The sequence below is a fragment of the Phyllobates terribilis genome, unplaced genomic scaffold (assembly GCF_046119375.1).
Source record: "Phyllobates terribilis strain yellow unplaced genomic scaffold, ASM4611937v1 Scaffold_2__4_contigs__length_985480577, whole genome shotgun sequence".
NCBI lineage: Eukaryota > Metazoa > Chordata > Amphibia > Anura > Dendrobatidae > Phyllobates > Phyllobates terribilis.
In genome coordinates, this window is record NW_027362762.1 from 563,080,936 (window position 1) to 563,153,024 (window position 72,089).

Below are 72,089 nucleotides of genomic sequence, written 5' to 3' on the forward strand. Positions count from 1 at the left end.
GCGTTCCGATTTCAGTTCCAGATCGATTCGCCCAATGAGTCCTTGATATTTAGTCGTTTTCAGCCAATTTTCTTGATTTTTGAAAATTTCACTTTTTTGTGAAGATATCCACTAAATGAGGGAATAATATGTGTGAGGGTACCCCAGGAGAGATCCAAATGTGTGTGGGTAGAATATATATCACACGGGGGTAAAATTGAAAAAAGTTGATCAAAAATTTTTTTTGGACTTAGTCATTTTTCTGGCGTTTATCAGACTTTCAGATAGGGCAAATGTCAGTGAGCGTTCCGATTTCAGTTCCAGAGCGATTCGCCCAATGACTCCTTGATATTTAGTCAATTTCAGCCAATGTTCTGGATTTTTGAAAATTTCACTTTTTTGTGAAATATCCAATAAATGAGGGAATAATAAGTGTGAGAGTACCCCAGGAGAGATCCAAATGTGTGTGGGTAGAATATATATCCCACGGGGGTAAAATTTAAAAAAGTTTAAAAAATTTTTTTTTGCACTTAGTCATTTTTCCAACTTTTATCAGACTTTCAGATAGAGGAAATGTCAGTGAGCGTTCCGATTTCAGTTCCAGAGCGATTCACCCAATAAGTCCTTGATATTTAGTCGTTTTCAGCCAATATTCTGGATTTTTGAAAATTTCACTTTTTTGTGAAGATATCCACTAAATGAGGGAATAATATGTGTGAGGGGACCCCAGGAGAGTTCCAAATGTGTGTGGGTAGAATATATATCCCACGGGGGTAAAATTGAAAAAAGTTTAAAAAAATTTTTTTTGTACTTAGTCAATTTTCCGGCGTCTATCAGACTTTCAGATAGGGCAAATGTCAGTGATCGTTCCGATTTCAGTTCCAGAGCGATTCGCCCAATGAGTCCTTGATGTTTAGTCGTTTTCAGCCAAGTTTCTGGATTTTTGAAAATTTCACTTTTTTGTGAAAATATCCACTAAATGAGGGAATAATATGTGTGAGGGTACCCCAGGAGAGTTCCAAATGCGTGTCGGTAGAATATATATCCCACGGGGGTAAAATTGAAAAAAGTTGAAAACATTTTTTTTTGGACTTATTCATTTTTCCGACGTTTATCAGACTTTCAGATAGAGGAAATGTCAGTGAGCGTTCCGATTTCAGTTCCAGATCGATTCACCCAATGAGTCCTTGATGTTTAGTCTTTTTCAGCCAATTTTCTGGATTTTTGAAAATTTTACTTTTTTGTGAAAATATCCACTAAATGAGGGAATAATATGTGTGAGAGGACCCCAGGAGAGTTCCAAATGTGTGTGGGTAGAATATATATCCCACGGGGGTAAAATTAAAAAAAGTTTAAAAAAATTTTTTTGGGGACTTTGTCATTTTTCCAACGTTTATCAGACTTTCAGATAGAGGAAATCTCAGTGAGCTTTCCGATTTCAGTTCCAGATCGATTCACCCAATGAGTCCTTGATGTTTAGTCTTTTTCAGCCAATTTTCTGGATTTTTGAAAATTTTACTTTTTTGTGAAAATATCCACTAAATGAGGGAATAATATGTGTGAGAGGACCCCAGGAGAGTTCCAAATGTGTGTGGGTAGCATATATATCCCACGGGGGTAAAATTAAAAAAAGTTTAAAAAATTTTTTTTGGGACTTTGTCATTTTTCCAACGTTTATCAGACTTTCAGATAGAGGAAATGTCAGTGAGCTTTCCGATTTCAGTTCCAGATCGATTCACCCAATGAGTCCTTGATGTTTAGTCTTTTTCAGCCAATTTTCTGGATTTTTGAAAATTTCACTTTTTTGTGAAGATATCCACTAAATGAGGGAATAATATGTGTGAGGGGACCCCAGGAGAGTTCCAAATGTGTGTGGGTAGAATATATATCCCACGGGGGTAAAATTGAAAAAAGTTTAAAAAAAATTTTTTTGTACTTAGTCAATTTTCCGGCGTCTATCAGACTTTCAGATAGGGCAAATGTCAGTGATCGTTCCGATTTCAGTTCCAGAGCGATTCGCCCAATGAGTCCTTGATGTTTAGTCGTTTTCAGCCAAGTTTCTGGATTTTTGAAAATTTCACTTTTTTGTGAAAATATCCACTAAATGAGGGAATAATATGTGTGAGGGTACCCCAGGAGAGTTCCAAATGCGTGTCGGTAGAATATATATCCCACGTGGGTAAAATTGAAAAAAGTTGAAAACATTTTTTTTTGGACTTATTCATTTTTCCGACGTTTATCAGACTTTCAGATAGAGGAAATGTCAGTGAGCGTTCCGATTTCAGTTCCAGATCGATTCACCCAATGAGTCCTTGATGTTTAGTCTTTTTCAGCCAATTTTCTGGATTTTTGAAAATTTTACTTTTTTGTGAAAATATCCACTAAATGAGGGAATAATATGTGTGAGAGGACCCCAGGAGAGTTCCAAATGTGTGTGGGTAGAATATATATCCCACGGGGGTAAAATTAAAAAAAGTTAAAAAAAATTTTTTTTGGGACTTTGTCATTTTTCCAACGTTTATCAGACTTTCAGATAGAGGAAATGTCAGTGAGCTTTCCGATTTCAGTTCCAGATCGATTCACCCAATGAGTCCTTGATGTTTAGTCTTTTTCAGCCAATTTTCTGGATTTTTGAAAATTTCACTTTTTTGTGAAAATATCCACTAAATGAGGGAATAATATGTGTGAGGGTACCCCAGGAGAGTTCCAAATGTGTGTGGGTAGAATATATATCCCACGGGGGTAAAATTGAAAAAAGTTTTAAAAAATTTTTTTTTGCCCTTATTCATTTTTCCGCCGTTTATCATACTTTCAGATAGGGGAAATGTCAGTGAGCGTTCTGATTTCAGTTCCAGAGCGATTCGCCCAATGAGTCCTTGATATTTAGTCATTTTCAGCCAATTTTCTTGATTTTTCAAAATTTCACTTTTTTGTGAAAATATCCACTAAATGAGGGAATAATATGTGTGAGGGTACCCCAGGAGAGTTCCAAATGTGTGTGGGTAGAATATATATCACACGGGGGTAAAATTGAAAAAAGTTTAAAACATTTTTTTTTTGCACTTATTCATTTTTCCAATGTTTATCAGACTTTCAGATATAGGAAATGTCAGTGAGCGTTCCGATTTCAGTTCCAGATCGATTCGCCGAATGAGTCCTTGATATTTAGTCGTTTTCAGCCAATTTTCTTGATTTTTGAAAATTTCACTTTTTTGTGAAAATATCCACTAAATGAGGGAATAATATGTGTGAGGGGGCCCCAGGAGTGTTCCAAATGTGTGTGGGTAGAATATATATCCCACGGGGGTAAAATTGAAAAAAGTTGAAAAAATTTTTTTTTGGACTGATTCATTTTTCCGACGTTTATCAGACTTTCAGATAGAGGAAATGTCAGTGAGCATTCCGATTTCAGTTCCAGATCGATTCGCCCAATGAGTCCTTGATAATTAGTCGTTTTCAGCCAATTTTCTTGATTTTTGAAAATTTCACTTTTTTGTGAAAATATCCACTAAATGAGTGAATAATATGTGTGAGGGTACCCCAGGAGAGATCCAAATGTGTGTGGGTAGAATATATATCCCACGGGGGTAAAATTGAAAAAAGTTGAAAACATTTTTTTTTGGACTTATTCATTTTTCCGACGTTTATCAGACTTTCAGATAGAGGAAATGTCAGTGAGCGTTCCGATTTCAGTTCCAGATCGATTCGCCCAATGAGTCCTTGATATTTAGTCGTTTTCAGCCAATTTTCTTGATTTTTGAAAATTTCACTTTTTTGTGAAAATATCCACTAAATGAGGGAATAATATGTGTGAGGGTACCCCAGGAGAGATCCAAATGTGTGTGGGTAGAATATATATCCCACGGGGGTAAAATTGAGAAAGGTTTAAAAAAATTTTTTTTTGGACTTACTAATTTTTCCAACGGTTATCAGACTTTCAGATAGGGGAAATGTCAGTGAGCGTTCCGATTTCAGTTCCAGAGCAATTCGACCAATGAGTCCTTGATATTTAGTCGTTTTCAGCCAATTTTCTTGATTTTTGAAAATTTCACTTTTTTGTGAAAATATCCACTAAGTGAGGGAATAATATCTGTGAGAGGACCCCAGGAGAGTTCCAAATGTGTGTGGGTAGAATATATATCCCACGGGGGTAAAATTGAAAAAAGTTTAAAATTTTTTTTTTTGGACTTAGTCATTTTTCCAACGTTTATCAGACTTTCAGATAGGGGAAATGCCAGTGAGCATTCCGATTTCAGTTCCAGAGCAATTCGCCCAATGAATCCTTGATATTTTGTCGTTTTCAGCCAAGTTTCTGGATTTTTGAAAATTTCACTTTTTTGTGAAAATATCCACTAAATGAGGGAATAATATGTGTGAGGGTACCCCAGGAGAGTTCCAAATGTGTGTGGGTAGAATATATATCCCACGGGGGTAAAATTGAAAAAAGTTTAAAAAATTTTTTTTTTGTACTTAGTCAATTTTCCGGCGTCTATCAGACTTTCAGATAGGGCAAATGTCAGTGATCGTTCCGATTTCAGTTTCAGAGCGATTCGCCCAATGAGTCCTTGATGTTTAGTCGTTTTCAACCAAGTTTCTGGATTTTTGAAAATTTCACTTTTTTGTGAAAATATCCACTAAATGAGGGAATAATATGTGTGAGGGTACCCCAGGAGAGTTCCAAATGTGTGTGGGTAGAATATATATCCCACGGGGGTAAAATTGAAAAAAGTTGAAAACATTTTTTTTTGGACTTATTCATGTTTCCGACGTTTATCAGACTTTCAGATAGAGGAAATGTCAGTGAGCGTTCCGATTTCAGTTCCAGATCGATTCGCCCAATGAGTCCTTGATATTTAGTCATTTTCAGCCAATTTTCTGGATTTTTGAAAATTTCACTTTTTTGTGAAAATATCCACTAAATGAGGGAATAATATGTGTGAGGGTACCCCAGGAGAGTTCCAAATGTGTGTGGGTAGAATATATATCCCACGGGGGTAAAATTGAAAATAGTTTAAAAAAAATTTTTTTTTGGACTTAGTCATTTTTCCAACGTTTATCAGACTTTCAGATAGGGAAAATGTCAGTGAGCGTTCCGATTTCAGTTCCAGAGCGATTCGCCCAATGAGTCCTTGATATTTAGTCGTTTTCAGCCAAGTTTCTGGATTTTTGAAAATTTCACTTTTTTGTGAAAATATCCACTAAATGAGGGAATAATATGTGTGAGGGTACCCCAGGAGAGTTCCAAATGTGTTTGGGTAGAATATATATCCCACGGGGGTAAAATTGAAAAAAGTTTAAAAAAAATTTTTTTTTTACTTAGTAATTTTTCCAACGTTTATCAGACTTTCAGATAGAGGAAATGTCAGTGAGGGTTCCGATTTCAGTTCCAGATCGATTCGCCCAATGATTCCTTGATATTTAGTTGTTTTCTGCCAATTTTCTTGATTTTTGAAAATTTCACTTTTTTGTGAAAATATCCACTAAATGAGGGAATAATATGTGTGAGGGTACCCCACGAGAGATCCAAATGTGTGTGGGTAGAATATATATCCCACGCGGGTAAAATTGAAAAAAGTTTAAAAAAATTTTTTTTTTGTACTTAGTCAATTTTCCGGCGTCTATCAGACTTTCACATAGGTCAAATGTCAGTGATCGCTCCGATTTCAGTTCCAGAGCGATTCGCCCAATGAGTCCTTGATATTTAGTCGTTTTCAGCCAAGTTTCTGGATTTTTGAAAATTTCACTTTTTTGTGAAAATATCCACTAAATGAGGGAATAATATGTGTGAGGGTACCCCAGGAGAGTACAAAATGTGTGTGGGTAGAATATATATCCCACATGGGGTAAAATTGAAAAAAGTTGAAAAAATATTTTTTTGGACTTATTCATTTTTCCGACATTTTTCAGACTTTCAGATAGAGGAAATGTCAGTGAGCGTTCCGATTTCAGTTCCAGATAGATTCAACCAATGAGTCCTTGATGTTTAGTCTTTTTCAGCCAATTTTCTGGATTTTTGAAAATTTCACTTTTTTGTGAAAATATCCACTGAATGAGGGAATAATATGTGTGAGGGGACCCCAGGAGAGTTCCAAATGTGTGTGGGTAGAATATATATCCCACGGGGGTAAAATTGAAAACAGTTTAAAAATTTTTTTTTTTGGACTTAGTCATTTTTCCAACGTTTATCAGACTTTCAGATAGGGCAAATGTCAGTGAGTGCTCCGATTTCAGTTCCAGATCGATTCACCCAATGAGTCCTTGATATTTAGTCGTTTTCAGCATATTTTCTGGATTTTTGAAAATTTCACTTTTTTGTGAAAATATCCAATAAATGAGGGAATAATATGTGTGAGGGGACCCAGGAGAGTTCCAAATGTGTGTGGGTAGAATATATATCCCACAGTGGTAAAAGTGAAAAAAGTTAAAAAAATTTTTTTTTTGTACTTAATCAATTTTCCGGCATCTATCAGACTTTCAGATAGGGCAAATGTCAGTGATCGTTCCGATTTCAGTTCCAGAGTGATTCACCCAATGAGTCCTTGATATTTAGTCGTTTTCAGCCAATTTTCGGGATTTTTGAAAATTTCACTTTTTTGTGAAAATATCCACTAAATGAGGGAATAATATGTGTGAGGGTACCCCAGGAGAGTTCTAAATGTGTGTGGGTAGAATATATATCACACGGGGGTAAAATTGAAAAAAGTTGAAAAAAAATTTTTTGGGGACTTTGGCATTTTTCCAACATTTATCAGACTTTCAGATAGGGGAAATGTCAGTGAGCGTTCTGATTTCAGTTCCAGAGCGATTTGCCCAATGAGTCATTGATTTTTAGTCGTTTTCAGCCAAGTTTCTGGGTTTTTGAAAATTTCACTTTTTTGTGAAAATATCCACTAAATGAGGGAATAATATGTGTGGGGGTACCCCAGGAGAGTTCCAAATGTGTGTGGGTAGAATATATATCCCACGGGGGTAAAATTGAAAAAAGTTGAAAAAATTTTTTTTTGGACTGATTCATTTTTCCGACGTTTATCAGACTTTCAGATAGAGGAAATGTCAGTGAGCATTCCGATTTCAGTTCCAGATCGATTCGCCCAATGAGTCCTTGATAATTAGTCGTTTTCAGCCAATTTTCTTGATTTTTGAAAATTTCACTTTTTTGTGAAAATATCCACTAAATGAGGGAATAATATGTGTGAGGGTACCCCAGGAGAGATCCAAATGTGTGTGGGTAGAATATATATCCCACGGGGGTAAAATTGAAAAAGGTTTAAAAAAATTTTTTTTTGGACTTACTAATTTTTCCAACGGTTATCAGACTTTCAGATAGGGGAAATGTCAGTGAGCGTTCCGATTTCAGTTCCAGAGCAATTCGACCAATGAGTCCTTGATATTTAGTCGTTTTCAGCCAATTTTCTTGATTTTTGAAAATTTCACTTTTTTGTGAAAATATCCACTAAGTGAGGGAATAATATCTGTGAGAGGACCCCAGGAGAGTTCCAAATGTGTGTGGGTAGAATATATATCCCACGGGGGTAAAATTGAAAAAAGTTTAAAATTTTTTTTTTTGGACTTAGTCATTTTTCCAACGTTTATCAGACTTTCAGATAGGGGAAATGCCAGTGAGCATTCCGATTTCAGTTCCAGAGCAATTCGCCCAATGAATCCTTGATATTTTGTCGTTTTCAGCCAAGTTTCTGGATTTTTGAAAATTTCACTTTTTTGTGAAAATATCCACTAAATGAGGGAATAATATGTGTGAGGGTACCCCAGGAGAGTTCCAAATGTGTGTGGGTAGAATATATATCCCACGGGGGTAAAATTGAAAAAAGTTTAAAAATTTTTTTTTTTGTACTTAGTCAATTTTCCGGCATCTATCAGACTTTCAGATAGGGCAAATGTCAGTGATCGTTCCGATTTCAGTTTCAGAGCGATTTGCCCAATGAGTCCTTGATGTTTAGTCGTTTTCAACCAAGTTTCTGGATTTTTGAAAATTTCACTTTTTTGTGAAAATATCCACTAAATGAGGGAATAATATGTGTGAGGGTACCCCAGGAGAGTTCCAAATGTGTGTGGGTAGAATATATATCCCACGGGGGTAAAATTGAAAAAAGTTGAAAACATTTTTTTTTGGACTTATTCATGTTTCCGACGTTTATCAGACTTTCAGATAGAGGAAATGTCAGTGAGCGTTCCGATTTCAGTTCCAGATCGATTCGCCCAATGAGTCCTTGATATTTAGTCATTTTCAGCCAATTTTCTGGATTTTTGAAAATTTCACTTTTTTGTGAAAATATCCACTAAATGAGGGAATAATATGTGTGAGGGTACCCCAGGAGAGTTCCAAATGTGTTTGGGTAGAATATATATCCCACGGGGGTAAAATTGAAAAAAGTTTAAAAAAAATTTTTTTTTTACTTAGTAATTTTTCCAACGTTTATCAGACTTTCAGATAGAGGAAATGTCAGTGAGGGTTCCGATTTCAGTTCCAGATCGATTCGCCCAATGATTCCTTGATATTTAGTTGTTTTCTGCCAATTTTCTTGATTTTTGAAAATTTCACTTTTTTGTGAAAATATCCACTAAATGAGGGAATAATATGTGTGAGGGGACCCCAGGAGAGTTCCAAATGTGTGTGGGTAGAATATATATCCCACGGGGGTAAAATTGAAAACAGTTTAAAAATTTTTTTTTTTGGACTTAGTCATTTTTCCAACGTTTATCAGACTTTCAGATAGGGCAAATGTCAGTGAGTGCTCCGATTTCAGTTCCAGATCGATTCACCGAATGAGTCCTTGATATTTAGTCGTTTTCAGCATATTTTCTGGATTTTTGAAAATTTCACTTTTTTGTGAAAATATCCAATAAATGAGGGAATAATATGTGTGAGGGGACCCAGGAGAGTTCCAAATGTGTGTGGGTAGAATATATATCCCACAGTGGTAAAAGTGAAAAAAGTTAAAAAAATTTTTTTTTTGTACTTAATCAATTTTCCGGCGTCTATCAGACTTTCAGATCGGGCAAATGTCAGTGATCGTTCCGATTTCAGTTCCAGAGCGATTCGCCCAATGAGTCCTTGATATTTAGTCGTTTTCAGCCAATTTTCGGGATTTTTGAAAATTTCACTTTTTTGTGAAAATATCCACTAAATGAGGGAATAATATGTGTGAGGGTACCCCAGGAGAGTTCTAAATGTGTGTGGGTAGAATATATATCACACGGGGGTAAAATTGAAAAAAGTTGAAAAAAAATTTTTTGGGGACTTTGGCATTTTTCCAACATTTATCAGACTTTCAGATAGGGGAAATGTCAGTGAGCGTTCTGATTTCAGTTCCAGAGCGATTTGCCCAATGAGTCATTGATTTTTAGTCGTTTTCAGCCAAGTTTCTGGGTTTTTGAAAATTTCACTTTTTTGTGAAAATATCCACTAAATGAGGGAATAATATGTGTGGGGGTACCCCAGGAGAGTTCCAAATGTGTGTGGGTAAAATATATATCCCACGGGGGTAAAATTCAAAAAAGTTGAAAAAAATTTTTTTTTGGAGTTAGTCATTTTATCAGCGTTTATCAGACTTTCAGATAGGGGAAATATCAGTGAGCGTTCCGATTTCAGTTCCAGAGCGATTCGCCCAATGAGTCCTTGATATTTAGTCATTTTCAGCCAAGTTGCTGGATTTTTGAAAATTTCACTTTTTTGTGAAATTATCCACTAAATGAGGGAATAATATGTGTGAGGGTACCCCAGGAGAGTTCCAAATGTGTGTGGTTAGAATATATATCCCACGGGGGTAAAATTGAAAAAAGTGAAAAAAAATTTTTTTTTTTGGACTTAGTCATTTTTCCGGCGTTTATCAGACTTTCAGATAGGGGAAATGTCAGTGAGCGTTCCGATTTCAGTTCCAGAGCGATTTGCCCAATGAGTCCCTGATATTTAGACGTTTTCAGCCAATTTTCTAGATTTTTGAAAATTTCACTTTTTTGTGAAAATATCCACTAAATGAGGGAATAATATGTGTGAGGGTACCCCAGGAGAGTTCCAAATGTGTGTGGGTAGAATATATATCCCATGGGGGTAAAATTGAAAAAAGTTGAGAAAAATTTTTTTTTGGACTTAGTCATTTTTCCGGCGTTTATCAGACTTTCAGATAGGGGAAATGTCAGTGAGCGTTCCGATTTCAGTTCCAGAGCGATTCGCCCAATGAGTCCTTGATATTTAGTTGTTTTCAGCCAATTTTCTGGATTTTTGAAAATTTCACTTTTTTGTCAAAATATCCACTAAATGAGGGAATAATATGTGTGAGGGTACCCCAGGAGAGTTCCAAATGTGTGTGGGTAGAATATATATCCCACGGGGGTAAAATTGAAAAAAGTTGAAACATTTTTTTTTTTGGACTTAGTCATTTTTCCGGCGTTTATCAGACTTTCAGATAGGGCAAATGTCAGTGAGCGTTCCGATTTCAGTTCCAGAGCGATTCACCCAATGAGTCCTTGATATTTAGTCATTTTCAGCCAATTTTCTTTATTTTTGAAAATTTCACTTTTTTATGAAAATATCCACTAAATGAGGGAATAATATGTGTGAGGGTACCCCAGGAGAGTTCCAAATGTGTGTGGGTAGAATATCTATCCCACGGGGGTAAAATTGAAAAAAATGTAAAAAAATTTTTTTTTGGACTTAGTCATTTTTTTGACATTTATCAGACTTTCAGATAGGGGAAATGTCAGTGAGCGTTCCGATTTCAGTTCCAGAGCGATTCGCCCAATGAGTCCTTGATATTTAGTCGTTTTCAGCCAATTTTCTGGATTTTTGAAAATTTCCCTTTTTTGTCAAAATATCCACTAAATGAGGGAATAATATGTGTGAGGGTACCCCAGGAGAGTTCTAAATGTGTGTGGGTAGAATATATATCCCACGGGGGTAAAATTGAAAAAAGTTGAAACATTTTTTTTTTTGGACTTAGTCATTTTTCCGGAGTTTATCAGACTTTCAGATAGGGGAAATTTCAGTGAGCATTCCGATTTCAGTTACAGAGCGATTCGCCCAATGAGTTCTTGATATTTAGTCGTTTTCAGCCAATTTTCTGGATATTTGAAAATTTCCCTTTTTTGTGAAAATATCCACTAAATGAGGGAATAATATGTGTGAGGGTACCCCAGGAGAGTTCCAAATGTGTGTGGGTAGAATATATATCCCACGGGGGTAAAATTGAAAAAAGTTGAAAAAATTTTTTTTTTGGACTTACCGTATATTCCGGCGTATAAGACGACTTTTGAAGACTGAAAAATCGTCTGTCTAGTCTGGGGTCGTCTTATACGCCGGTAATGCTTTTGAACTTTCAGAAATTGACATGCGGGGATACTCTGGGGGTGTTAATAAGCTGCTGTGGCCGTATCCCTGCCATGTCGGAGTTAATATAAGGTGGAGGGAGTTAAAATACCGCGGCGGTAGGTCCAGACAGTCAGCGCTTCTGAGCTGAAACTGACACATCGCTGCGTATTCCCAGCTCCGGACACAGCGCAGGGCTTCTGTGCCGACAGCTTTCACTTGTCACAGAAGCGCTGCGCTGTGTCCGGAGCAGGGAAGTTCGCATCGCTTCTGTGACAATATATGAAAAGCCGGCAATTCAGCAGCGGCATAAGCCGGCACCCGACAATTTAGAATAGAAAGAATAGAGCTTCACACATAGATTAGATAGATAGAAACATGTCAGTCACATATATATGAAGTACAGTGACAGTGTTGCTTACTGTACTTGTCATTTAGTGTAAATTATTTATTAAAACAAATAATAGTGTTTTTATGCACCGTCTCTTTAAAAAAGCCACCGGCAATTCAGCAGCGGTACCCGACAATTTATAACAGACAGAATAGAGCATCACACATAGATTAGATAGATATAAACATGTCAGTCACAAATATATGAATTACAGTGATAGTGTTGGTTACTGTACTTGTCATCTAATGTTAAAATAACGGATTTATTAAAAAAAAAATTGGCGTGGGGTTCCCCTTAATTTTAGTCTCTAGCGGAGGTTAAGCAGACGGCTGGGGCAGATGTTTGAAGCCTGGGAAGGGGGTAATACCCACGAAGCTTCCCAGGCTACTAATATCAGCCCCCAGCTGAATACTTAGCCTTTACTAGCTATTAAAATGGGGGATCCCAAAAAAATGACGTGGGGTCCCCCCTATTTTAATAGCTAGCAAAGGCTATCCAGACAGCTGGAGGATGATATTAATAGCCCAGGAAGGGTGTCATGAATATTGGCCCCCTCCCAGGCTAGAAACACCAGCCGTCAGCCGCCCCAGAAATGGCGCATCCATAGGATGCGCCAATTCTGGCACTTAGCCTCGCTCTTCCCACTGCCCTGTAGCGGTGGCAGTGGGGTAATAGGGCTGGGGTTGATGTCAGCTTATAATGCCAGCTGACATCAAGCCCAGGTTAGTAATGGAGAGGCGTCTATAAGACACCCCCATTACTAACCCCATAGTCAAAGTTAAAAAAAACACAAACACCCAGAATAAAGTCCTTTAATTGAAATAAAGACACAAATCTTTATTGTTCTAAATTAAACCATACTTACCATCACGCCCATTCCAGCTGAAGCCAACGATCTCCTGCAATAAAAGAAAAATAATAAAGCAACCTCATCCTTACCTCTCCATGGTTCCCAGGACGGGTCCAGCTCTGCTACATCGAGATGACAGGCTGGACCGCAGCAGAAAGCTGCCATCCAGGCTGTCATCCCGCAGACACTGAGAAGCGCAGGCATGCTTGCGCTCCTCAGTGTCTGACTGTGACGGCATCCAGATGAGCCGACAATGAACTCAGCTCACCTCCTGGATGTCCGTCACTGACAGCGTGGGAAACTTCTACTGCGCATGCGGGGAGCAGGAGAATTTTCCCACGCTGTCAGTGACGTGCATGAGGTGAGCCGAGTTCATTGGACATGATCTCGGCTCATCTGGATGCCGTCACAGTCAGACACTGAGGAGTGCAAGCATGCCTGAGCTTCTCAGTGTCTGCGGGATGACAGGCTGGATGGCAGCGTTCTGCTGCGGTGCAGCCTGTCATTTGAATGTAGCAGAGCTGAACCGGTCCTTGGAACCATGGAAAGGTAAGGATGAGGTTGCTTTATTATTTTACTTTTATTGCAGGAGATCGTTTGCTTCTGCTAGAATGGGCGTGACTGTAAGTATGGTTTAATTTAGAACATTAAAGAATTGTGTCTTTATTTCAATTAAAGGACTTTATTCTGGGTGTTGTGTTTTTTTTAATTACTTTACTAGAAATTCATGGCGGTCATGTCTAATATTGGCGTGACCCCATGAATTTCGGGCTTAGGGCCAGCTGATAATGCCAAGCTGGCCCTAACCCCTTTATTACCCAGTGAGCCACCGCACCAGGGCCCTGGATGAGTTGGGTACAGCGCCAGAAGATGGCGCTTCTATGAACGCGCCATTTTCCGGGGTGGCTGCGGACTGCAATTTGCAGCGGGGGGGGCCCAGAAAGCTTGGGCCTCCCTGCGCTGCAGATTCCAGCCCCCAGCTGCCTAGTTGTACCTGGCTGGACACAAAAATAGGGCGAAGCCCCACGTATTTTTTTTTTTAATTATTTCATGAAATAATTAAAAAAAAAAGGGCTTCCCTATATTGTTGTGTCCGGCCAGGTACAAATAGGCAGCTGGTGGTTGGGGGCAGCCCGTTCCTGCCTGCTGTACCTGGCTGGACACAAAAATATGGCGAAGCCCCACGTCAACATTTTTGGGAAAAATTAATTACAAAATTAATAATTTAGGGACTGCATCTTTATTAACCCCTCAATTGTCATTTAGTGTTAAAAAAAGGATTTTTTAAAAAGAAAATTGGCGTGGGATCCACCATCATTATAGTCTCTAGCGGAGGTTAAGCAGACGGCTGGGGCAGATGTTTGAAGTCTGGGAAGAGGGTAATACCCACGGAGCTTCCCAGGCTACTAATATCAGCCCCCAGCTGAATACCTAGCCTTTACTAGCTATTAGAATGGGGGACCCCCCCAAAAAATGACGTGGGGTCCCCCCTATTTTAATATGTTTATGAGTGACAGTTTTCCTGCTATATACCTGCGTGTCATAAGAATTTAAATTAAAAAAGGACCATGTTAAATTCAAATCTGTTTTTTTTTAAATTTTACCGGTGTTTGGTATGCGTTGGAAAAGGGGTAGTCTTATACAGTGAATATATCCTAAACTCTATATTTTAACAGGAAAGTAGGGGGGTCGTCTTATACACCAGGTCGTCTTATACGCCGGAATATACGGTAGTAATTTTTTCAGCGTTTATCAGACTTTCAGATAGGGGAAATGTCAGTGAGCGTTCCGATTTCAGTTCCAGAGCGATTCGCCCAATGAGTCCTTGATATTTAGTAGTTTTCAGCCAATTTTCTGGATTTTTGAAAATTTCCCTTTTTTGTGAAAATATCCACTAAATGAGGGAATAATATGTGTGAGGGTACCCCAGGAGAGTTCCAAATGTGTGTGGGTAGAATATATATCCCACGGGGGTAAAATTGAAAAAAGTTGAAAAAATATTTTTTTTGGACTTAGTCATTTTTCCGGCGTTTATCAGACTTTCAGATAGGGGAAATGTCAGTGATCGTTCCGATTTCAATTCCAGAGCGTTTCGCCCAATGAGTCCTTGATATTTAGTCGTTTTCAGCCAATATTTTGGATTTTGGAAAATTTCACTTTTTTGTGAAAATATCCACTAAATGAGGGAATAATATGTGTGAGGGTACCCCAGGAGAGTTCCAAATGTGTGTGGGTAGAATATATATCCCACGGGGGTAAAATTGAAAAAAGTTGAAAAAAATTTTTTTTAGACTTAGTCATTTTTCCGGCGTTTATCAGACTTTCAGAGAGGAGGAATGTCAGTGAGCGTTCCGATTTCAGTTCCAGAGCGATTTGCCCAATCAGTCCTTGATATTTAGTCGTTTTCAGCCAATTTCTGGATTTTTGAAAATTTCACTTTTTTGTGAAAATATCCACTAAATGAGGGAATAATATGTGTGAGGGTACCCCAGGAGAGTTCCAAATGTGTGTGGGTAGAATATATATCCCACGGGGGGTAAAATTGAAAAAAGTTGAAATATTTTTTTTTTTGGACTTAGTCATTTTTCCGGAGTTTATCAGACTTTCAGATAGGGGAAATGTCAGTGAGCGTTCCGATTTCAGTTCCAGAGCGATTCGCCCAATGAGTCCTTGATATTTAGTCGTTTTCAGCCAATTTTCTGGATTTTTAAAAATTTCACTTTTTGGAGAAAATATCCACTAAATGAGGGAATAATATGTGTGAGGGTACCCCAGGAGAGTTCCAAATGTGTTTGAGTAGAATACATATCTCATGGGGGTAAAATTGAAAAAAGGTGAAAAAAATATTTTTTTGGACTTAGTCATTTTTCCGGCGTTTATCAGACATTCAGATAGGGGAAATGACAGTGAGCGTTCCGATTTCAGTTCCAGAGCGATTCGCCCAATGAGTCCATGCTATTAAGCTGTTTTCAGGCAATTTTCTGGATTTTTGAAAATATCACTTTTTTTGTGAAAATATCCACTAAATGAGGGAATATGTGTGAGGGTACCCCAGGAGTGTTCCAAATGTGTGTTTGTAGAATATATATCCCACGGGGGTAAAATTGAAAAAAGTTGGAAAAAATATTTTTTTGGACTTAGTCATTTTTCCGGCGTTTATCAGACTTTCAGATAGGGGAAATGTTAGTGAGCGTTCCAATTTCAGTTCCAGAGCGATTCGCCCAATGAGTCCTTAATATTTAGTCGTTTTCAGCCAATTTTCTGGATTTTTGAAAATTTTACTTTTTTGTGAAAATATCCACTAAATGGGGGAATAATATGTGTGAGGGTATGCCAGGAGAGTTCAAAATGTGTGTGGGTAGAATATATATCCCACGGGGGTAAAATTGAAAAAAGTTTAAAAATTTTTTTTTTTGGACTTAGTCATTTTTCCGGTGTTTATCAGACTTTCAGATAGGTCAAATGTCAGTGAACGTTCCGATTTCAGTTCCAGAGCGATTCACCCAATGAGTCCTTGCTATTAAGTTGTTTTCAGGCAATTTTCTGGATTTTTGAAAATATCACTTTTTTTGTGAAAATATCCACTAAATGAGGGAATATGTGTGAGGGTACCCCAGGAGAGTTCCAAATGTGTGTGGGTAGAATATATATCCCACGGGGGTAAAATTGAAAAAAGTTGAAAAATTTTTCTTTTTGGACTTAGTCATTTTTACGGCGTTTATCGGACTTTCAGATAGGGGAAATGTCAGTGAGCGTTCCGATTTCAGTTCCAGAGCGATTCTCCCAATGAGTCCTTGATATTAAGTTGTTTTCAGCCAATTTTCTGGATTTTTGAAAATTTCACTTTTTTGTGAAAATATCCACTAAATGAGGGAATAATTTGTGTGAGGGTACCCCAGGAGAGTTCCAAATGTATGTGGGTAGAATATATATCCCACGGTGGTAAAATTGAAAAAAGTTGAAAATTTTTTTTTTTTGGACTTAGTCATTTTTCCGGCGTTTATCAGACTTTCAGATAGGGGAAATGTCAGTGAGCGTTCCGATTTCAGTTCCAGAGCGATTCGCCCAATGAGTCCTTGATATTTAGTCGTTTTTAGCAAATTTTCCTGGATTTTTAAAAATTTCACTTTTTGGTGAAAATATCCACTAAATGAGGGAATAATATGTGTGAGGGTACCCCAGGAGATTTCCAAATGTGTGTGAGTAGAATATATATCCCACGGGGGTAAAATTGATAAAAGGTGAAAAAAATATTTTTTTGGACTTAGTCATTTTTCCGGCGTTCATCAGACATTCAGATAGGGGAAATGTCAGTGAGCGTTCCGATTTCAGTTCCAGAGCGATTCGCCCAATGAGTCCTTGCTATTAAGTTGTTTTTAGGCAAATTTCTGGATTTTTGAAAATATCACTTTTTTTGTGAAAATATCCACTAAATGAGGGAATAATTTGTGTGAGGGTACCCCAGGAGAGTTCCAAATGTGTGTGGGTAGAATATATATGCCATGGGGGCAAAAATTAAAAAAAAAATTCATTTTGGACTTAGTCATTTTTCCGGCGTTTATCAGACTATCAGATAAGGGAAATGTAAGTGAGCGTTCCGATTTCAGTTCCAGAGCGTTTCGGCAGATGAGTCCTTGATATTTCGTCATTTTCAGGCAATTTTCAGAATTTTTAAAAATTTCACTTTTTTTGTGAAAATATCCACTAAATGAGTGAATAATATGTGTGAGGGTACCCCAGGAGAGTTCCAAATGTGTGTGGGTAGAATATATATCCCACGGGGGTAAATTGAAAAAAGTTGAAAAAATTTTTTTTTTTGGACTTAGTCATTTTTCCGGCGTTTATCAGACTTTCAGATAGGGCAAATGTCAGTGAGTGTTCCGATTTTAGTTCCAGAGCGATTCGCCCAATGAGTCCTTGATATTTAGTCGTTTTCAGCCAATTTTGTGGATTTTTGAAAATTTCACTTTTTTTGTGAAAATATCCACTAAATGAGGGAATAATATGTGTGAGGGTAGCCCAGGAGAGTTCCAAATGTGTGTGGGTAGAATATATATATCGCACGGGGGTAAATTTGAAAAAAGTTGAAAAAGTTTTATTCTTGTACTTAGTCATTTTTCCTGCGTTTATCAGACTTTCAGATAGGGCAAATGTCAGTGAGCGTTCCGATTTCAGTTCCAGAGCGATTTGCCCAATGAGTCCTTGATATTTAGTTGTTTTCAGCCAATTTTCTGGATTTTTGAAAATTTCACTTTTTTGTGAAAATATCCACTAAATGAGGGAATAATATGTGTGAGGGTACTCCAGGAGAGTTCCAAATGTGTGTGGGTAGAATATATATCCCACGGGGGTAAATTGAAAAAAGTTGAAAAAAATTTTTTTTTGGACTTTGTCATTTTTCCGACGTTTATCAGACTTTCAGATAGGGGAAATGTCAGTGAGTGTTCCGATTTCAATTCCAGACTGATTCGCCCATTGAGTCCTTGATATTTAGTCATTTTCAGCCAATTTTCTGGATTTTTGAAAATTTCACTTTTTTGTGAAAATATCCACTAAATGAGGGAATAATATGAGTACCCCAGGAGAGTTCCAAATGTGTGTGGGTAGAATATATATCGCACGGTGGTAAAATTGAAAAAAGTTGAAAAAGTTTTATTCTTGGACTTAGTCATTTTTCCGGCGTTTATCAGACTTTCAGATAGGGGAAATGTCAGTGAGCATTCCGATTTCAGTTCCAGAGTGATTCGCCCAATGAGTCCTTGATATTTAGTAGTTTTCAGCCAATCGTGTGGATTTTTGAAAATTTCACTTTTTTTGTGAAAATATCCACTAAATGAGGGAATAATATGTGTGAGGGTACCCCAGGAGAGTTCCAAATGTGTGTGGGTAGAATATATATCCCATGGGGGCAAAAATTGAAAAAAAAAATTCATTTTGGACTTAGTCATTTTTCCGGCGTTTATCAGACTATCAGATAAGGGAAATGTAAGTGAGCGTTCCGATTTCAGTTCCAGAGCGTTTCGGCAGATGAGTCCTTGATATTTCGTCATTTTCAGGCAATTTTCAGAATTTTTAAAAATTTCACTTTTTTTGTGAAAATATCCACTAAATGAGGGAATAATATGTGTGAGGGTACCCCAGGAGAGTTCCAAATGTGTGTGGGTAGAATATATATCCCACGGGGGTAAATTGAAAAAAGTTGAAAAAATTTTTTTTTTTGGACTTAGTCATTTTTCCGGCGTTTATCAGACTTTCAGATAGGGCAAATGTCAGTGAGTGTTCCGATTTTAGTTCCAGAGCGATTCGCCCAATGAGTCCTTGACATTTAGTCGTTTTCAGCCAATTTTGTGGATTTTTGAAAATTTCACTTTTTTTGTGAAAATATCCACTAAATGAGGGAATAATATGTGTGAGGGTACCCCAGGAGAGTTCCAAATGTGTGTGGGTAGAATATATATCCCACGGGGGTAAAATTGAAAAAAGTTGAAAATTTTTTTTTTTGGACTTTGTCATTTTTCCGGCGTTTATCAGACTTTCAGATGGGGCAAATGTCAGTGAGTGTTCCGATTTCAGTTCCAAAGCGATTCGCCCAATGAGTCCTTGATCTTTAGTCGTTTTCAGAAAAAATTTCTGGATTTTTGAAAATTTTACTTTTTTGTGAAAATATCCACTAAATGAGGGAATAATATTTGTGAGGGTACCCCAGGAGAGTTCCAAATGTGTGTGGGTAGAATATATATCCCACGGGGGTAAAATTGAAATAAGTTAAAAAAAAATTTTTCTTCGACTTAATCATTTTTCCGGCGTTTATCTGACTTTCAGATAGGGAGTGAGCTAGAGAGTGAGCATTCCGATTTCAGTTCCAGAGCGATTCGCCCAATGAGTCCTTGATATTTAGTCGTTTTCAGCCAATTTTCAGGATTTTTGAAAATTTCACTTTTTTTGTGAAAATATCCACTAAATGAGGGAACAATATGTGTGAGGGTACCCCGGGAGAGTTCCTAATGTGTGTGGGTAGAATATATATCCCACGGGGGAAAAATTGAAAAAAGTTGAAAAAAATATTTTTGGACTGAGTCATTTTTCCGGCGTTTATCAGACTTTCAGATAGGGGAAATGTCACTGAGCCTTCCGATTGCAGTTCCAGAGCGATTCGCCCAATGAGTCCTTGATATTTAGTCATTTTCAGTCAATTTTCTGGATTTTTGAAAATGTCACTTTTTTGTGAAAATATCCACTAAATGAGGGAATAATATGTGTGAGGGTACGCCAGAATAGTTCCAAATGTATGTGGGTAGAATATATATCCCACAGGGTTAAAATTGAAAAAAGTTTTAAAAAATTTTTTTTTGGGACTTAGTCATTTTTTCCAGCGTTTATCAGACTTTCAGATAGGGCAAATGTCAGTGAGCGTTCCGATTTCAGTTCCAGAGCGATTCGCCCAATGAGTCCTTGATATTTAGTCGTTTTCAGCCAATTTTCTTGATTTTTGAAAATTTCACTTTTTTGTGAAAATATCCACTAAATGAGGGAATAATATGTGTGAGGGTACCCCAGGAGAGCTCCAAATGTGTGTGGGTAGAATATATATCCCAAGGGGTAAAACTGAAAAAAGTTGAAAAAAAAATTTTTTTTGGACTTAGTCATTTTTCCGGCGTTTATCAGACTTTCAGATAGGGCAAATGTCAGTGAGCATTCCGATTTCAGTTCCAGAGCGATTCGCCCAATGAGTCCTTGATATTTAGTCGTTTTCAGCCAATTTTCTGGATTTTTGAAAATTTCACTTTTTTGTGAAAATATCCACTGAATGAGGGAATAATATGTGTGAGGGTACGCCAGGAGAGTTCCAAATGTGTGTGCGTAGAATATATATTCCATGGGGGTAAAATTGAAAATAGTTGAAACATTTTTTTTTTTGGACTTAGTCATTTTTCCGGTGTTTATCAGACTTTCAGATAGGGGAAATGTCAGTGAGCGTTCCGATTTCAGTTCCAGAGTGATTCGCCCAATGAGTCCTTGATATTTAGTAGTTTTCAGCCAATTTTGTGGATTTTTGAAAATTTCACTTTTTTATGAAAATATCCACTAAATGAGGTAATAATATGTGTGAGGGTACCCCAGGAGAGCTCCAAATGTGTGTGGGTAGAATATATATCCCACGGGGGTAAAATTGAAAAAAGTTGAAAACATTTTTTTTTGGACTTAGTCATTTTTCCGGCGTTTATCAGACTTTCAGATAGGGCAAATGTCAGTGAGCGTTCCGATTTCAGTTCCAGAGTGATTCGCCCAATGAGTCCTTGATATTTAGTCGTTTTCAGCCAATTTTCTTGATTTTTGAAAATATCACTTTTTTGTGAAAATATCCACTAAATGAGGAAATAATATGTGTGAGGGTACCCCAGGAGAGTTCCAAATGTGTGTGGGTAGAATATATATCCCACGGGGGTAAAATTGAAAAAAGTTTAAAAAAAATTTTTTTTCGACTTAGTCATTTTTCCAGCGTTTATCAGACTTTCAGATAGGGGAAATGTCAGTGAGCATTCCGATTTCAGTTCCAGAGCGATTCGCCCAATGAGTCCTTGATAGTTAGTCGTTTTCAGCCAATTTTCTGGATTTTTGAAAATTTCACTTTTTTGTGAAAATATCCACTAAATGAGGGAATAATATGTGTGAGGGTACCCCAGGAGAGTTCCAAATGTGTGTGGGTAGAATATATATCCCACGGGGATAAAATTGAAAAAAGTTGAAAACATTTTTTTTTTTTTGGACTTAGTCATTTTTCCTGCGTTTATCAGACTTTTAGATAGGGGAAATGTCAGTGAGCGTTCCGATTTCAGTTCCAGAGCGATTCGCCCAATGAGTCCTGATATTTGGTCGTTTTTAGCCAATTTTCAAGATTTTTGAAAATTTCACTTTTTTTTGAAAATATCCAATAAATGAGGTAATAATATGTGTGAGGGTGCCCCAGGAGAGTTCCAAATGTGTGTGCGTAGAATATATATCCCACGGGGGTAAAATTGAAAAAGTTGAAAAAATTTTTTTTTTTACTTAGTCATTTTTCCGACGTTTATCATACTTTCAGATATGGGAAATGTCATTGAGTGTTCCGATTTCATTTCCAGAGCGATTCGCCCAATGAATCCTTGATATTTAGTCGTTTTCAGCCAATTTTCTGGATTTTTGAAAATTTCACTTTTTTGTGAAAATATCTACTAAATGAAGTAATAATATTTGTGTGGGTACCCCAGGAGAGTTCCAAATGTGTGTGGGTAGAATATATATCCCACGGGAGTAAAATTGAAAAAAGTTTTAAAAAATTTTTTTTTGGACTTAGTCATTTTTCTGGCGTTTATCAGACTTTCAGATAGGGGAAATGTCAGTGAGCGTTCCGATTTCAGTTCCAGAGCGATTCGCCCAATGAGTCCTTGATATTTAGTCTTTTTCAGCCAATTTTCTGGATTTTTGAAAATTTCACTTTATTGTGAAAATATACACTAAATGAGGGAATAATATGTGTGAGGGTACCCCAGGAGAGTTCCAAATGTGTGTGGGTAGAATATACAGTATATCCCACGGTGTAAAACTGAAAAAAGTTGAAAAAAATTTTTTTTGGACTTAGTCATTTTTCCTGCGTTTATCAGACTTTCAGATAGGGGAAATGTCAGTGAGCATTCCGATTTCAGTTCCAGAGCGATTCGCCCAATGAGTCCTTGATATTTAGTCGTTTTCATACAATTTTCTGGATTTTTGAAAATTTCACTTTTTTGTGAAAATATCCACTGAATGAGGGAATAATATGTGTGAGGGTACGCCAGGAGAGTTCCAAATGTGTGTGGGTAGAATATATATCCCATGGGGGTAAAATTGAAAATAGTTGAAACATTTTTTTTTTTGGACTTAGTCATTTTTCCGGTGTTTATCAGACTTTCAGATAGGGGAAATGTCAGTGAGCGTTCCGATTTCAGTTCCAGAGTGATTCGCCCAATGAGTCCTTGATATTTAGTAGTTTTCAGCCAATTTTGTGGATTTTTGAAAATTTCACTTTTTTATGAAAATATCCACTAAATGAGGTAATAATATGTGTGAGGGTACCCCAGGAGAGCTCCAAATGTGTGTGGGTAGAATATATATCCCACGGGGGTAAAACTGAAAAAAGTTGAAAAAAAAAAAAATTTTTTTGGACTTAGTCATTTTTCCGGCGTTTATCAGACTTTCAGATAGGGCAAATGTCAGTGAGCGTTCCGATTTCAGTTCCAGAGCGATTCGCCCAATGAGTCATTGATGTTTAGTCGTTTTCAGCTAATTTTCTGGATTTTTGAAAATTTCACTTTTTTGTGAAAATATCCACTAAATGAGGGAACAATATGTGTGAGGGTACCCCAGGAGAGTTCCAAATGTGTGTGGGTAGAATATATATCCCATGGGGGTAAAATTGAAAAAAGTTGAAAACATTTTTTTCTTGACTTAGTTATTTTTCCGGCGTTTATCAGACTTTCAGATAGGGGAAATGTCAGTGAGCGTTCCGATTTCAGTTCCAGAGCGATTCGCCCAATGAGTCCTTGATATTTAGTCTTTTTCAGCCAATTTTCTGGATTTTTGAAAATTTCACTTTTTTGTGAAAATATCCACTAAATGAGGGAATAATATGTGTAGGGTACCCCAGGAGAGTTCTAAATGTGTGTGGGTAGAATATATATCCCACGGGGGTAAAATTGAAAAAAGTTGAAAACATTTTTTTTTGGACTTAGTCATTTTTCCGGCGTTTATCAGACTTTCAGATAGGGCAAATGTCAGTGAGCGTTCCGATTTCAGTTCCAGAGTGATTCGCCCAATGAGTCCTTGATATTTAGTCTTTTTCAGCCAATTTTCTGGATTTTTGAAAATTTCACTTTATTGTGAAAATATACACTAAATGAGGGAATAATATGTGTGAGGGTACCCCAGGAGAGTTCCAAATGTGTGTGGGTAGAATATACAGTATATCCCACGGTGTAAAACTGAAAAAAGTTGAAAAAAATTTTTTTTGGACTTAGTCATTTTTCCTGCGTTTATCAGACTTTCAGATAGGGGAAATGTCAGTGAGCATTCCGATTTCAGTTCCAGAGCGATTCGCCCAATGAGTCCTTGATATTTAGTCGTTTTCATACAATTTTCTGGATTTTTGAAAATTTCACTTTTTTGTGAAAATATCCACTGAATGAGGGAATAATATGTGTGAGGGTACCCCAGGAGAGCTCCAAATGTGTGTGGGTAGAATATATATCCCACGGGGGTAAAATTGAAAAAAGTTGAAAACATTTTTTTTTGGACTTAGTCATTTTTCCGGCGTTTATCAGACTTTCAGATAGGGCAAATGTCAGTGAGCGTTCCGATTTCAGTTCCAGAGTGATTCGCCCAATGAGTCCTTGATATTTAGTCGTTTTCAGCCAATTTTCTTGATTTTTGAAAATATCACTTTTTTTGAAAATATCCACTAAATGAGGAAATAATATGTGTGAGGGTACCCCAGGAGAGTTCCAAATGTGTGTGGGTAGAATATATATCCCACGGGGGTAAAATTGAAAAAAGTTGAAAAAAATTTTTTTTTGGACTTAGTCATTTTTCCTGCGTTTATCAGACTTTCAGATAGGGGAAATGTCAGTGAGCATTCCGATTTCAGTTCCAGAGCGATTCGCCCAATGAGTCATTGATATTTAGTCGTTTTCAGACAATTTTGAGAATTTTTGAAAATTTCACTTTTTTATGAAATTATCCACTAAATGAGGTAATAATATATGTGAGGGTATCCCAGGAGAGTTCCAACTGACTGTGGGTAGAATATACAGTATATCCCACGGGGTAAAATTGAAAAAAGTTGAAAAATTTTTTTTTTGGACTTACTCATTTTTCCGGCGTTTATCAGACTTTCAGATAGGGCAAATGTCAGTGAGCGTTTCGATTTCAGTTCCAGAGCGATTCGCCCAATGAGTCCTTGATATTTAGTCGTTTTCAGACAATTTTCTGGATTTTTGAAAATTTCACTTTTTTGTGAAAATATCCACTGAATGAGGGAATAATATGTGTGAGGGTACCCCAGGAGAGTTCCAAATGTGTGTGGGTAGAATATATATCCCACGGGGGTAAAATTGAAAATAGTTGAAACATTTTTTTTTTTAGACTTAGTCATTTTTTCGGTGTTTATCAGACTTTCAGATAGGGGAAATGTCAGTGAGCGTTCCGATTTCAGTTCCAGAGTGATTCGCCCAATGAGTCCTTGATATTTAGTAGTTTTCAGCCAATTTTGTGGATTTTTGAAAATTTCACTTTTTTATGAAAATATCCACTAAATGAGGTAATAATATGTGTGAGGGTACCCCAGGAGAGTTCCAAATGTGTGTGGGTAGAATATATATCCCATGGGGGTAAAATTGAAAAAAGTTGAAAACATTTGTTTCTTGACTTAGTTATTTTTCCGGCGTTTATCAGACTTTTAGATAGGGGAAATGTCAGTGAGCGTTCCGATTTCAGTTCCAGAGCGATTCGCCCAATGAGTCCTTGATATTTAGTCTTTTTCAGCCAATTTTCTGGATTTTTGAAAATTTCACTTTTTTGTGAAAATATCCACTAAATGAGGGAATAATATGTGTAGGGTACCCCAGGAGAGTTCTAAATGTGTGTGGGTAGAATATATATCCCACGGGGGTAAAATTGAAAAAAGTTGAAAAAAATTTTTTTTGGACTTAGTCATTTTTCCGGCGTTTATCAGACTTTCAGATAGGGCAAATGTCAGTGAGCGTTCCGATTTCAGTTCCAGAGTGATTCGCCCAATGAGTCCTTGATATTTAGTCGTTTTCAGCCAATTTTCTTGATTTTTGAAAATATCACTTTTTTGTGAAAATATCCACTAAATGAGGGAATAATATGTGTGAGGGTACCCCAGGAGAGTTCCAAATGTGTGTGGGTAGAATATATATCCCACGGGGGTAAAATTGAAAAAAGTTTAAAAAAAATTTTTTTTGGACTTAGTCATTTTTCCAGCGTTTATCAGACTTTCAGATAGGGGAAATGTCAGTGAGCATTCCGATTTCAGTTCCAGAGCGATTCGCCCAATGAGTCCTTGATATTTAGTCGTTTTCAGACAATTTTCTGGATTTTTGAAAATTTCACTTTTTTGTGAAAATATCCACTAAATTAGGGAATAATATGTGTGAGGGTACCCCAGGAGAGTTCCAAATGTGTGTGGGTAGAATATATATCCCACGGGGTATAATTGAAAAAAGTCGAAAACATTTTTTTTTTGGACTTAGTCATTTTTCCTGCGTTTATCAGACTTTCAGATAGGGGAAATGTCAGTGAGCATTCTGATTTCAGTTCCAGAGCGATTCGCCCAATGAGTCCTTGATATTTAGTCTTTTTCAGCCTATTCTCTGGATTTTTGAAAATTTCACTTTTTTGAGAAAATATCCACTAAATTAGGGAATAATATGTGTGAGGGTACCCCAGGAGAGTTCCAAATGTGTGTGGGTAGAATATATATCCCACGGGGTAAAACTGAAAAAAGTTGAAAAAAATTTTTTTTGGACTTAGTCATTTTTCCGGCGTTTATCAGACTTTCAGATAGGGCAAATGTCAGTGAGCGTTCCGATTTCAGTTCCAGAGCTATTCGCCCAATGAGTCCTTGATGTTTAGTCATTTTCAGCCAATTTTCTGGATTTTTGAAAATTTCACTTTTTTGTGAAAATATCCACTAAATGAGGGAACAATATGTGTGAGGGTACCCCAGGAGAGTTCCAAATGTGTGTGGGTAGAATATATATCCCATGGGGGTAAAATTGAAAAAAGTTGAAAACATTTTTTTCTTGACTTAGTTATTTTTCCGGCGTTTATCAGACTTTCAGATAGGGGAAATGTCAGTGAGCGTTCCGATTTCAGTTCCAGAGTGATTCGCCCAATGAGTCCTTGATATTTAGTCGTTTTCAGCCAATTTTCTTGATTTTTGAAAATATCACTTTTTTGTGAAAATATCCACTAAATGAGGGAATAATATGTGTGAGGGTACCCCAGGAGTGTTCCAAATGTGTGTGGGTAGAATATATATCCCACGGGGGTAAAATTGAAAAAAGTTGAAAAAATTTTTTTTTGGACTTAGTCATTTTTCCGGCGTTTATCAGACTTTCAGATAGGGCAAATGTCAGTGAGCGTTCCGATTTCAGTTCCAGAGTGATTCGCCCAATGAGTCCTTGATATTTAGTCGTTTTCAGCCAATTTTCTTGATTTTTGAAAATATCACTTTTTTGTGAAAATATCCACTAAATGAGGGAGTAATATGTGTGAGGGTACCCCAGGAGAGTTCCAAATGTGTGTGGGTAGAATATATATCCCACGGGGGTAAAATTGAAAAAAGTTGAAAAAATTTTTTTTTTTACTTAGTCATTTTTCCGACGTTTATCAGACTTTCAGATATGGGAAATGTCAGTGAGCATTCCGATTTCAGCTCCAGACCGTTTCGCCCAATGAGTCCTTGATATTTTGTGTTTTTCAGCCAATTTTCTGGATTTTTGAAAATTTCACTTTTTTTATGAAAATATCCACTAAATGAGGTAATAATATGTGCGAGGGTACCCCAGGAGAGTTCCAACTGTGTGTGGGTAGAATATATATCCCACGGAGGTAAAATTGAAAAAAGTTGAAAAAAACTTTTTTTTGGACTTAGTCATTTTTCCGGCGTTTATCAGACTTTCAGATAGGGGAAATGTCAGTGAGCGTTCCGATTTCAGTTCCAGAGCGATTCGCCCAATGAATCCTTGATATTTAGTCTTTTACAGCCAATTTTCTGGATTTTTGAAAATTTCACTTTATTGTGAAAATATCCACTAAATGAGGGAATAATATGTGTGAGGGTACCCCAGGAGAGTACCAAATGACTGTGGGTAGAATATACAGTATATCCCACGGGGTAAAATTGAAAAAAGTTGAAAAATTTTTTTTTTGGACTTACTCATTTTTCCGGCGTTTATCCGACTTTCAGATAGGGCAAATGTCAGTGAGCGCTCCGATTTCAGTTCCAGAGCGATTCGCCCAATGAGTCCTTGATATTAAGTCGTTTTCAGCCAATTTTCTGGATTTTTGAAAATTTCACTTTTTTGTGAAAATATCCACTAAATGAGGGAATAATATGTGTGAAGGTACCCCAGGAGAGTTCCAAATGTGTGATGGTAGAATATATATCCCACGGGGGTAAAATTGAAAAAAGTTGAAAAAAATTCTTTTTTGACTTAGTCCTTTTTCCATCGTTTATCAGACTTTCAGATAGGAGAAATGTCAGTGAGCATTCCGATTTCAGCTCCAGACCGTTTCGCCCAATGAGTCCTTGATATTTTGTCTTTTTCAGCCAATTTTCTGGATTTTTGAAAATTTCACTTTCTTGTGAAAATATCCACTAAATTAGGGAATAATATGTGTGAGGGTACCCCAGGAGAGTTCCAAATGTGTGTGGGTAGAATATATATCCCACGGGGTAAAACTGAAAAAAGTTGAAAAAATTTTTTTTTGGACTTAGTCATTTTTCCGGCGTTTATCAGACTTTCAGATAGGGCAAATGTCAGTGAGCGTTCCGATTTCAGTTCCAGAGCTATTCGCCCAATGAGTCCTTGATGTTTAGTCATTTTCAGCCAATTTTCTGGATTTTTGAAAATTTCACTTTTTTTGTGAAAATATCCACTAAATGAGGGAACAATATGTGTGAGGGTACCCCAGGAGAGTTCCAAATGTGTGTGGGTAGAATATATATCCCATGGGGGTAAAATTGAAAAAAGTTGAAAACATTTTTTTCTTGACTTAGTTATTTTTCCGGCGTTTATCAGACTTTCAGATAGGGGAAATGTCAGTGAGCGTTCCGATTTCAGTTCCAGAGCGATTCGCCCAATGAGTCCTTGATATTTAGTCTTTTTCAGCCAATTTTCTGGATTTTTGAAAATTTCACTTTTTTGTGAAAATATCCACTAAATGAGGGAATAATATGTGTAGGGTACCCCAGGAGAGTTCTAAATGTGTGTGGGTAGAATATATATCCCACGGGGGTAAAATTGAAAAAAGTTGAAAAAATTTTTTTTTGGACTTAGTCATTTTTCCGGCGTTTATCAGACTTTCAGATAGGGCAAATGTCAGTGAGCGTTCCGATTTCAGTTCCAGAGTGATTCGCCCAATGAGTCCTTGATATTTAGTCGTTTTCAGCCAATTTTCTTGATTTTTGAAAATATCACTTTTTTGTGAAAATATCCACTAAATGAGGGAATAATATGTGTGAGGGTACCCCAGGAGTGTTCCAAATGTGTGTGGGTAGAATATATATCCCACGGGGGTAAAATTGAAAAAAGTTGAAAAAAATTTTTTTTTGGACTTAGTCATTTTTCTGGCGTTTATCAGACTTTCAGATAGGGCAAATGTCAGTGAGCGTTCCGATTTCAGTTCCAGAGCGATTCGCCCAATGAGTCCTGATATTTAGTCGTTTTTAGCCAATTTTCTAGATTTTTGAAAATTTCACTTTTTTGTGAAAATATCCAATAAATGAGGTAATAATATGTGTGAGGGTACCCCAGGAGAGTTCCAAATGTGTGTGGGTAGAATATATATCCCACGGGGGTAAAATTGAAAAAATTTTTTTTTTTACTTAGTCATTTTTCCGACGTTTATCAGACTTTCAGATATGGGAAATGTCATTGAGTGTTCCGATTTCATTTCCAGAGCGATTCGCCCAATGAATCCTTGATATTTAGTCGTTTTCAGCCAATTTTCTGGATTTTTGAAAATTTCACTTTTTTGTGAAAATATCCACTAAATGAGGTAATAATATGTGTGAGGGTACCGCAGGAGAGTTCCAAATGTGTGTGGGTAGAATATATATCCCACGGGGGTAAAATTGAAAAAATTTTTTTTTGGACTTAGTCATTTTTCCGGCGTTTATCAGACTTTCAGATAGGGCAAATGTCAGTGAGCGTTCCCATTTCAGTTCCAGAGCTATTCGCCCAATGAGTCCTTGATGTTTAGTCATTTTCAGCCAATTTTCTGGATTTTTGAAAATTTCACTTTTTTTGTGAAATTATCCACTAAATGAGGGAACAATATGTGTGAGGGTACCCCAGGAGAGTTCCAAATGTGTGTGGGTAGAATATATATCCCATGGGGGTAAAATTGAAAAAAGTTGAAAACATTTTTTTCTTGACTTAGTTATTTTTCCGGCGTTTATCAGACTTTCAGATAGGGGAAATGTCAGTGAGTGTTCCGATTTCAGTTCCAGAGCGATTCGCCCAATGAGTCCTTGATATTTAGTCTTTTTCAGCCAATTTTCTGGATTTTTGAAAATTTCACTTTTTTGTGAAAATATCCACTAAATGAGGGAATAATATGTGTAGGGTACCCCAGGAGAGTTCTAAATGTGTGTGGGTAGAATATATATCCCACGGGGGTAAAATTAAAAAAGTTGAAAAAATTTTTTTTTGGACTTAGTCATTTTTCCGGCGTTTATCAGACTTTCAGATAGGGCAAATGTCAGTGAGCGTTCCGATTTCAGTTCCAGAGTGATTCGCCCAATGAGTCCTTGATATTTAGTCGTTTTCAGCCAATTTTCTTGATTTTTGAAAATATCACTTTTTTGTGAAAATATCCACTAAATGAGGGAGTAATATGTGTGAGGGTACCCCAGGAGAGTTCCAAATGTGTGTGGGTAGAATATATATCCCACGGGGGTAAAATTGAAAAAAGTTGAAAAAATTTTTTTTTGAACTTAGTCATTTTTCTGGCGTTTATCAGACTTTCAGATAGGGCAAATGTCAGTGAGCGTTCCGATTTTAGTTCCAGAACGATTCGCCCAATGAGTCCTGATATTTAGTCGTTTTTAGCCAATTTTCTAGATTTTGAAAATTTCACTTTTTTGTGAAAATATCCAATAAATGAGGTAATAATATGTGTGAGGGTACCCCAGGAGAGTTCCAAATGTGTGTGGGTAGAATATATATCCCACGGGGGTAAAATTGAAAAAAATTTTTTTTTTACTTAGTCATTTTTCCGACGTTTATCAGACTTTCAGATATGGGAAATGTCATTGAGTGTTCCGATTGCATTTCCAGAGCGATTCGCCCAATGAATCCTTGATATTTAGTCGTTTTCAGCCAATTTTCTGGATTTTTGAAAATTTCACTTTTTTGTGAAAATATCCACTAAATGAGGGAATAATATGTGTGAAGGTACCCCAGGAGAGTTCCAAATGTGTGATGGTAGAATATATATCCCACGGGGGTAAAATTGAAAAAAGTTGAAAAAAATTCTTTTTTGACTTAGTCCTTTTTCCAGCGTTTATCAGACTTTCAGATAGGAGAAATGTCAGTGAGCATTCCGATTTCAGCTCCAGACCGTTTCGCCCAATGAGTCCTTGATATTTTGTGTTTTTCAGCCAATTTTCTGGATTTTTGAAAATTTCACTTTTTTTATGAAAATATCCACTAAATGAGGTAATAATATGTGTGAGGGTACCCCAGGAGAGCTCCAACTGTTTGTGGGTAGAATATATATCCCACGGGGGTAAAATTGAAAAAAGTTGAAAAAAACTTTTTTTTGGACTTAGTCATTTTTCCTGCGTTTATCAGACTTTCAGATAGGGGAAATGTCAGTGAGCATTCCGATTTCAGTTCCAGAGCGATTCGCCCAATGAGTCCTTGATATTTAGTCTTTTTCAGCCTATTCTCTGGATTTTTGAAAATTTCACTTTTTTGTGAAAATATCCACTAAATTAGGGAATAATATGTGTGAGGGTACCCCAGGAGAGTTCCAAATGTGTGTGGGTAGAATATATATCCCACGGGGTAAAACTGAAAAAAGTAAAAAAAAAAAATTTTTTTTGGACTTAGTCATTTTTCCGGCGTTAATCAGACTTTCAGATAGGGCAAATGTCAGTGAGCGTTCCGATTTCAGTTCCAGAGCTATTCGCCCAATGAGTCCTTGATGTTTAGTCGTTTTCAGCCAATTTTCTGGATTTTTGAAAATTTCACTTTTTTGTGAAAATATCCACTAAATGAGGGAACAATATGTGTGAGGGTACCCCAGGAGAGTTCCAAATGTGTGGGGGTAGAATATATATCCCATGGGGGTAAAATTGAAAAAAGTTGAAAACATTTTTTTCTTGACTTAGTTATTTTTCCGGCGTTTATCAGACTTTCAGATAGGGGAAATGTCAGTGAGCGTTCCGATTTCAGTTCCAGAGCGATTCGCCCAATGAGTCCTTGATATTTAGTCTTTTTCAGCCAATTTTCTGGATTTTTGAAAATTTCACTTTTTTGTGAAAATATCCACTAAATGAGGGAATAATATGTGTGAGGGTACCCCAGGAGAGTTCCAAATGTGTGTGGGTAGAATATATATCCCACGGGGGTAAAATTGAAAAAAGTTTAAAAAAAATTTTTTTTGGGCTTAGTCATTTTTCCTGCGTTTATCAGACTTTCAGATAGGAGAAATGTCAGTGAGCATTCCGATTTCAGTTCCAGAGCGATTCGCCCAATGAGTCCTTGATATTTAGTCTTTTTCAGCCAATTCTCTGGATTTTTGAAAATTTCACTTTTTTGTGAAAATATCCACCAAATGAGGGAATAATATGTGTGAGGGTAAACCAGGAGAGTTCCAAACGTGTGTGGGTAGAATATATATCCCACGGGGTAAAATTGAAAAAAGTTGAAAACATTTTTTTTTTGGACTTAGTCATTTTTCCTGCGTTTATCAGACTTTCAGATAGGGGAAATGTCAGTGAGCGCTCCGATTTCAGTTCCAGAGCGATTCGCCCAATGAGTCCTTGATATTTAGTCGTTTTCAGCCAATTTTCTGGATTTTTGAAAATTTCACTTTTTTGTGAAAATATCCACTAAATGAGGGAATAATATGTGTGAGGGTACCCCAGGAGTGTTCCAAATGTGTGTGGGTAGAATATATATCCCACGGGGGTAAAATTGAAAAAAGTTGAAAACATTTTTTTTTTGGACTTAGTCATTTTTCCTGCGTTTATCAGACTTTTAGATAGGGGAAATGTCAGTGAGCGTTCCGATTTCAGTTCCAGAGCGATTCGCTCAATGAGTCCTTGATATTTAGTCTTTTTCAGCCAATTTTCTGGATTTTTGAAAATTTCACTTTTTTGTGAAAATATCCACTAAATGAGGGAATAATATGTGTGAGGGTACCCCAGGAGAGTTCCAAATGTGTGTGGGTAGAATATATATCCCACGGGGGTAAAATTGAAAAAAGTTGAAAAAATTTTTTTTTTTACTTAGTCATTTTTCCGACGTTTATCAGACTTTCAGATATGGGAAATGTCATTGAGTGTTCCGATTTCATTTCCAGAGCGATTCGCCCAATGAATCCTTGATATTTAGTCGTTTTCAGCCAATTTTCTGGATTTTTGAAAATTTCACTTTTTTGTGAAAATATCCACTAAATGAGGGAATAATATGTGTGAAGGTACCCCAGGAGAGTTCCAAATGTGTGATGGTAGAATATATATCCCACGGGGGTAAAATTGAAAAAAGTTGAAAAAAATTCTTTTTTGACTTAGTCCTTTTTCCAGCGTTTATCAGACTTTCAGATAGGAGAAATGTCAGTGAGCATTCCGATTTCAGCTCCAGACCGTTTCGCCCAATGAGTCCTTGATATTTTGTCTTTTTCAGCCAATTTTCTGGATTTTTGAAAATTTCACTTTTTTTATGAAAATATCCACTAAATGAGGTAATAATATGTGTAAGGGTACCCCAGGAGAGTTCCAACTGTGTGTGGGTAGAATATATATCCCACGGGGGTAAAATTTAAAAAAGTTGAAAAAAACTTTTTTTTGGACTTAGTCATTTTTCCTGCGTTTATCAGACTTTCAGATGGGGGAAATGTCAGTGAGCATTCTGATTTCAGTTCCAGAGCGATTCGCCCAATGAGTCCTTGATATTTAGTCTTTTTCAGCCAATTCTCTGGATTTTTGAAAATTTCACTTTTTTGTGAAAATATCCACTAAATGAGGGAATAATATGTGTGAGGGTACCCCAGGACAGTTCCAAATGAGTGTGGGTAGAATATACAGTATATCCCACGGGGGTAAAATTGAAAAAAGTTGAAAAAATTTTTTTTTTGGACTTAGCCATTTTTCCGGCGTTTATCAGACTTTCAGATAGGGGAAATTTCAGTGAGCATTCCGATTTCAGTTCCAGAGCGATTCGCCCAATGAGTCCTTGATATTTAGTCTTTTTCAGCCAATTTTCTGGATTTTTGAAACTTTCACTTTATTGTGAAAATATCCACTAAATGAGGGAATAATATGTGTGAGGGTACCCCAGGAGAGTTCCAAACGTGTTTGGGTAGAATATAAATCCCACGGGGTAAAATTGAAAAAAAGTTGAAAACATTTTTTTTTTGGACTTAGTCATTTTTCCTGCGTTTATCAGCTTTTAGATAGGGGAAATGTCAGTGAGCGTTCCGATTTCAGTTCCAGAGCGATTCGCCCAATGAGTCCTTGATATTTAGTCTTTTTCAGCCAATTTTCTGGATTTTTGAAAATTTCACTTTTTTGTGAAAATATCCACTAAATGAGGGAATAATATGTGTGAGGGTACCCCAGGAGAGTTCCAAACGTGTGTGGGTAGAATATATATCCCACGGGGTAAAATTGAAAAAAGTTGAAAACATTTTTTTTTTGGACTTAGTCATTTTTCCTGCGTTTATCAGACTTTAAGATAGGGGAAATGTCAGTGAGCATTCCGATTTCAGTTCCAGAGCGATTCGCCCAATGAGTCCTTGATATTTAGTCGTTTTCAGCCAATTTTCTGGATTTTTGAAAATTTCACTTTTTTGTGAAAATATCCACTAAATGAGGGAATAATATGTGTGAGGGTACCCCAGGAGTGTTCCAAATGTGTGTGGGTAGAATATATATCCCACGGGGGTAAAATTGAAAAAAGTTGAAAACATTTTTTTTTTGGACTTAGTCATTTTTCCTGCGTTTATCAGACTTTTAGATAGGGGAAATGTCAGTGAGCGTTCCGATTTCAGTTCCAGAGCGATTCGCCCAATGAGTCCTTGATATTTAGTCTTTTTCAGCCAATTTTCTGGATTTTTGAAAATTTCACTTTTTTGTGAAAATATCCACTAAATGAGGGAATAATATGTGTGAGGGTACCCCAGGAGAGTTCCAAATGTGTGTGGGTAGAATATATATCCCATGGGGGTAAAATTGAAAAAAGTTGAAAACATTTTTTTCTTGACTTAGTTATTTTTCCGGCGTTTATCAGACTTTCAGATAGGGGAAATGTCAGTGAGCGTTCCGATTTCAGTTCCAGAGCGATTCGCCCAATGAGTCCTTGATATTTAGTCTTTTTCAGCCAATTTTCTGGATTTTTGAAAATTTCACTTTTTTGTGAAAATATCCACTAAATGAGGGAATAATATGTGTGAGGGTACCCCAGGAGAGTTCCAAATGTGTGTGGGTAGAATATATATCCCACGGGGGTAAAGTTGAAAAAAGTTTAAAAAAAATTTTTTTTGGGCTTAGTCATTTTTCCTGCGTTTATCAGACTTTCAGATAGGGGAAATGTCAGTGAGCATTCCGATTTCAGTTCCAGAGCGATTCGCCCAATGAGTCCTTGATATTTAGTCTTTTTCAGCCAATTCTCTGGATTTTTGAAAATTTCACTTTTTTGTGAAAATATCCACCAAATGAGGGAATAATATGTGTGAGGGTAAACCAGGAGAGTTCCAAACGTGTGTGGGTAGAATATATATCCCACGGGGTAAAATTGAAAAAAGTTGAAAACATTTTTTTTTTGGACTTAGTCATTTTTCCTGCGTTTATCAGACTTTCAGATAGGGGAAATGTCAGTGAGCGCTCCGATTTCAGTTCCAGAGCGATTCGCCCAATGAGTCCTTGATATTTAGTCGTTTTCAGCCAATTTTCTGGATTTTTGAAAATTTCACTTTTTTGTGAAAATATCCACTAAATGAGGGAATAATATGTGTGAGGGTACCCCAGGAGTGTTCCAAATGTGTGTGGGTAGAATATATATCCCACGGGGGTAAAATTGAAAAAAGTTGAAAACATTTTTTTTTTGGACTTAGTCATTTTTCCTGCGTTTATCAGACTTTTAGATAGGGGAAATGTCAGTGAGCGTTCCGATTTCAGTTCCAGAGCGATTCGCTCAATGAGTCCTTGATATTTAGTCTTTTTCAGCCAATTTTCTGGATTTTTGAAAATTTCACTTTTTTGTGAAAATATCCACTAAATGAGGGAATAATATGTGTGAGGGTACCCCAGGAGAGTTCCAAATGTGTGTGGGTAGAATATATATCCCACGGGGGTAAAATTGAAAAAAGTTGAAAAAATTTTTTTTTTTACTTAGTCATTTGTCCGACGTTTATCAGACTTTCAGATATGGGAAATGTCATTGAGTGTTCCGATTTCATTTCCAGAGCGATTCGCCCAATGAATCCTTGATATTTAGTCTTTTTCAGCCAATTTTCTGGATTTTTGAAACTTTCACTTTATTGTGAAAATATCCACTAAATGAGGGAATAATATGTGTGAGGGTACCCCAGGAGAGTTCCAAACGTGTTTGGGTAGAATATATATCCCACGGGGTAAAATTGAAAAAAAGTTGAAAACATTTTTTTTTTGGACTTAGTCATTTTTCCTGCGTTTATCAGCTTTTAGATAGGGGAAATGTCAGTGAGCGTTCCGATTTCAGTTCCAGAGCGATTCGCCCAATGAGTCCTTGATATTTAGTCTTTTTCAGCCAATTTTCTGGATTTTTGAAAATTTCACTTTTTTGTGAAAATATCCACTAAATGAGGGAATAATATGTGTGAGGGTACCCCAGGAGAGTTCCAAATGTGTGTGGGTAGAATATATATCCCTCGAGGTAAAACTGAAAAAAGTTGAAAAAAACTTTTTTTTGGACTTAGTCATTTTTCCGACGTTTATAAGACTTTCAGATAGGGCAAATGTCAGTGAGCATTCCGATTTCAGTTCCAGAGCGATTCGCCCAATGAGTCCTTGATATTTAGTCTTTTTCAGCCAATTTTCTGGATTTTTGAAAATTTCACTTTTTTGTGAAAATATCCACTAAATGAGGGAATAATATGTGTGAGGGTACCCCAGGAGAGTTCCAAATGTGTGTGGGTAGAATATATATCCCACGGGGGTAAAATTGAAAAAAGTTTAAAAAAAATTTTTTTTGGGCTTAGTCATTTTTCCTGCGTTTATCAGACTTTCAGATAGGGGAAATGTCAGTGAGCATTCCGATTTCAGTTCCAGAGCGATTCGCCCAATGAGTCCTTGATATTTAGTCTTTTTCAGCCAATTCTCTGGATTTTTGAAAATTTCACTTTTTTGTGAAAATATCCACCAAATGAGGGAATAATATGTGTGAGGGTAAACCAGGAGAGTTCCAAACGTGTGTGGGTAGAATATATATCCCACGGGGTAAAATTGAAAAAAGTTGAAAACATTTTTTTTTTGGACTTAGTCATTTTTCCTGCGTTTATCAGACTTTCAGATAGGGGAAATGTCAGTGAGCGCTCCGATTTCAGTTCCAGAGCGATTCGCCCAATGAGTCCTTGATATTTAGTCGTTTTCAGCCAATTTTCTGGATTTTTGAAAATTTCACTTTTTTGTGAAAATATCCACTAAATGAGGGAATAATATGTGTGAGGGTACCCCAGGAGTGTTCCAAATGTGTGTGGGTAGAATATATATCCCACGGGGGTAAAATTGAAAAAAGTTGAAAACATTTTTTTTTTGGACTTAGTCATTTTTCCTGCGTTTATCAGACTTTTAGATAGGGGAAATGTCAGTGAGCGTTCCGATTTCAGTTCCAGAGCGATTCGCTCAATGAGTCCTTGATATTTAGTCTTTTTCAGCCAATTTTCTGGATTTTTGAAAATTTCACTTTTTTGTGAAAATATCCACTAAATGAGGGAATAATATGTGTGAGGGTACCCCAGGAGAGTTCCAAATGTGTGTGGGTAGAATATATATCCCACGGGGGTAAAATTGAAAAAAGTTGAAAAAATTTTTTTTTTTACTTAGTCATTTTTCCGACGTTTATCAGACTTTCAGATATGGGAAATGTCATTGAGTGTTCCGATTTCATTTCCAGAGCGATTCGCCCAATGAATCCTTGATATTTAGTCGTTTTCAGCCAATTTTCTGGATTTTTGAAAATTTCACTTTTTTGTGAAAATATCCACTAAATGAGGGAATAATATGTGTGAAGGTACCCCAGGAGAGTTCCAAATGTGTGATGGTAGAATATATATCCCACGGGGGTAAAATTGAAAAAAGTTGAAAAAAATTATTTTTTGACTTAGTCCTTTTTCCAGCGTTTATCAGACTTTCAGATAGGAGAAATGTCAGTGAGCATTCCGATTTCAGCTCCAGACCGTTTCGCCCAATGAGTCCTTGATATTTTGTCTTTTTCAGCCAATTTTCTGGATTTTTGAAAATTTCACTTTTTTTATGAAAATATCCACTAAATGAGGTAATAATATGTGTAAGGGTACCCCAGGAGAGTTCCAACTGTGTGTGGGTAGAATATATATCCCACGGGGGTAAAATTTAAAAAAGTTGAAAAAAACTTTTTTTTGGACTTAGTCATTTTTCCTGCGTTTATCAGACTTTCAGATGGGGGAAATGTCAGTGAGCATTCCGATTTCAGTTCCAGAGCGATTCGCCCAATGAGTCCTTGATATTTAGTCTTTTTCAGCCAATTCTCTGGATTTTTGAAAATTTCACTTTTTTGTGAAAATATCCACTAAATGAGGGAATAATATGTGTGAGGGTACCCCAGGACAGTTCCAAATGAGTGTGGGTAGAATATACAGTATATCCCACGGGGGTAAAATTGAAAAAAGTTGAAAAAATTTTTTTTTTGGACTTAGCCATTTTTCCGGCGTTTATCAGACTTTCAGATAGGGGAAATTTCAGTGAGCATTCCGATTTCAGTTCCAGAGCGATTCGCCCAATGAGTCCTTGATATTTAGTCTTTTTCAGCCAATTTTCTGGATTTTTGAAACTTTCACTTTATTGTGAAAATATCCACTAAATGAGGGAATAATATGTGTGAGGGTACCCCAGGAGAGTTCCAAACGTGTTTTGGTAGAATATATATCCCACGGGGGTAAAATTGAAAAAAGTTGAAAAAATTTTTTTTTTTACTTAGTCATTTTTCCGACGTTTATCAGACTTTCAGATATGGGAAATGTCATTGAGTGTTCCGATTTCATTTCCAGAGCGATTCGCCCAATGAATCCTTGATATTTAGTCTTTTTCAGCCAATTTTCTGGATTTTTGAAACTTTCACTTTATTGTGAAAATATCCACTAAATGAGGGAATAATATGTGTGAGGGTACCCCAGGAGAGTTCCAAACGTGTTTGGGTAGAATATATATCCCACGGGGTAAAATTGAAAAAAAGTTGAAAACATTTTTTTTTTGGACTTAGTCATTTTTCCTGCGTTTATCAGCTTTTAGATAGGGGAAATGTCAGTGAGCGTTCCGATTTCAGTTCCAGAGCGATTCGCCCAATGAGTCCTTGATATTTAGTCTTTTTCAGCCAATTTTCTGGATTTTTGAAAATTTCACTTTTTTGTGAAAATATCCACTAAATGAGGGAATAATATGTGTGAGGGTACCCCAGGAGAGTTCCAAATGTGTGTGGGTAGAATATATATCCCTCGAGGTAAAACTGAAAAAAGTTGAAAAAAACTTTTTTTTGGACTTAGTCATTTTTCCGACGTTTATAAGACTTTCAGATAGGGCAAATGTCAGTGAGCATTCCGATTTCAGTTCCAGAGCGATTCGCCCAATGAGTCCTTGATATTTAGTCTTTTTCAGCCAATTTTCTGGATTTTTGAAAATTTCACTTTTTTGTGAAAATATCCACTAAATGAGGGAATAATATGTGTGAGGGTACCCCAGGAGAGTTCCAAATGTGTGTGGGTAGAATATATATCCCACGGGGGTAAAATTGAAAAAAGTTTAAAAAAAATTTTTTTTGGGCTTAGTCATTTTTCCTGCGTTTATCAGACTTTCAGATAGGGGAAATGTCAGTGAGCATTCCGATTTCAGTTCCAGAGCGATTCGCCCAATGAGTCCTTGATATTTAGTCTTTTTCAGCCAATTCTCTGGATTTTTGAAAATTTCACTTTTTTGTGAAAATGTCCACCAAATGAGGGAATAATATGTGTGAGGGTAAACCAGGAGAGTTCCAAACGTGTGTGGGTAGAATATATATCCCACGGGGTAAAATTGAAAAAAGTTGAAAACATTTTTTTTTTGGACTTAGTCATTTTTCCTGCGTTTATCAGACTTTCAGATAGGGGAAATGTCAGTGAGCGCTCCGATTTCAGTTCCAGAGCGATTCGCCCAATGAGTCCTTGATATTTAGTCGTTTTCAGCCAATTTTCTGGATTTTTGAAAATTTCACTTTTTTGTGAAAATATCCACTAAATGAGGGAATAATATGTGTGAGGGTACCCCAGGAGTGTTCCAAATGTGTGTGGGTAGAATATATATCCCACGGGGGTAAAATTGAAAAAAGTTGAAAACATTTTTTTTTTTACTTAGTCATTTTTCCGACGTTTATCAGACTTTCAGATATGGGAAATGTCATTGAGTGTTCCGATTTCATTTCCAGAGCGATTCGCCCAATGAGTCCTTGATATTTAGTCTTTTTCAGCCAATTTTCTGGATTTTTGAAACTTTCACTTTATTGTGAAAATATCCACTAAATGAGGGAATAATATGTGTGAGGGTACCCCAGGAGAGTTCCAAACGTGTTTTGGTAGAATATATATCCCACGGGGTAAAATTGAAAAAAAGTTGAAAACATTTTTTTTTTGGACTTAGTCATTTTTCCTGCGTTTATCAGCTTTTAGATAGGGGAAATGTCAGTGAGCGTTCCGATTTCAGTTCCAGAGCGATTCGCCCAATGAGTCCTTGATATTTAGTCTTTTTCAGCCAATTTTCTGGATTTTTGAAAATTTCACTTTTTTGTGAAAATATCCACTAAATGAGGGAATAATATGTGTGAGGGTACCCCAGGAGAGTTCCAAATGTGTGTGGGTAGAATATATATCCCTCGAGGTAAAACTGAAAAAAGTTGAAAAAAACTTTTTTTTGGACTTAGTCATTTTTCCGACGTTTATAAGACTTTCAGATAGGGCAAATGTCAGTGAGCATTCCGATTTCAGTTCCAGAGCGATTCGCCCAATGAGTCCTTGATATTTAGTCTTTTTCAGCCAATTCTCTGGATTTTTGAAAATTTCACTTTTTTGTGAAAATATCCACCAAATGAGGGAATAATATGTGTGAGGGTACCCCAGGAGAGTTCCAAACGTGTGTGGGTAGAATATATATCCCACGGGGTAAAATTGAAAACAGTTGAAAAAAATTTTTTTTTGGACTTAGCCATTTTTCCGGCGTTTATCAGACTTTCAGATAGGGGAAATTTCAGTGAGCATTCCGATTTCAGTTCCAGAGCGATTCGCCCAATGAGTCCTTGATATTTAGTCTTTTTCAGCCAATTTTCTGGATTTTTGAAACTTTCACTTTATTGTGAAAATATCCACTAAATGAGGGAATAATATGTGTGAGGGTACCCCAGGAGAGTTCCAAACGTGTTTTGGTAGAATATATATCCCACGGGGTAAAATTGAAAAAAAGTTGAAAATATTTTTTTTTTGGACTTAGTCATTTTTCCTGCGTTTATCAGCTTTTAGATAGGGGAAATGTCAGTGAGCGTTCCGATTTCAGTTCCAAAGCGATTCGCCCAATGAGTCCTTGATATTTAGTCGTTTTCAGACAATTTTCTGGATTTTTGAAAATTTCACTTTTTTTGTGAAAATATCCACTAAATGAGGGAATAATATGTGTGAGGGTACCCCAGGAGAGTTCCAAATGTGTGTGGGTAGAATATGTATCCCACGGGGGTAAAACTGAAAAAAGTTGAAAAAATTTTTTTTTGGACTTAGTCATTTTTCCGGCGTTTGTCAGACTTTCAGATTGGGGAAATGTCAGTGAGCGTTCCGATTTCAGTTCCAGAGCGATTGGCCCAATGAGTTCTTGATATTTAGTCGTTTTCAGCCAATTTTCTGGATTTTTGAAAATTTCACTTTTTTGTGAAAATATCCACTAAATGAGGGAATAATATATGTGAGGGTACCCCAGGAGAGTTCCAAATGTGTGTGGGTAGAATATATATCCCACGGGGGTAAAATTTAAAAAAGTTTAAAAAATTTTTCTTTGGACTTAGTCATTTTTCCAGAGTGTATAAGACTTTCAGGTAGGGGAAATGTCAGTGAGCGTTCCGATTTCAGTTCCAGAGCGTTTCGCCCAATGAGTCCTTGATATTTAGTCTTTTTCAGCCAATTTTCTGGATTTTTGAAAATTTCACTTTTTTGTGAAAATATCCACTAAATGAGGGAATAATATGTGTGAGGGTACCCCAGGAGAGTTCCAAATGTGTGTGGGTAGAACATATTTCCCACGGGGGTATAATTGAAAAAAGTTGAAAAATTTTTTTTTTTGGACTTAGTCATTTTTCCTGAGTTTATCAGACTTTCAGATAGGGGAAATGTCAGTGAGTATTCCGATTTCAGTTCCATAGCGATTCGCACAATGAGTCCTTGATATTTTAGTCATTTTCAGCCAATTTTCTGGATTTTTGAAAATTTCACTTTTTTGTGAAAATATCCACTAAATGAGGGAATAATATGTGTGAGGGTACCCCAGGAGACTTCCAAATGTGTGTGGGTAGAATATGTATCCCACGGGGGTAAAATTGAAAAAAGTTGAAAAAATGTTTTTTTTGGTCTTAGTCATTTTTCCGGCGTTTGTCAGACTTTCAGATTGGGGAAATGTCAGTGAGCGTTCCGATTTCAGTTCCAGAGCGATTCGCCCAATGAGTTCTTGATATTTAGTCTTTTTCAGACAATTTTCTGGATTTTTGAAAATTTCACTTTTTTGTGAAAATATCCACTAAATGAGGGAATAATATGTGTGAGGGTATCCCAGGAGAGTTCCAAATGTGTGTGGGTAGAATATATATCACACGGGTGTAAAATTGAAAAAAGTTGAAAATTTTTTTTTTTCGGACTTAGTAATTTTTCCGGCGTTTATCAGACTTTCAGATAGGGGAAATGTCAGTGAGTATTCCGATTTCAGTTCCAGAGCGATTCGCCCAATGAGTCCTTGATATTTAGTCGTTTTCAGCCAATTTTCTGGATTTTTGGAAATTTCAATTTTTGTGAAAATATCCACTAAATGAGGGAATAATATGTGTGAGGGTACCCCAGGAGAGTTCCAAATGTGTGTGGGTAGAATATATATCGCACGGGGGTAAAATTAAAAAAAGTTTAAAAAATTTCTTTTTGGACTTAGTCATTTTTCCGGAGTGTATAAGACTTTCAGATAGGGGAAATGTCAGTGAGTATTCCGATTTCAGTTCCAGAGCGATTCGCCCAATGAGTCCTTGATATTTAGTCGTTTTCAGCCAATTTTCTGGATTTTTGAAAATTTCACTTTTTTGTGAAAATATCCACTAAATGAGGGAATAATATGTGTGAGGGTACCCCAGCAGAGTTCCAAATGTGTGTGGGTAGAATATATTTCCCACGGGGGTATAATTGAAAAAAGTTGAAAAATTTTTTTTTTTTTACTTAGTCATTTTTCCTGAGTTTATCAGACTTTCAGATAGGGGAAATGTCAGTGAGCATTCCGATTTCATTTCCAGAGCGATTCGCCCAATGAGTCCTTGATATTTATTCTTTTTCAGCCAAGTTTCTGGATTTTTTAACATTTCACTTTTTTGTGAAAATATCCACTAAATGAGGGAATAATATGTGTGAGGGTACCCCAGGAGAGTTCCAAATGTGTGTGGGTAGAATATATATCCCACGGGGGTAAAATTTAAAAAAGTTGAAAATTGTTTTTTTTTTACTTAGTCATTTTTCCGGCGTTTATCAGACTTTCAGATAGGGGAAATGTCAGTGAGCATTCCGATTTCAGTTCCAGAGCGATTTGCCCAATGAGTCCTTGATATTTAGTCGTTTTCAGCCAATTTTCTGGATTTTTGAAAATTTCACTTTTTTGTGAAAATATCCACTAAATGAGGGAATAATATGTGTGAGGGTACCCCAGGAGAGTTCCAAATGTGTGTGGGTAGAATATATATCCCACGGGGGTAAAATTGAAAAAAGTTGAAAAATTTTTTTTTTTGGACTTAGTCATTTTTCCGGCGTTTATCAGACTTTCAGATAGGGGAAATGTCAGTGAGCATTCCGATTTCAGTTCCAGAGCGATTCGCCCAATGAGTCCTTGATATTTAGTCTTTTTCAGCCAAGTTTCTGGATTTTTTAACATTTCACTTTTTTGTGAAAATATCCACTAAATGAGGGAATAATATGTGTGAGGGTACCCCAGGAGAGTTCCAAATGTGTGTGGGTAGAATATATTTCCCACGGGGGTATAATTGAAAAAAGTTGAAAAATTTTTTTTTTGGACTTAATCATTTTTCCTGCGTTTATCAGACTTTCAGATAGGGGAAATGTCAGTGAGCGTTCCGATTTCATTTCCAGAGCGATTCGCCCAATGAGTCCTTGATATTTAGTCATTTTCAGCCAATTTTCTGGATTTTTGAAAATTTCACTTTTTTGTGAAAATATCCACTAAATGAGGGAATAATATGTGTGAGTGTACCCCAGGAGAGTTCCAAATGTGTGTGGGTGGAATATGAATCCCACGGGGGTAAAATTGAAAAAAGTTGAAAAAATGTTTTTTTTGGACTTAGTCATTTTTCCGGCGTTTGTCAGACTTTCAGATCGGGGAAATGTCAGTGAGAATTCCGATTGCAGTTCCAGAGCGATTCGCCCAATGAGTCCTTGATATTTAGTCATTTTCAGCCAATTTTCTGGATTTTTGAAAATTTCACTTTTCTGTGAAAATATCCACTAAATGAGGGAATAATATGTGTGAGGGTACCCCAGGAGAGTTCCAAATATGTGTGGGTAGAATATATTTCCCACGGGGGTATAATTGAAAAAAGTTAAAAAATTTTTTTTTTTTTAGTTAGTCATTTTTCTGACGTTTATCAGACTTTCAGATAGGGGAAATGTCAGTGAGCGTTCCGAATTCATTTCCAGAGCGATTCGCCCAATGAGTTCTTGATATTTAGTCGTTTTCAGCCAATTTTCTGGATTTTTGAAAATTTCACTTTTCTGTGAAAATATCCACTAAATGAGGGAATAATATGTGTGAGGGTACCCCAGGAGAGTTCCAAATGTGTGTGGGTAGAATATATTTCCAACGGGGGTAAAATTGAAAAAAGTTGAAAAAATGTTTTTTTTGGACTTAGTCATTTTTCCGGGATTTGTCAGACTTTCAGATTGGGGAAATGTCAGTGAGCGTTCCGATTTCAGTTCCAGAGCGATTCGCCCAATGAGTTCTTGATATTTAGTCGTTTTCAGCCATTTTTCTGGATTTTTGAAAATTTCACTTTTTTGTGAAAGTATCCACTAAATGAGGTAATAACATGTGTGAGGGTACCCCAGGAGAGTTCCAAATGTGTGTGTGGGTAGAATATATATTGCTCGGGGATAAAATTGAAAAAAGTTGAAAAAAATATTTTTTTTTGGACTGTCATTTTTCCGGCGTTTATCAGACTTTCAGATAGGGCACATGTCAGTGAGCGTTCCGATTTCAGTTCCAGAGCGATTCGCCCAATGACTCCTTGATATTTAATCATTTTCAGCCAATATTCTAGATTTTTGAAAATTTCACTTTTTTGTGAAAATATCCACTAAATGAGGGAATAATATGTGTGAGGGTACCCCAGGAGAGTTCCAAATGTGTGTGGGCAGATTATATATCCCACGGGGGTAAAATTGAAAAAAGTTGAAAAAATTTTTTTTTTGGACTTAGTTGTTTTTCCAGCGTTTGTCAGACTTTCAGATTGGGGAAATGTCAGTGACCGTTTCGATTTCAGTTCCAGAGCGATTCGCCAAAAGAGTTCTTGATATTTAGTCGTTTTCAGCCAATTTTCTGGATTTTTGAAAATTTCACTTTTTTGTGAAAATATCCACTAAATGAGGGAATAATATGTGTGAGGTTACCCCAGGAGAGTTCCAAATGAGTGTGGGTAGAATATATATCCCACGGGGGTAAAATTGAAAAAAGTTGAAAAAAATTTTTTTTTTGGACTTAGTCATTTTTAAGGCGTTTATCAGACTTTCAGATAGGGGAAATGTCATTGAGCATTCCGATTTCAGTTCCAGAGCGATTCGCCCAATGAGTCCTTGATATTTAGTCGTTTTCAGACAATATTTTGGATTTTTGAAAATTTCACTTTTTTGTGAAAATATCCACTAAATGAGGGAATAATATGTGTGAGGGTACCCCAGGAGAGTTCCAAATGTGTGTGGGTAGAATATATATCCCACGGGGGTAAAATTGAAAAAAGTTGAAAAAATTTTTTTTTTGGACTTAGTCATTTTTCCGGCGTTTATCAGACTTTCAGATAGGGTAAATGTCAGTGAGCATTCCGATTTCAGTTCCAGAGCGATTTGCCCAATGAGTCCTTGATATTTAGTCGTTTTCAGCCAATTTTCTGAATTTTTGAAAATTTCACTTTTTTATGAAAATATCCACTAAATGAGGGAATAATATGTGTGAGGGTACCCCAGGAGAGTTCCAAATGTGTGTGGGTAGAATATATATCGCACGGGGGTAAAATTTAAAAAAGTTGAAAAATTTTTTTTTTTGGACTTAGTCATTTTTCCGGCGTTTATCAGACTTTCAGATAGGGCAAATATCAGTGAGCATTCCGATTTCAGTTCCAGAGCGGTTTGCCCAATGAGTCCTTGATATTTAGTCGTTTTCAGCCAATTTTCTGGATTTTTGAAAATTTCACTATTTTGTGAAAATATCCACTAAATGAGGGAATAATATGTGTGAGGGTACCCCAGGAGAGTTCCAAATGTGTGTGGGTAGAATATATTTCCAACGGGGGTAAAATTGAAAAAAGTTGAAAAAATGTTTTTTTTGGACTTAGTCATTTTTCCGGTGTTTATCAGACTTTCAGATAGGGGAAATGTCAGTGAGCGTTCCGATTTCAGTTCCAGAGCGTTTCGCCCAATGAGTCCTTGATATTTAGTCTTTTTCAGCCAATTTTCTGGATTTTTGAAAATTTCACGTTTATGTGAAAATATCCACTAAATGAGGTAATAACATGTGTGAGGGTACCCCAGGAGAGTTCCAAATGTGTGTGTGGGTAGAATATATATTGCTCGGGGATAAAATTGAAAAAAGTTGAAAAAAAAATTTTTTTTTGGACTGTCATTTTTGCGGCGTTTATCAGACTTTCAGATAGGGCAAATGTCAGTGAGCGTTCCGATTTCAGTTCCAGAGCGATTCGCACACTGACTCCTTGATATTTAATCGTTTTCAGCCAATATTCTGGATTTTTGAAAATTTCACTTTTTTGTGAAAATATCCACTAAATGAGGGAATAATATGTGTGAGGGTACCCCAGGAGAGTTCCAAATGTGTGTGGGCAGAATATATATCCCACGGGGGTAAAATTGAAAAAAGTTGAAAAAAATTTTTTTTTTTTGGACTTAGTCATTTTTAAGGCGTTTATCAGACTTTCAGAAAGGGGAAATGTCAGTGAGCGTTCCGATTTCTGTTCCAGAGCGATTCGCCCCATGAGTACTTGATATTTAGTCGTTTTCAGCCAATTTTATGGATTTTTGAAAATTTCACTTTTTGTGAAAATATCCACTAAATGAGGGAACAATATGTGTGAATGTAGCCCAGGATAGTTCCTAATGAGTGTGGGTAGAATACATATCCCACGGGGGTAAAATTGAAAAAAGTTAAAAAACATTTTTTTTTGGATCTAGTCATTTTTCCTGCGTTTATCAGACTTTCAGAAAGGGGAAATGTCAGTGAGCATTCCGATTTCAGTTCCAGAGCGATTCACCCAATGAGTCCTTGATATTTAGTCGTTTTCAGCCAATTTTCGGAATTTTTGAAAATTTCACTTTTTTGTGAAGATATCCACTAAATGAGGGAATAATATGTGTGAGGGTACCCCAGGAGAGTTCCAAATGTGTGTCGGTAGAATATATATTGCTCGGGGATAAAATTAAAAAAAGTTAAAAAAAAATTTTTTTTTTGGACTGTCATTTTTCCAGCGTTTATCAGACTTTCAGATAGGGCAAATGTCAGTGAGCGTTCCGATTTCAGTTCCAGAGCGATTCGCCCAATGAGTTCTTGATATTTATTCGTTTTCAGCCAATTTTCTGGATTTTTGAAAATGTCACTTTTTTGTGAAAATATCCACTAAATGAGGGAATAATATGTGTGAGGGTACCCCAGGAGAGTTCCAAATGTGTGTGGGTAGAATATATATCCCACGGGGGTAAAATTGAAAAAAGTTGAAAAAAATTTTTTTTGGACTTAGTCATTTTTCCGGCGTTTATCAGACTTTCAGATAGGGGAAATGTCAGTGAGTGTTCCGATTTCAGTTCCAGAGCATTTCGCCCAATGAGTCCTTGATATTTAGTCTTTTTCAGCCAATTTTCTGGATTTTTGAAAATTTCACGTTTTTGTGAAAATATCCACTAAATGAGGTAATAACATGTGTGAGGGTACCCCAGGAGAGTTCCAAATGTGTGTGTGGGTAGAATATATATTGCTCGGGGATAAAATTGAAAAAAGTTGAAAAAAAAATTTTTTTTTGGACTGTCATTTTTCCGGCGTTTATCAGACTTTCAGATAGGGCAAATGTCAGTGAGCGTTCCGATTTCAGTTCCAGAGCGATTCGCCCAATGACTCCTTGATATTTAATCGTTTTCAGCCAATATTCTGGATTTTTGAAAATTTCACTTTTTTGTGAAAATATCCACTAAATGAGGGAACAATATGTGTGAATGTAGCCCAGGAGAGTTCCTAATGTGTGTGGGTAGAATATATATCCCACGGGGGTAAAATTGAAAAAAGTTGAAAAATTTTTTTTTTGGACTTAGTCATTTTTCCGGTGTTTATCAGACTTTCAGATAGGGGAAATGTCAGTGAGCGTTCCGATTACAGTTCCAGAGCGATTCGCCCAATGAGTCCTTGATATTTAGTCGTTTTCAGCCAATTTTCTGGATTTTTGAAAATTTCACTTTTTTTGTGAAAATATCCACTAAATGAGGGAATAATATGTGTGAGGGTACCCCAGGAGAGTTCCAAATGAGTGTGCGTAGAATATATCTCCCACGGGGGTAAAATTGAAAAAAGTTAAAAACATTTTTTTCTTAGACTTAGTCATTTTTCCTGCGTTTATCAGACTTTCAGATAGGAGAAATGTCAGTGAGCGTTCCGATTTCAGTTCCAGAGCGATTCGCCCAATGAGTCCTTGATATTTAGTCGTTTTAAGCCAATATTTTGGATTTTTGAAAATTTCACTTTTTTGTGAAAATATCCACTAAATGAGGGAATAATATGTGCGAGGGTACCCCAGGAGAGTTAGAAATGTGTGTGGGTAGAATATATATCCCACGTGGGTAAAATTGAAAAAAGTTGAAAAAATTTTTTTTGGGGACTTTGTCATTTTTCTGGCGTTTATCAGACTTTCAGATAGGGTAAATGTCAGTGAGCGTTCCGATTTCAGTTCCAGAGCGATTCGCCCAATGAGTCCTTGAAATTTAGTCGTTTTCAGACAATATTTTGGATTTTTGAAAATTTCACTTTTTTGTGAAAATATCCACTAAATGAGGGAATAATATGTGTGAGGGTACCCCAGGAGAGTTCCAAATGAGTGTGGGTAGAATATATATCCCACGGGGGTAAAATTGAAAAAAGTTAAAAACATTTTTTTTTTGGACTTAGTCATTTTTCCGGCGTTTATCAGACTTTCAGATAGGGCTAATGTCATTGAGCGTTCCGATTTCAGTTCCAGAGCGATTCGCCCAATGAGTCCTTGATATTTAGTCGTTTTCAGCCAATATTTTGGATTTTTGAAAATTTCACTTTTTTGTGAAAATATCCACTAAATGAGGGAATAATATGTGTGAGGGTACCCCAGGAGAGTTCCAAATGAGTGTGGGTAGAATATATCTCCCACGGGGGTAAAATTGAAAAAAGTTGAAAACATTTTTTTTTTGGACTTAGTCATTTTTCTGGCGTTTATCAGACTTTCAGATAGGGTAAATGTCAGTGAGCGTTCCGATTTCAGTTCCAGAGCGATTCACCCAATGAGTCCTTGATATTTAGTCGTTTTCAGCCAATTTTCTGGATTTTTGAAAATTTCACTTTTTTGTGAAAATATCCACTAAATGAGGGAATAATATGTGTGAGGGTACCCCAGGAGAGTTTCAAATGAGTGTGGGTAGAATTTATATCCCACGGGGGTAAAATTGAAAATAGTTGAAAAAAAATTTTTTTTGGACTTAGTCATTTTTCCGGCGTTTATCAGACTTTCAGATAGGGCAAATGTCATTGAGCATTCCTATTTCAGTTCCAGAGCGATTCGCCCAATGAGTCCTTGATATTTAGTCGTTTTCAGCCAATTTTCTGGATTTTTGAAAATTTCACTTTTTTGTGAAAATAACCACTAAATGAGGGAATAGTATGTGTGAGGGTACCCCAGGAGAGTTCCAAATGTGTGTGGGTAGAATATATATCCCACGGGGGTAAAATTGAAAAAAGTTGAAAACAATTTTTTTTTGGACTTAGTCATTTTTCCGGCGTTTATCAGACTTTCAGATAGGGTAAATGTCAGTGAGCGTTCCGATTTCAGTTCCAGAGCGATTCGCCCAATGAGTCCTTGACATTTAGTCGTTTTCAGCCAATTTTCGGGATTTTTGAAAATGTCACTTTTTTGTAAAAATATTCACTAAATGAGGGAATAATATATGTGAGGGTACCCGAGCAGAGATCAAATGTGTGTGGGTAGAATATATATCTCAAGGGGGTAAACTTGAAAAAAGTTGAAAAATTTTTTTTTCACACTTAGTCATTTTTCCGGCGTTTATCAGACTTTCAGATAGGGTAAATGTCAGTGAGCGTTCCGATTTCAGTTCCAGAGCGATTCGCCCAATGAGTCCTTGACATTTAGTCGTTTTCAGCCAATTTTCTGGATTTTTGAAAATTTCACTTTTTTGTGAAAATATCCACTAAATGAGGGAATAATATGTGTGAGGGTACCCCAGGAGAGTTCCAAATGAGTGTGGGTAGAATATATATCCCAAGTGGGTAAAATTGAAAAAAGTTGAAAAAAATTTTTTTTGGACTTAGTCATTTTTCCGGCGTTTATCAGACTTTCAGATAGGGTAAATGTCAGTGAGCGTTCCGATTTCAGTTACAGAGCGATTCGCCCAATGAGTCCTTGATATTTAGTCGTTTTCAGCCAATTTTTGGGATTTTTGAAAATTTCACTTTTTTGTGAAAATATCCACTAAATGAGGGAATAATATGTGTGAGGGTACCCCAGGAGAGTTAGAAATGTGTGTGGGGACAATATATATCCCACGGGGGTAAAATTGAAAAAAGTTGAAACAATTTTCTTTTTGGACATAGTCATTTTTTCGGCGTTTATCAGACTTTCAGATAGGTCAAATGTCATTGAGCATTCCGATTTCAGTTCCAGAGCGATTCGCCCAATGAGTCCTTGATATTTAGGCGTTTTCAGCCAATTTTCTGGATTTTTGAAAATTTCACTTTTTGTGAAAATATCCACTAAATGAGGGAATAATATGTGTGAGGGTACCCCAGGAGAGTTCCAAATGTGTGTGGGTAGAATATATATCCCAAGTGGGTAAAATTGAAAAAAGTTGAAAAGTATTTTTTTTTGGACTAAGTCATTTTTCCAGCGTTTATCAGACTTTCAGATAGGGGAAATGTCAGTGAGCATTCCGAATTCAGTTCCAGAGCGATTCGCCCAATGAGCCCTTGATATTTATTCTTTTTCAGCCAATTTTCTGGATTTTTGAAAATTTCACTTTTTTGTGAAAATATCCACTAAATGAGGGAATAATATGTGTGAGGGTACCCCAGGAGAGTTCCAAATGTGTGTGGGTAGAATATATATCGCACGGGGGTAAAATTGAAAAAAGTTGAAAATTTTTTTTTTCAGACTTAGTCATTTTTCCGGCGTTTATCAGACTTTGAGATAGGGGAAATGTCAGTGAGCGTTCCGATTTCAGTTCCAGAGCGATTCGCCCAATGTGTCCTTGATATTTAGTCGTTTTCAGCCAATATTTTGGATTTTTCAAAATTTCACTTTTTTTGTGAAAATATCCACTAAATGAGGGAATAATATGTGTGAGGGTACCCCAGGAGAGTTCCAAATGTGTGTGGGTAGAATATATATCGCACGGGGGTAAAATTGAAAAAAGTTGAAAAAAATTTTTTTTTGGACTTTGTAATTTTTCCGGCGTTTATCAGACTTTCAGATAGGGGAAATGTCAGTGAGCGTTCCGATTTCAGTTCCAGAGCGATTCGCCCAATGAGTCCTTGATATTTAGTCGTTTTCAGCCAATTTTCTGGATTTTAGAAAATTTCACTTTTTTGTGAAAATATCCACTAAATGAGGGAATAATATGTGTGAGGGTACCCCAGGAGAGTTAGAAATGTGTGTGGGTACAATATATATCCCACGTGGGTAAAATTGAAACAAGTTGAAACAATTTTCTTTTTGGACTTAGTCATTTTTCCGGCGTTTATCAGACTTTCAGATAGGGCAAATGTCATTGAGCATTCCGATTTCAGTTCCAGAGCGATTCGCCCAATGAGTCCTTGATATTTAGTCGTTTTCAGCAAATTTTCTAGATTTTTTAAAATTTCACTTTTTTGTGAAAATATCCACTAAATGAGGGAATAATATGTGTGAGGGTAGCCCTGGAGAGTTCCAAATGTGTGTCGGCAGAATATATATCCCACGGGGGTAAAATTGAAAAAAATTTTTTTTTGGATTTAGTCATTTTTCCGGCGTTTATCAGACTTTCAGATACGGGAAATGTCGCTGAGCGTTCCGATTTCAGTTCCAGAGGGATTCGCCCAATGAGTCCTTGATATTTAGTTGTTTTCAGCCAATTTTCGGGATTTTTGAAAATTTCACTTTTTTGTAGAAATATTCACTAAATGAGGGAATAATATGTGTGAGGGTACCCCAGGAGAGTTCCAAATGTGTGTGGGTAGAATATATATCTCACGGGGGTAAAATTGAAAAAATTTTTTTTTTGGACTTAGTCATTTTTCGGGCGTTTATCAGACTTTCAGATAGGGCAAATGTCAGTAAGCGTTCCGATTTCAGTTCCAGAGCGATTCGCCCAATGAGTCCTTGATATTTAGTCGTTTTCAGCCAATTTTCTGGATTTTTGAAAATTTCACTTTTTTGTGAAAATATCTACTAAATGAGGGAATAATATGTGTGAGGGTACCCAAGGAGAGTTACAAATGTGTGTGGGTAGAATATATATCCCACGGGGGTAAAATTGAAAAAAGTTGAAAAAAATTTTTTTTTGGACTTAGTCATTTTTCGGGCGTTTATCAGACTTTCACATAGGGCAAATGTCAGTAAGCGTTCCGATTTCAGTTCCAGAGCGATTCGCCCAATGAGTCCTTGATATTTAGTCGTTTTCAGCCAATTTTCTGGATTTTTGAAAATTTAACTTTTTTGCGAAAATATCCACTAAATGAGGGAATAATATGTGTGAGGGTACCCAAGGAGAGTTACAAATGTGTGTGGGTAGAATATATATCCCACGGGGGTAAAATTGAAAAAAGTTGAAAAAAAATTTTTTTTTACTTAGTCATTTTTCCGGCGTTTAGCAGACTTTCAGATAGGGTAAATGTCAGTGAGCGTTCCGATTTCAGTTCCAGAGCGATTCGCCCAATGAGTCCTTGATATTTAGTCGTTTTCAGCCAATTTTTGGGATTTTTGAAAATTTCACTTTTTTGTAAAAATATTCACTAAATGAGGGAATAATATGTGTGAGGGAACCCCAGGAGAGTTCCAAATGTGTGTGGGTAGAATATATATCTCACGCGGGTAAAATTGAAAAAAGTTGAAAAAATTTTTTTTTTGGACTTAGTCATTTTTCGGGCGTTTATCAGACTTTCAGATAGGGCAAATGTCAGTAAGCGTTCCGATTTCAGTTCCAGAGCGATTCGCCCAATGAGTCCTTGATATTTAGTCGTTTTCAGCCAATTTTTGGTATTTTTGAAAATTTCACTTTTTTGTAAAAATATTCACTAAATGACGGAATAATATGTGTGAGGGTACCCCAGGAGAATTCCAAATGTGTGTGGGTAGAATATATATCTCTTTTTTTTTTTTCACTTAGTCATTTTTCCGGCGTTTATCAGACTTTCAGATAGGGTAAATGTCAGTGAGCGTTCCGATTTCAGTTCCAGAGCGAATCGCCCAATGCGTCCTTGATATTTAGTCGTTTTAAGCCAATTTTCTGGATTTTTGAAAATTTCACTTTTTTGTGAAAATATCCACTAAATGAGGGAATAATATGTGTGAGGGTACCCCAGGAGAGTTCCAAATGTGTGTGGGTAGAATATATATCCCACGGGGGTAAAATTGAAAAAAGTTGAAAAAATTTTTTTTGGGGACTTAGTCATTTTTCCGGCGTTTAGCAGACTTTCAGATAGGGTAAATGTCAGTGAGCGTTCCGATTTCAGTTCCAGAGCGATTTGCCCAATGAGTCCTTGATATTTAGTCGTTTTCAGCCAATTTTTGGTATTTTTGAAAATTTCACTTTTTTGTAAAAATATTCACTAAATGACGGAATAATATGTGTGAGGGTACCCCAGGAGAATTCCAAATGTGTGTGGGTAGAATATATATCTCTTTTTTTTTTTTCACTTAGTCATTTTTCCGGCGTTTATCAGACTTTCAGATAGGGTAAATGTCAGTGAGCGTTCCGATTTCAGTTCCAGAGCGAATCGCCCAATGCGTCCTTGATATTTAGTCGTTTTAAGCCAATTTTCTGGATTTTTGAAAATTTCACTTTTTTGTGAAAATATCCACTAAATGAGGGAATAATATGTGTGAGGGTACCCCAGGAGAGTTCCAAATGTGTGTGGGTAGAATATATATCCCACGGGGGTAAAATTGAAAAAAGTTGAAAAAAATTTTTTTGGGGACTTAGTCATTTTTCCGGCGTTTAGCAGACTTTCAGATAGGGTAAATGTCAGTGAGCGTTCCGATTTCAGTTCCAGAGCGATTCGCCCAATGAGTCCTTGATATTTATTCGTTTTCAGCCAATTTTCTGGATTTTTGAAAATTTCACTTTTTTGTGAAAATATCCACTAAATGAGGGAATAATATGTGTGAGGGTACCCAAGGAGAGTTACAAATGTGTGTGGGTAGAATATATATCTCACGGGGGTAAAATTGAAAAAAGTTGAAAAAATTTTTTTTTTGGACTTAGTCATTTTTCGGGCATTTATCAGACTTTCAGATAGGGCAAATGTCAGTAAGCGTTCCGATTTCAGTTCCAGAGTGAATCGCCCAATGCGTCCTTGATATTTAGTCGTTTTAAGCCAATTTTCTGGATTTTTGAAAATTTCACTTTTTTGTGAAAATATCCACTAAATGAGGGAATAATATGTGTGAGGGTACCCCAGGAGAGTTCCAAATGTGTGTGGGTAGAATATATATCCCACGGGGGTAAAATTGAAAAAAGTTGAAAAAAATTTTTTTTCGGACTTAGTCATTTTTCCGGCGTTTAGCAGACTTTCAGATAGGGTAAATGTAAGTGAGTGTTCCGATTTCAGTTCCAGAGCGATTCGCCCAATGAGTCCTTGATATTTATTCGATTTCAGCCAATTTTTGGGATTTTTGAAAATTTCACTTTTTTGTAAAAATATTCACTAAATGAGGGAATAATATGTGTGAGGGTACCCCAGGAGAATTCCAAATGTGTGTGGGTAGAATATATATCTCTTTTTTTTTTTTCAGACTTAGTCATTTTTCCGGCGTTTATCAGACTTTCAGATACGGGAAATGTCGCTGAGCGTTCCGATTTCAGTTCCAGAGCGATTCGCCCAATGAGTCCTTGATATTTAGTTGTTTTCAGCCAATTTTCGGGATTTTTGAAAATTTCACTTTTTTGTAAAAATATTCACTAAATGAGGGAATAATATGTGTGAGGGTACCCCAGGAGAGTTCCAAATGTGTGTGGGTAGAATATATATCTCACGGGGGTAAAATTGAAAAAATTTTTTTTTTGGACTTAGTCATTTTTCCGGCGTTTATCAGACTTTCAGATAGGGGAAATGTCACTGAGCGTTCCGATTTCAGTTCCAGAGCGATTTGCCCAATGAGTCCTTGATATTTAGTTGTTTTCAGCCAATTTTTTGGATTTTTGAAAATTTCACTTTTTTTGTAAAAATATTCACTAAATGAGGGAATAATATGTGTGAGGGTACCCCAGGAGAATTCCAAATGTGTGTGGGTAGAATATATATCTCTTTTTTTTTTTTCACTTAGTCATTTTTCCGGCGTTTATCAGACTTTCAGATACGGGAAATGTCACTGAGCGTTCCGATTTCAGTTCCAGAGCGATTCGCCCAATGAGTCCTTGATAATTAGTTGTTTTCAGCCAATTTTTTGGATTTTTGAAAATTTCACTTTTTTGTAAAAATATTCACTAAATGAGGGAATAATATGTGTGAGGGTACCCCAGGAGAGTTCCAAATGTGTGTGGGTAGAATATATATCGCACGTGGGTAAAATTGAAAAAAGTTGAAAAATTTTTTTTTTTGGACTTAGTCATTTTTCGGGCGTTTATCAGACTTTCAGATAGGGCAAATGTCAGTAAGCGTTCAGATTTCAGTTCCAGAGCGATTCGCCCAACGAGTCCTTGATATTTAGTTGTTTTCAGCCAATTTTCGGGATTTTTGAAAATTTCACTTTTTTGTAAAAATATTCACTAAATGAGGGAATAATATGTGTGAGGGTACCCCAGGAGAGTTCCAAATGTGTGTGGGTAGAATATATATCTCACGCGGGTAAAATTGAAAAAAGTTGAAAAAAATTTTTTTTTGGACTTAGTCATTTTTCGGGCGTTTATCAGACTTTCACATAGGGCAAATGTCAGTAAGCGTTCCGATTTCAGTTTCAGAGCGATTCGCCCAATGAGTCCTTGATATTTAGTCGTTTTCAGCCAATTTTCTGGATTTTTGAAAATTTCACTTTTTTGTGAAAATATCCACTAAATGAGGGAATAATATGTGTGAGGGTACCCAAGGAGAGTTACAAATGTGTGTGGGTAGAATATATATCCCACGGGGGTAAAATTGAAAAAAGTTGAAAAAATTTTTTTTTTTACTTAGTCATTTTTCCGTCGTTTAGCAGACTTTCAGATAGGGTAAATGTCAGTGAGCGTTCCGATTTCAGTTCCAGAGCGATTCGCCCAATGAGTCCTTGATATTTATTCGTTTTCAGCCAATTTTTGGTATTTTTGAAAATTTCACTTTTTTGTAAAAATATTCACTAAATGAGGGAATAATATGTGTAAGGGTACCCCAGGAGAATTCCAAATGTGTGTGGGTAGAATATATATCTCTTTTTTTTTTTTCACTTAGTCATTTTTCCGGCGTTTAGCAGACTTTCAGATAGGGTAAATGTCAGTGAGCGTTCCGATTTCATTTCCAGAGCGATTCGCCCAATGAGTCCTTGATATTTAGTCGTTTTCAGCCAATTTTTTGGATTTTTGAAAATTTCACTTTTTTGTAAAAATATTCACTAAATGAGGGAATAATATGTGTGAGGGTACCCCAGGAGAGTTCCAAATGTGTGTGGGTAGAATATATATCGCACGGGGGTAAAATTGAAAAAAGTTGAAAAATTTTTTGTTTTGGACTTAGTCATTTTTCGGGCGTTTATCAGACTTTCAGATAGGGCAAATATCAGTAAGCGTTCCGATTTCAGATCCAGAGCGATTCGCCCAATGAGTCCTTGATATTTAGTTGTTTTCAGCCAATTTTTGGGATTTTTGAAAATGTCACTTTTTTGTAAAAATATTCACTAAATGAGGGAATAATATGTGTGAGGGTACCCCAGGAGAGTTCCAAATGTGTGTGGGAAGAATATATATCTCACGGGGGTAAAATTGAAAAAAGTTGAAAAAAATTTTTTTTTGGACTTAGTCATTTTTCGAGCGTTTATCAGACTTTCAGATAGGGCAAATGTCAGTAAGCGTTCCGATTTCAGTTCCAGAGCGAATCGCCCAATGCGTCCTTGATATTTAGTCGTTTTAAGCCAATTTTCTGGATTTTTGAAAATTTCACTTTTTTGTGAAAATATCCACTAAATGAGGGAATAATATGTGTGAGGGTACCCCAGGAGAGTTCCAAATGTGTGTGGGTAGAATATATATCTCACGCGGGTAAAATTGAAAAAAGTTGAAAAAATTTTTTTTTTGGACTTAGTCATTTTTCGGGCGTTTATCAGACTTTCAGATAGGGCAAATGTCAGTAAGCGTTCCGATTTCAGTTCCAGAGCGATTCGCCCAATGAGTCCTTGATATTTAGTCGTTTTCAGCCAATTTTTGGGATTTTTGAAAATTTCACTTTTTTGTAAAAATATTCACTAACTGAGGGAATAATATGTGTGAGGGTACCCCAGGAGAGTTCCAAATGTGTGTGGGTAGAATATATATCTCACGCGGGTAAAATTGAAAAAAGTTTAAAAAATTTTTTTTTTGGACTTAGTCATTTTTCGGGCGTTTATCAGACTTTCAGATAGGGCAAATATCAGTAAGCGTTCCGATTTCAGTTCCAGAGCGAATCGCCCAAAGCGTCCTTGATATTTAGTCGTTTTAAGCCAATTTTCTGGATTTTTGAAAATTTCACTTTTTTGTGAAAATATCCACTAAATGAGGGAATAATATGTGTGAGGGTACCCCAGGAGAGTTCCAAATGTGTGTGGGTAGAATATATATCCCACGGGGGTAAAATTTAAAAAAGTTGAAAAAAAATTTTTTTGGGACTTAGTCATTTTTCCGGCGTTTATCAGACTTTCAGATAGGGTAAATGTCAGTGAGCGTTCCGATTTCAGTTCCAGAACGATTCGCCCAATGAGTCCTTGATATTTATTCGTTTTCAGCCAATTTTTGGGATTTTTGAAAATTTCACTTTTTTGTAAAAATATTCACTAAATGAGGGAATAAATAATATGTGTGAGGGTACACCAGGAGAATTCCAAATGTGTGTGGGTAGAATATATATCTCTTTTTTTTTTTTCAGACTTAGTCATTTTTCCGGCGTTTATCAGACTTTCAGATAGGGTAAATGTCAGTGAGCGTTCCGATTTCAGTTCCAGAGCGATTCGCCCAATGAGTCCTTGATATTTAGTCATTTTCAGCCAATTTTCGGGATTTTTGAAAATGTCACTTTTTTTGTAAAAATATTCACTAAATGAGGGAATAATATATGTGAGGGTACCCGAGCAGAGTTTCAAATGTTTGTGGGTAGAATATATATCTCACGGGGGTAAAATTGAAAAAAGTTGAAAATTTTTTTTTTCAGACATAGTCATTTTTCCGGCGTTTATCAGACTTTCAGATCGGGGAAATGTCAGTGAGCGTTCCGATTTCAGTTCCAGAGCTATTCGCCCAATGAGTCCTTGATATTTAGTCGTTTTCAGCCAATTTTCTGGATTTTTGAAAATTTCACTTTTTTGTGAAAATATCCACTAAAGGAGGTAATAATATGTGTGAGAGTACCCCAGGAGAGTTACAAATGTGTGTGGGTAGAATATATATCCCACGGGGGTAAAATTGAAAAAAGTTGAAAAAATTGTTTTTTTGGACTTAGTCATTTTTCGGGCGTTTATCAGACTTTCAGATAGGGCAAATGTCAGTAAGCGTTCCGATTTGAGTTCCAGAGCGATTCGCCCAATGAGTCCTTGATATTTAGTTGTTTTCAGCCAATTTTCGGGATTTTTGAAAATTTCACTTTTTTGTAAAAATATTCACTAAATGAGGGAATAATATGTGTGAGGGTACCCAAGGAGAGTTCCAAATGTGTGTGGGTAGAATATATATCCCACGGGGGTAAAATTGAAAAAAGTTGAAAAAATTTTTTTTTTTACTTAGTCATTTTTCCGGCGTTTAGCAGACTTTCAGATAGGGTAAATGTCAGTGAGCGTTCCGATTTCAGTTCCAGAGCGATTCGCCCAATGAGTCCTTGACATTTAGTCGTTTTCAGCCAATTTTTGGGATTTTTGAAAATTTCACTTTTTTGTAAAAATATTCACTAAATGAGGGAATAATATGTGTGAGGGTACCCCAGGAGAGTTACAAATGTGTGTGGGTAGAATATATATCCCACGTGGGTAAAATTGAAAAAAGTTGAAAAAATAATTTTTTTTGGACTTAGTCACTTTTCCGGCGTTTAACAGACTTTCAGATAGGGCAAATGTGTCAGTGAGCATTCCGATTTCAGTTCCAGAGCGATTCGCCCAATGAGTCTTTGATATTTAGTCGTTTTCAGCCAATTTTCTGGATTTTTTAAAATTTAACTTTTTTGTGAAAATATCCACTAAATGAGGGAATAATATGTGTGAGGGTACCCTAGGAGAGTTCCAAATGTGTGTGGGTAGAATATATATCCCACGGGGGTAAAATTGAAAAAAGTTGAAAAATTTTTTTTTTTGTACTTAGTCATTTTTCCGGCGTTTATCAGACTTTCAGATAGGGTAAATGTCAGTGAGCGTTCCGATTTCAGATCCAGAGCGATTCGCCCAATGAGTCCTTGACATTTAGTCATTTTCAGCCAATTTTTGGGATTTTTGAAAATGTCACTTTTTTGTAAAAATATTCACTAAATGAGGGAATAATATGTGTGAGGGTACCCCAGGAGAGTTTCAAATGTGTGTAAGTAGAATATATATCTCACGTGGGTAAAATTGAAAAAAGTTGAAAATTTTTTTTTTCAGACATAGTCATTTTTCCGGCGTTTATCAGACTTTCAGATAGGGGAAATGTCAGTGAGCGTTCCGATTTCAGTTCCAGAGCTATTCGCCCAATGAGTCCTTGACATTTAGTCGTTTTCAGCCAATTTTCGGGATTTTTGAAAATGTCACTTTTTTTGTAAAAATATTCACTAAATGAGGGAATAATATACGTGAGGGTACTCGAGCAGAGTTTCAAATGTTTGTGGGTAGAATATATATCTCACGGGGGTAAAATTGAAAAAAGTTGAAAATTTTTTTTTTCAGACTTAGTCATTTTTCCGGCGTTTATCAGACTTTCAGATAGGGCAAATGTCAGTGAGTGTTCTGATTTCAGTTCCAGAACGATTCGCCCAATGAGTCCTTGATATTTAGTCGTTTTCAGCCAATTTTCTGGATTTTTGAAAATTTCACTTTTTTGTGAAAATATCCACTAAATGAGGGAATAATATGTGTGAGGGTACCCAAGGAGAGTTCCAAATGTGTGTGGGTAGAATATATATCCCACGTGGGTAAAATTGAAAAAAGTTGAAAAAATTTTTTTTTTTACTTAGTCATTTTTCCGGCGTTTAGCAGACTTTCAGATAGGGTAAATGTCAGTGAGCGTTCCGATTTCAGTTCCAGAGCGGTTCGCCCAATGAGTCCTTGACATTTAGTCGTTTTCAGCCAATTTTTGGGATTTTTGAAAATTTCACTTTTTTGTAAAAATATTCACTAAATGAGGGAATAATATGTGTGAGGGTACCCCAGGAGAGTTCCAAATGTGTGTGGGTAGAATATATATCTCACGGGGGTAAAATTGAAAAAAGTTGAAAAAATTTTTTTTTTGGACTTAGTCATTTTTCAGGCGTTTATCAGACTTTCAGATAGGGCAAATGTCAGTAAGCGTTCCGATTTCAGTTCCAGAGCGAATCGCCCAATGAGTCCTTGATATTTAGTCGTTTTCAGCCAATTTTCTGGATTTTTGAAAATTTCACTTTTTTGTGAAAATATCCACTAAATGAGGGAATAATATGTGTGAGGGTACCCCAGGAGAATTCCAAATGTGTGTGGGTAGAATATATATCTCTTTTTTTTTTTTCAGACTTAGTCATTTTTGCGGCGTTTATCAGACTTTCAGATAGGGTAAATGTCAGTGAGCGTTCGGATTTCAGTTCCAGAGCGATTCGCCCAATGAGTCCTTGATATGTAGTCGTTTTCAGCCCATTGTCTGGATTTTTGAAAATTTCACTTTTTTGTAAAAATATCCACTAAATGAGGTAATAAAATGTGTGAGGGTACCCCAGGAGAGCTGCAAATGTGTGTGGGTAGAATATATATCCCACGGGGGGAAAATTGAAAAAAGTTTAAAAAAATTTTTTTTTGGACTTAGTCATTTTTCCGGCATTTATCAGACTTTCAGATAGGGTAAATGTCAGTGAGCGTTCCGATTTCAGTTCCAGAGCGATTCGCCCAATGAGTCCTTGATATTTAGTCGTTTTCAGCCAATTTTCTGGATTTTTGAAAATTTCACTTTTTTGTGAAAATATCCACTAAATGAGGGAATAATATATGTGAGGGTACCCGAGCAGAGTTTCAAATGTGTGTGGGTAGAATATATATCTCACGGGGGTAAAATTGAAAAAAGTTGAAAATTTTTTTTTTCAGACATAGTCATTTTTCCGGCGTTTATCAGACTTTCAGATAGGGTAAATGTCAGTGAGCGTTCCGATTTCAGATCCAGAGTGATTCGCCCAATGAGTCCTTGACATTTAGTTCATTTTCAGCCAATATTTTGGATTTTTGAAAATTTCACTTTTTTGTGAAAATATCCACTAAATGAGGGAATAATATGTGTGAGGGTACCCCAGGAGAGTTACAAATGTGTGTGGGTAGAATATATATCCCACGTGGGTAAAATTGAAAAAAGTTGAAAAAATATTTTTTTTTGGACTTAGTCATTTTTCCGGCGTTTAACAGACTTTCAGATAGGGCAAATGTGTCAGTGAGCATTCCGATTTCAGTTCCAGAGCGATTCGCCCAATGAGTCCTTGATATTTAGTCGTTTTCAGCCAATTTTCTGGATTTTTTAAAATTTAACTTTTTTGTGAAAATATCCACTAAATGAGGGAATAGTATGTGTGAGGGTACCCTAGGAGAGTTCCAAATGTGTGTGGGTAGAATATATATCCCACGGGGGTAAAATTGAAAAAAGTTGAAAAATTTTTTTTTTTTGTACTTAGTCATTTTTCCGGCGTTTATCAGACTTTCAGATAGCGTAAATGTCAGTGAGCGTTCCGATTTCAGTTCCAGAGCGATTCGCCCAATGAGTCCTTGACATTTAGTGATTTTCAGCCAATATTTTGGATTTTTGAAAATGTCACTTTTTTGTGAAAATATCCACTAAATGAGGGAATAATATGTGTGAGGGTACCCCAGGAGAGTTCCAAATGTGTGTGGGTAGAATATATATCTCACGGGGGTAAAATTGAAAAAAATTGAAATTTTTTTTTTTCAGACTTAGTCATTTTTCCGGCGTTTATCAGACTTTCAGATAGGGCAAATTTCAGTAAGCGTTCCGATTTCAGTTCCAGAGTGATTCGCCCAATGAGTCCTTGATATTTAGTCGTTTTCAGCCCATATTCTGGATTTTTGAAAATGTCACTTTTTTGTGAAAATATCCACTAAATGAGGGAATAATATGTGTGAGGGTACCCCAGGAGAGTTCCAAATGAGTGTGGGTAGAATATATATCCCACGTGGGTAAAAATGAAAAAAGTTGAAAAATTTTTTTTTTGGACATTATCATTTTTCCGGCGTTTATCAGACTTTCAGATAGGGGAAATGTCAGTAAGCATTCCAATTTCTCTTCCAGAGCGATTCGCCCAATGAGTCCTTGATATTTAGTAGTTTTCAGCCAATTTTCTGGATTTTTGAAAATTTCACTTTTTTGTGAAAATATTCCCTAAATGAGGGAATAATATGTGTGAGGGTACCCGAGCAGAGTTTCCAATGTGTGTGGATAGAATATATATCCCACGGGGGTAAAATTGAAACAAGTTGAAAAATTTTTTTTTTGGACTTAGTCATTTTTTCGGCGTTTATCAGACTTTCAGATAGGGCAAATGTCATTGAGCGTTCCAATTTCAGTTCCAGAGCGATTCCCCCAATGATTCCTTGATATTTAGTCGTTTTCAGCCAATATTTTTGAGTTTTGAAAATTTCTCTTTTTTGTGAAAATATCCACTAAATGAGGGAATAATATGTGTGAGGGTACCCCAGGAGAGTTCCAAATGAGTGTGGGTAGAATATATATCCCACGGGGGTAAAATTGAAAAAAGTTGAAAAAAATTTTTTTTGGAACTTAGTCATTTTTCCGGCGTTTATCAGACTTTCAGATAGGGCAAATGTCAGTGAGCGTTCCGATTTCAGTTCCAGAGCGATTCTCCCAATGAGTCCTTGATATTTAGTCTTTTTCAGCCAATTTTCTGGATTTTTGAAAATTTCACTTTTTTGTGAAAATATCCACTAAATGAGGGAATAATATGTGTGAGGGTTCCCCAGGAGAGTTCCAAATGTGTGTGGGTAGAATATATATCTCACGGGGGTAAAATTGAAAAAAGTTGAATTTTTTTTTTCTGACTTAATCATTTTTCCGGCGTTTATCAGACTTTCAGATATGGCAAATGTCAGTGAGTGTTCCGATTTCAGTTCCAGAGCGATTCGCCGAATGAGTCCTTGATATTTAGTCGTTTTCAGCCAATATTTTGGATTTTTGAAAATTTCACTTTTTTGTGAAAATATCCACTAAATGAGGGAATAATATGTGTGAGGGTACCTCAGGAGAATTCCAAATGTGTATGGGTAGAATATATATCTCACGGGGGTAAAATTGAAAAAAGTTGAAAATTTTTTTTTTCAGACTTAGTCATTTTTCCGGCGTTTATCAGACTTTCAGATAGGTCAAATGTCAGTGAGCGTTCCGATTTCAGTTCCAGAGCGATTCTCCCAATGAGTACTTGATATATAGTCGTCTTCAGCCAATTTTCTGGATTTTTGAAAATTTCACTTTTTTGTGAAAATATCCACTAAATGAGGGAATAATATGTGTGAGGGTACCCCAGGAGAGTTCCAAATGTGTTTGGGTAGAATATATATCTCACGGGGGTAAAATTGAAAAAAGTTGAAACATTTTTTTTTCAGACTTAGTCATTTTTCCGGCGTTTATCAGACTTTCAGATATGGGAAATGTCAGTGAGCATTCCGATTTCAGTTCCAGAGCGATTCTCCCAATGATTCCTTGATATTTAGTCGTTTTCAGCCAATTTTCGGGATTTTTGAAAATTTCACTTTTTTGTGAAGATATCCACTAAATGAGGGAATAATATGTGTGAGGGTACCCCAGGAGAGTTCCAAATGTGTGTGGGTAGAATATATATCTCACGGGGGTAAAATTGAAAAAACATGAAAAAATTTTTTTTCAGACTTAGTCATTTTTTCGGCGTTTATCAGACTTTCAGATAGGGGAAATGTCAGTGAGTGTTCCGATTTCAGTTCCAGAGCGATGCGCCCAATGAGTCCTTGATATTTAGTCGTTTTCAGCCAATTTTCTGTATTTTTGAAAATTTCACTTTTTTGTGAAAATATCCACTAAATGAGGGAATAATATGTGTGAGGGTACCCCAGGAGAGTTACAAATGTGTGTGGGTAGAATATATATCCCACGTGGGTAAAATTGAAAAAACTTGAAAAAATTTTTTTTTTTGGACTGTTATTTTTCCGGCGTTTATCAGACTTTCAGATAGGGTAAATGTCAGTGAGCGTTCTGATTTCAGTTCCAGAGCGATTCGCCCAATGAGTCCTTGACATTTAGTCGCTTTCGGCCAATTTTCGGGATTTTTGAATATGTCACTTTTTTGTAAAAATATTCACTAAATGAGGGAATAATATATGTGAGGGTACCCGAGCAGAGTTTCAAATGTGTGTGGGTAGAATATATATCTCACGGGGGTAAAATTGAAAAAAGTTGAAAATTTTTTTTTTCAGACATAGTCATTTTTCCGGCGTTTATCAGACTTTCAGATAGGGTAAATGTCAGTGAGCGTTCCGATTTCAGATCCAGAGTGATTCGCCCAATGAGTCCTTGACATTTAGTTCATTTTCAGCCAATATTTTGGATTTTTGAAAATTTCACTTTTTTGTGAAAATATCCACTAAATGAGGGAATAATATGTGTGAGGGTACCCCAGGAGAGTTACAAATGTGTGTGGGTAGAATATATATCCCACGTGGGTAAAATTGAAAAAAGTTGAAAAAATATTTTTTTTTGGACTTAGTCATTTTTCCGGCGTTTAACAGACTTTCAGATAGGGCAAATGTGTCAGTGAGCATTCCGATTTCAGTTCCAGAGCGATTCGCCCAATGAGTCCTTGATATTTAGTCGTTTTCAGCCAATTTTCTGGATTTTTTAAAATTTAACTTTTTTGTGAAAATATCCACTAAATGAGGGAATAGTATGTGTGAGGGTACCCTAGGAGAGTTCCAAATGTGTGTGGGTAGAATATATATCCCACGGGGGTAAAATTGAAAAAAGTTGAAAAATTTTTTTTTTTTGTACTTAGTCATTTTTCCGGCGTTTATCAGACTTTCAGATAGCGTAAATGTCAGTGAGCGTTCCGATTTCAGTTCCAGAGCGATTCGCCCAATGAGTCCTTGACATTTAGTGATTTTCAGCCAATATTTTGGATTTTTGAAAATGTCACTTTTTTGTGAAAATATCCACTAAATGAGGGAATAATATGTGTGAGGGTACCCCAGGAGAGTTCCAAATGTGTGTGGGTAGAATATATATCTCACGGGGGTAAAATTGAAAAAAATTGAAATTTTTTTTTTTCAGACTTAGTCATTTTTCCGGCGTTTATCAGACTTTCAGATAGGGCAAATTTCAGTAAGCGTTCCGATTTCAGTTCCAGAGTGATTCGCCCAATGAGTCCTTGATATTTAGTCGTTTTCAGCCCATATTCTGGATTTTTGAAAATGTCACTTTTTTGTGAAAATATCCACTAAATGAGGGAATAATATGTGTGAGGGTACCCCAGGAGAGTTCCAAATGAGTGTGGGTAGAATATATATCCCACGTGGGTAAAAATGAAAAAAGTTGAAAAATTTTTTTTTTGGACATTATCATTTTTCCGGCGTTTATCAGACTTTCAGATAGGGGAAATGTCAGTAAGCATTCCAATTTCTCTTCCAGAGCGATTCGCCCAATGAGTCCTTGATATTTAGTAGTTTTCAGCCAATTTTCTGGATTTTTGAAAATTTCACTTTTTTGTGAAAATATTCCCTAAATGAGGGAATAATATGTGTGAGGGTACCCGAGCAGAGTTTCCAATGTGTGTGGATAGAATATATATCCCACGGGGGTAAAATTGAAACAAGTTGAAAAATTTTTTTTTTGGACTTAGTCATTTTTTCGGCGTTTATCAGACTTTCAGATAGGGCAAATGTCATTGAGCGTTCCAATTTCAGTTCCAGAGCGATTCCCCCAATGATTCCTTGATATTTAGTCGTTTTCAGCCAATATTTTTGAGTTTTGAAAATTTCTCTTTTTTGTGAAAATATCCACTAAATGAGGGAATAATATGTGTGAGGGTACCCCAGGAGAGTTCCAAATGAGTGTGGGTAGAATATATATCCCACGGGGGTAAAATTGAAAAAAGTTGAAAAAAATTTTTTTTGGAACTTAGTCATTTTTCCGGCGTTTATCAGACTTTCAGATAGGGCAAATGTCAGTGAGCGTTCCGATTTCAGTTCCAGACCGATTCTCCCAATGAGTCCTTGATATTTAGTCTTTTTCAGCCAATTTTCTGGATTTTTGAAAATTTAACTTTTTTGTGAAAATATCCACTAAATGAGGGAATAATATGTGTGAGGGTTCCCCAGGAGAGTTCCAAATGTGTGTGGGTAGAATATATATCTCACGGGGGTAAAATTGAAAAAAGTTGAATTTTTTTTTTCTGACTTAATCATTTTTCCGGCGTTTATCAGACTTTCAGATATGGCAAATGTCAGTGAGTGTTCCGATTTCAGTTCCAGAGCGATTCGCCGAATGAGTCCTTGATATTTAGTCGTTTTCAGCCAATATTTTGGATTTTTGAAAATTTCACTTTTTTGTGAAAATATCCACTAAATGAGGGAATAATATGTGTGAGGGTACCTCAGGAGAATTCCAAATGTGTATGGGTAGAATATATATCTCACGGGGGTAAAATTGAAAAAAGTTGAAAATTTTTTTTTTCAGACTTAGTCATTTTTCCGGCGTTTATCAGACTTTCAGATAGGGCAAATGTCAGTGAGCGTTCCGATTTCAGTTCCAGAGCGATTCTCCCAATGAGTACTTGATATATAGTCGTCTTCAGCCAATTTTCTGGATTTTTGAAAATTTCACTTTTTTGTGAAAATATCCACTAAATGAGGGAATAATATGTGTGAGGGTACCCCAGGAGAGTTCCAAATGTGTTTGGGTAGAATATATATCTCACGGGGGTAAAATTGAAAAAAGTTGAAACATTTTTTTTTCAGACTTAGTCATTTTTCCGGCGTTTATCAGACTTTCAGATATGGGAAATGTCAGTGAGCATTCCGATTTCAGTTCCAGAGCGATTCTCCCAATGATTCCTTGATATTTAGTCGTTTTCAGCCAATTTTCGGGATTTTTGAAAATTTCACTTTTTTGTGAAGATATCCACTAAATGAGGGAATAATATGTGTGAGGGTACCCCAGGAGAGTTCCAAATGTGTGTGGGTAGAATATATATCTCACGGGGGTAAAATTGAAAAAACATGAAAAAATTTTTTTTCAGACTTAGTCATTTATTCGGCGTTTATCAGACTTTCAGATAGGGGAAATGTCAGTGAGTGTTCCGATTTCAGTTCCAGAGCGATGCGCCCAATGATTCCTAGATATTTAGTCATTTTCAGCCAATATTTTGGAGTTTTGAAAATTTCACTTTTTTGTGAAAATATCCACTAAATGAGGGAATAATATGTGTGAGGGTACCTCAGGAGAATTCCAAATGTGTATGGGTAGAATATATATCTCACGGGGGTAAAATTGAAAAAAGTTGAAAATTTTTTTTTTCAGACTTAGTCATTTTTCCTGTGTTTATCAGACTTTCAGATGGGGAAATGTCAGTGAGCATTCCGATTTCAGTTCTAGAGCGATTCGCCCAATGAGTCCTTGATATGTAGTCGTTTTCAGCCCATTTTCTGGATTCTTGAATATTTCACTTTTTTGTGAAAATATCCACTAACTGAGGGAATAATATGTGTGAGGGTACCCCAGGAGAGTTCCAAATGTGTGTGGGTAGAATATATATGCCACGTGGGTAAAATTGAAAAAAGTTGAAAAAATTTTTTTTTTGGACTTAGTCATTTTTCCGGTGTTTATCAGACTTTCAGATAGGGGAAATGTCAGTGAGCATTCCGATTTCAGTTCCAGAGCGATTCGCCCTATGAGTCCTTGATGTTTAGTCGTTTTCAGCCAATTTTCTGGATTTTTGAAAATTTCACTTTTTGTGAAAATATCCACTAAATGAGGGAATAATATGTGTGAGGGTACCTCAGGAGAATTCCAAATGTGTATGGGTAGAATATATATCTCACGGGGGTAAAATTGAAAAAAGTTTAAAAAATTTTTTTTTTGGACTTAGTCATTTTTCCAGCGTTTATCAGTCTTTCAGATAGGGGAAATGTCAGTGAGCATTCCGATTTCAGTTCCAGAGCGAATCGCCAAATGAGTCCTTGATATTTAGTCGTTTTCAGCCAATATTTTGGATTTTTGATAATTTCACTTTTTTGTGAAAATATCCACTAAATGAGGGAATAATATGTGTGAGGGTACCCCAGGAGAGTTCCAAATGTGTGTGGGTAGAATATATTTCCCACGTGGGTAAAATTGAAAAAAGTTAAAACAATTTTTTTTTTGGACTTAGTCATTTTTCCAGCTTTTATTAGACTTTCAGATATGGCAAATGTAAGTGAGTGTTCCAATTTCAGTTCCAGAGTGATTCGCCCAATGAGTCCTTGATATTTAGTCGTTTTCAGCCAATTTTCGGGAATTTTGAAAATTTCACTTTTTTGTGAAAATATCCACTAAATGAGGGAATAATATGTGTGAGGGTACCCCAGGAGACTTCCAAATGTGTGTGGGTAGAATATATATCCCACGGGGGTAAAATTGAAAAAAGTTGAAAAAAATTTTTTTTTTGGACTTAGTCATTTTTCCAGCGTTTATCAGACTTTCAGATATGGCCAATGTCAATGAGCATTCCGATTTCAGTTCCAGAGCGATTCGCCCAATGAGTCCTTGATATTTAGTCGTTTTCAGCCAATTTTCTGGATTTTTGAAAATTTCACTTTTTTGTGAAAATATCCACTAAATGAGGGAATAATATGTGTTAGGGTACCCCAGCAGAGTTCCAAATGTGTGTGGGTAGAATATATATCCCACGGGGGTAAAATTGAAAAAAGTTGAAAAAAATTTTTTTTTGAACTTTGTCATTTTTCCGGTGTTTATCAGACTTTCAGATAGGGCAAATGTCAGTGAGCGTTCCGATTTCAGTTCCAAAGCGATTATCCCAATGAGTTCTTGATATTTAGTTGTTTTCAGCCAATATTTTTGATCTTTGAAAATTTCACTTTTTTGTGAAAATATCCACTAAATGAGGGAATAATATGTGTGAGGGTACCCCAGGAGAGTTCCAAATGTGTGTGGGTAGAATATATATCCCAGGGGGGTAAATTTGAAAAAAGTTGAAAAAATTTTTTTTTTGGACTTAGTCATTTTTCCGGAGTTTTTTCAGACTTTCAGATAGGGGAAATGTCAGTGAGCATTCCGATTTCAGTTCTAGAGCGATTTGCACAATGAGTCCTTGATATTTAGTCATTTTCAGCCAATTTTCTAGATTTTTGAAAATTTCACTTTTTTGTGAAAATATCCACTGAATGAGGGAATAATATGTGTGAGGGTACGCCAAGAGTGTTCCAAATGTGTGTGGGTAGAATATATATTCCACGGGGGTAAAATTGAAAAAAGTTGAAAAAATTTTTTTTTTGGACTTAGTAATTTTTCCGGCGTTTATCAGACTTTCAGATAGGGCAAATGTCATTGAGCGTTCTGATTTCAGTTCCAGAGCGATTCGCCCAATGAGTCCTTGATTTTTAGTCGTTTTCAGCCAATTTTCTGGATTTTTGAAAATTTCACTTTTTTGTGAAAATATCCACTAAATGAGGGAATAATATGTGTGAGGGTACCCCAGGAGAGCTCCAAATGTGTGAGGGTAGAATATACATCCCACGGGAGTAAAATTGAAAAAAGTTGAAATAATTTTTTTTTTGGACTTAGTCATTTTTCCGGCGTTTATCAGACTTTCAGATATGGCAAATGTCAGTGAGCGTTCCGATTTCAGTTCCAGAGCGATTCGCCCAATGAGTCATTGATATTAAGTAGTTTTCAGCAAATATTTTGGATTTTTGAAAATTTCACTTTTTTGTGAAAATATCCACTAAATGAGGAAATAATATGTGTGAGGGTACCCCAGGAGAGTTCCAAATGTGTGTGGGTAGAATATATATCCCATGTGGGTAAAATTGAAAAAAGTTGATAAAATTTTTTTTTTGGACTTAGTCATTTTTCCGGCGTTTATCAGACTTTCAGATATGGCAAATGTCAGTGAGCGCTTCAATTTCAGTTCCAGAGCTATTCGCCCAATGAGACCTTGATATTTAGTCGTTTTCAGCCAATTATCTGGATTTTTGAAAATTTCACTTTTTTGTGAAAATATCCTCTAAATGAGGGAATAATATGTGTGAGGGTACCCCAGGAGAGTTCCAAATGTGTGTGGGTAGAATATATATCCCACGGGGGTAAAATTGAAAAAAGTTGAAAATATTATTTTTTTGCACTTAGTAATTTTTCCTGTGTTTATCAGACTTTCAGATGGGGAAATGTCAGTGAGCATTCCGATTTCAGTTCTAGAGCGATTCGCCCAATGAGTCCTTGATATGTAGTCGTTTTCAGCCCATTTTCTGGATTCTTGAATATTTCACTTTTTTGTGAAAATATCCACTAACTGAGGGAATAATATGTGTGAGGGTACCCCAGGAGAGTTCCAAATGTGTTTGGGTAGAATATATATCGCACTTGGGTAAAATTGAAAAAAGTTGAAAAAAATTTTTTTTTGCACTTAGTAATTTTTCCGGCGTTTATCAGACTTTCAGATGGGCAAATGTCAGTGAGCATTCCGATTTCAGTTCCAGAGCGATTCGCCCAATGAGTCGTTGATATGTAGTCGTTTTCAGCCCATTTTCTGGATTTTTGAAAGTTTCACTTTTTTGTGAAAATATCCACTAAATGAGGGAATAATATGTGTGAGGGTACCCCAGGAGAGTTCCAAATGTGTGTTGGTAGAATATATATCGCACTTGGGTAAAATTTAAAAAAGATGAAAAAAATTTTTTTTTGGACTTAGTCATTTTTCCGGCATTTATCAGACTTTCAGA